The 72,089-nt window shown below is 37.2% G+C and overlaps 1 long non-coding RNA gene across 1 annotated transcript; it reads right to left on the minus strand.

The window, feature by feature from the left end:
• Nucleotides 1-13,613: 13,613 nt before the first annotated feature.
• LOC121313874 lies at nt 13,614-32,711 on the minus strand. The gene is made up of 3 exons (XR_005950064.1): nt 32,626-32,711; nt 31,370-31,448; nt 13,614-14,100 (listed from the first exon to the last, which is right to left on the minus strand). It is a non-coding gene; the product is annotated as an uncharacterized LOC121313874 (long non-coding RNA).
• Nucleotides 32,712-72,089: the final 39,378 nt, after the last annotated feature.

Raw genomic sequence — 72,089 nt, forward strand, 5'->3', positions numbered from 1 at the left:
GCCGCCTTCCCAGGAGCCAGAGAGGGAGGAGGAGCTGCCGTCCCCAGAGCCAAGAGAGGGAGGAGTCGCCGCTTCCAGAGCCAGAGAGGGAGGAGCCGCCGCTCTCAGAGCCCAGAGGGGAGGAGCTATGGCCCAAGGATGCCTGCCTTGCACCGCCCAAGGATGCCTGCCTTGCACCGCCCAGAGATGCCATGTCCGCTCCGCTCAGGGATGACACATTCGCATCGCCTGGGGTTGCCTGCTGCTTTGCATCGCCTGGGGTTGCCTGCTGATCTGCATCGCTTGGGACTGCTGGTGTCTTCTTTTTGTTTTCTAGGATTGCTGAGGGTCTGCCGCCACTAGAGGGAGCCGGGCCGCCGTCGCCCTACTACCTTGGAGATCCGGGGCCCCCTCAACCAAAGAAGGCTTGGGGGGTCCGACATCAACCCTGCCCACCACCACCCACCATAACAGCCCACCCAAGGGACATAATTGGACCCTTGGGGGGGAGGGTGGTGGGGGGGTACATGGGGGGAGGTGTGTGGCAGAGCAAAAGCTCTGCCCTTTTTAAATTGGCAGGGATGGGGTTAATTTCCCCTACCTGCCTGGATTTATTATGTTCAGGTGGCTGGGGTTGATTAGTTGATTAGGTTAATTAATGATCAATCAGCGCCCAGTCACCTGACATAAAAGGAGGCCTCTGCTTCTCATTTGGAGGAGGGAGCTGAGGAAGTAGGTTGGTGTTTGTGGATTTTGTGATTTGTATATCCAGTGAAGGCATTGCCCAGCCTGGAAACCTTAATTTTGTAAGTTTTGTTTTGTTGTCTTTCTTTTTGTGTTTAAAGATTTTTATTTTGCCATTGTGCACTTTATTTTTGTGTTTATTTATAATAAAATTAGGTTTTTTTGAACTGCAGTCTGTCTCTGGGCCTCTATCCACTCACCAGCCTGCCACAGTCCTCAATAAGGATGGTAAGGAATAGAAACTTAATTTATTCAGAAAGCAGGCAGTATATACACATATTGTGCTCTCCATAACTACAAATCATGCATTTTCCATGGAAATGAACCAGAGGAGTTTCTTTAGCTATACAGTTACATTGTATAAGAAATAAAACATTACACACACATGCATATATAAGATACAAGCTGTTTTCACATCATTCAAGGCCATATATGATAATGCAAGAGGTGCATGCTGTAGAAGTTACATTACCCAAGACTGCTCATATATGCGTGTTATACAATGCATAGGGTGTGTGTATTCTGTTTGTATATTGTAAATAACATCAGAGTAGTAAAATCCTATGTCACAAAAATAACTAATAGCTTTTAAAAACCATAAGTTTTCCACCATGTCCAAAAAGAGTCAATTATATTTCAATAGATGTGGAATAGTACCCATTCACAAAGAGCAATGGAGCACTGTAGATGGTTCAGCATATCTGAATTAAACTTTTGGTGTACAGAAACATGACTATCAACTAGAGTTGTGAATCTGTTGGCAGCAATGTGCAAGTATTATGCTTACATCTGACTTTCAACCACTCACAAAGGTTTCAAGGGTGAATTAATTGGAAACAGAACCTATGCACTTCAACACATTTGACTTAATATAATACGAGGTTTCATCCAAATAAGCTAGCTCTGTAATGTTGAAGTTGTGGTATGATGCTTTTTGCTCAGTTGGAAGACCACAGGTAAAAATGAAAGGAGGGGAAAAGCAAATGAATTATGCACTTAGGTATAGGCTTATGTATGCATACAATGTTTTTTTCAAATCTGTTTATTTTGGTGGTGCCAGTTAATTATGGTGTTTTATGGGTCACTGTCCTGTTGCTGACATTTATAGGGTTACTGTGCTATTTGAAGTATAGCCCTTCAGATGAGACACAAAACCAAGGACCTGTCTGTTCTGGGAAGCCATAAAAGAAAAATTGATATTTATGTGGAGACTTGTTATCTGTTCTCTATCTCAGACAGGCCAACAAATGCTTGGTCACTTCAGTTAAAAGTGACCGAATTACATTGATCGTAAGGAAGGCTGTGAGATGGATTACGCCTGGGTCTGGATGGTAACTATGGTCGTCTGGAGCCACATTGGAGTCTGATTAATACTACAGTAGATATTGGACATTATAATCTTCGACTGTAAATCATATCTCCCAAAATAGAAGATGCATGTAAAATATAGAAACCAAAAATATTTGAGGCAGACATAAGAAGCAACTGTCTGCATGTTAAGTGATAGTAAACCCAATAACACAGTCTTTTGATTTGTGCCCCATCACAAAAAGTGCCTCATTTAGGGATGCCTTTTAATCTGCTGCTCTGTTTTTGTTGTTTTTTCCCCCATTTTATTTAGATACTATTGTCTCCTTAGTATGTGGCTTAAGGCATGTGTTCCTGAAGTGAATGCTTACATTAAAGGGTTTATGAGCTCTATTTTTAACAGCTTAATGAGACACTGCTGGTCATGAATTAGGGGACTAACTTTATATTCATCAAAGAAAAAGTGGAGTAAAAAACAAACATCCCAGCAATGTAAACTAGTCCATTCTTAGACTATTGTAAGTAGGTATTTCATTTCTGTACTGAGCATCAAAAGAAACAAATCACTTATATTTGGATAAAATTCACTAGATGTGATCGAAAAATGACAAACTCTGTTTTAGAGCAGGTGCAGCGACTTTTTATTGTGCTGATTACCAGTTGATATCATGAAGCTGTTGATCTTGGGCAGGTGTTGTGACTCTTGGTCTCCCAGTTCGTGGTCTGTCATTGACAGAGTGTGTCTGGTTATACCGTCTCACCAGGTTTAAAATTGCTGGCTGTGAGCACCCAAGACGGTGAGCCACAGCACACTGCCCTAGTCCAGCTTCCAACATGCCGATTGCACGAAGGCGCTGCTCTCTTAACAGCCGTGATTACGTGCATATGCTTCAGTCATAGTCACTCCAGCGTGTCATGGTCAAGGATGAATGATTGAGTGATTAAAAAGAATCCAAAAATATTTTGTTAAGTTTCTTTTGATGCTCGGTATATAAACAGCATAACACCTCTGGGTTAAATTAAAGTTGTCCCCTTGCTTCCAATTGACGCTGTATTGAATTGTCAAGAGAGAAGGGAAGTAACATTTTATTATTTTAAAAAAACATAGTGGTTGAATGGCAATTTTTTCACTAACTGACTACTTCATACCCATACTTATAAGTGTCTTTGAGATAAATAAGTCTGTTCCTTAGGGACACATTTGACTTAATGTAATACCAGGTTTCATGCAAATAAGCTAGATCTGTAATGTTGAGGTTGTGGTATGATGCTTTTTGCTCAGTTGGAAGATCACAGGTAAAAATGAAAGGAGGGGAAAAGCAAATGAATTATGCACTCAGATATAGGCTTATGCATACATACCATGTTTTTTTCAAATGTATTTATTTTGGATATTTATGTGGAGACTTGTTATCTGGTATATTTAATTTATCTGATATGCTAGTTAATAGTTAGTAATTGTATTTTTTCTACTATAAACCAAATGCAACCACTAACATATATGGTTCTTTTATATTCTATCTTGTTGCGCGGTTTTGCTGGGGACAGATTATTTATAGGCATGTGTTCCAGTATGTTACGTGTCAAATTGCCTTTTTATTCTTTGTGAGTTTCTAGAGATTTCCTCTCAGATGACTTGCTGTTTGAGGTTTGGTGGCTGTCTGTAAACTAATGCTGGGGTTCTAAAAAATCATCTCTATACCGGCTGACATCCTGGGGCTTGGATGGTAGTCCGTAATTTTCTCAAGTGGTTTAGGCACTTTGAAAAATGAAATGACAACCCTCTTAACATGCATGTATATTGAACAAATGAAGAAAAAAAAAGTATAAAGATAGGTCATAATATGAAAATAAGAAGAACATAAGAAAGTTAACAAATGAGAGGAGACCGTTTGGCCCATCTTTCTCATTTGGTTGTTAATAACTTATTGGTCCCAGAATTTCATCAAGCAGCTTCTTGAAGGATCAGATGGTGTCAGCTTCAAAAACATTACAGGGGAGTTGGATTCAGACTCCTACATTCCTCTTTGTAAAAAAGTGCCTCCTATTTTCTGTTCTGAATGTTCCTTTATCTAATCTCCATTTTGACCCCTGGTCCTTGTTTCTTTTTTCAGGTCAAAAAAGTCCCTTTGGTAGACATTGTCAATACCTTTTAGAATTTTAAATGCTTGAATCAGATCGCCGCGTAGTCGTCTTCGTTCAAAACTGAATAGATTCAATTCTTTTAGCCTGTCTGCATATGACATGCCTTTTAAACCTGGGATAATTCTGTTCGCTGTTCTATACACTCTTTCTAGAGCAGCAATGTCCTTTTTGTAGCAAGGTGACCAGAACTGAACATAATATTCTAGATGAGGTCTTACTAATGCATTGTACAGTTTTAACATTATTTCTCTTGATTTAAATTCAACATTTTTCACTGTATGTCCGAGCATTTTGTTGGCTTTTTTTTATAGCTTCCCAACATTGTCTAGATGAAGACATTTCTGAGTCAACATATACTCCTAGATCAGCGCTTCTCAAACTGGGAGTCCCGACCCAAAAGGGGGCTGCATGGTTATTGCAGGGAGGCCCCAACCTTGACAACGACATATGAATAGACAAACAGTGGCTACTGAAGAACGAATTAAGGTAAGATTATTATTATGTTAGTCTTTGCATAATTCGGGGGACACCGTAGACAGTGTTCTCACTGCGTTTTTTCCCTGTTTACCTAATTTCTCTATGCCGTCCACTCTAGATTTCCTCAGCCGCGCTCCACCTGGAGGAAGGGATCAGCCAGCTTAATCACATCCGGGTGGGGGGCAGCTCATTTCTAGACATCTATAAATAGCTTTGTGCAGAGCTCAATACATCAGTCAATGGATGTGGCCAGGGCAGCACCGGGAGTTCTGTTTGACAGCTCTGCATGTCAATCTCCCCCTTTTTCCTATATCAGCCTGGCACTTCCTCTCTTTGTCCTGTGTTTTTTTATTGTTCTCCTCCTCCACTCCTTTTCTAACACTGCACCGTCCACACAGGGATCCCTCTGGGGGGAAGTGTGTCTCACACCCCCCAAGTCACTGCTGTCCCTGATGGTTCCTCTTCAGTCAGAGGGGACCACTGGCCACAATGCTAATTTGAATCCCAGTGCACCACTACAATCTTATCCTGCTAGGCAAATATTATTACTAATGTGATTAAATATAGTCATATGTTTTGGCCATAACTGTGTTTCATTTATTTTTTAAGAATTGTTATGTTTTATGTATTGTAAGTTAGCAGGGAGAGGGTTAGATTCCTCCCTGCCTAAAAACATGTGCAAATGCACATTGGTTTAATTTAATTAGATTTCTTTTAATTGTTTTATTATGTATTATTCCCTGCACCTGGTGATCATTGTAAATTAGAGCCAGGTGCAGGGTATTTAAAGAAAGCAGCCAGTGTGCTCAGGCTGCTGCTGTGTGGTGGGCCCGGTTGATGGTGCTTTCAACCGTAAGAAAAGGTACTGTGTAAAAGCTTTTTTTGTGCGTTATGGTTTTGTGTGTTTACAGCTTAGCTGTCCTGTTGTATAGATTAGGTTCCAGTTGTGGTTAGTTAGTGCTCAAAACAGAGCTAGGTGTTAGTTTTGTTTTTATTTATTGTTGTAATTAAAAAGTGCACGTCGGCGCTGTTCCTTCCAGTCCTGTGTTGGGTTTAAAAAAGGGAAAAGAACCTGAGCGAGCCTGTGTGGCGAGTCTCCAGTTCACAGTATATTTTAAAAAATGGCATCCAACAGTCAGTGTTTCTGCAGATTTTAGTACAGATTTTAGTAATGTGATTTACTTAAAATAAATAAATAAATTGAACTAATTGTGACTTTCTTATTTGTACTTGTTAACACGGTATTTCATTAAGTCATTGCAGCAGAATTCTTTTCTCTGTGCAAATTTTAGAAAATTTTACTGCGGATTTCCGAGGGGGCAAATAATAAAAGCTTTTCTCAGGTTCACTTCCCATTTTTTGTTCTCAATCCAACTTTTGTCATTTAGACTTTATCATACCACCTTCTTATATGAATTGATGATTTCCAGTCAATTTAATTCAGCCCACCTCAAATTGTCTTCCTTCCCTATCCTTAAAGGGAATATGAATATATCTCTGTCTTATTGTGTAGAAAAGTTTACCATCACTGTGTGCAAGTTTCCGTTTACTCTGATACATTGCATGGCTTTTTAAGCTGCAGTTTGAACATTAAAAACAATGCAACAGTTTCTCAGCCTCAGAATGTTAGAAGAGTGAGCAGGGCCAACACAAATTACCTCTGATGCATTACACTCACCATAGAGTGAAAAAAATTAAACAACCAGAAATCAGCACAGCAATAAGAACAATCTTAACTTTGATTGTTTTTATTGCTGCACTAGTTTCTGGTTGTTTAATTCATGTCCATGATTAAAAACAAACAAAAAAAAAAACATGTTAATGTCTTGTTTACAATGAATACAAGTCGAATTTACAAGACATGACTGAAATTACATTGCAAACATTTTCATAAAGCCTTTTCAGATGCAGGGACCCGGGATGAATTTAGAGTACCTAAACCTTGAATACGTACAGAAATAACTGCCATTGTTAAATGCCACACATTCTGGTATGTATTATTGTACATACTAGTATGCTGCTGAAGTAAGTTACCGTGTGCAATATATATGTTTTACATATTTGCCTAAACTACAGAGAGAACACTAACGGCAGGTATGTACAGACAGCAGATTGCAACATGCACAAAACAAAGTCAAGCAAAGCATTTCAACTTTCATACCAATCAACATTTACTTTAACATTTTCCACACAGATGCCCAACCCAAAGCAAAGTAATCTACTGTGTATTGTCTGAAACTTTTCCAGCACTGTTGTTCAGCTTATTTGTTATTTGTTGGATTGTGGTAACTATTGTGCTCCACTGTGTATTTTATAGCCCTATTCCAGGTATGGCTTAGCTAATCAGACGCACAACTCCAGTTTTTCCCCACTATCTATCTACACCTGGTATGCAACTTCTCAAGTGGAGCAGGCAAAGGAAAACCTCTTCAATCAGCTAATTAATGGACTACAGGGCTTTGACTTGTGTTAGACATTGTGTGAAATGTTACTGAATTATATGGAACAGAATGAATCGACAATAAAACTCATCTTTACTGTAGCATGGACCATGACCAAACCGACTGTGTTTTGTGAATATAGTCTGTTTCAGTACCCCAGAGTTGAATGTTCATATGGACACACAACTCACCTTGGACTTTCATACTTGTTTAATCTCTAGGGGTCACAGATGCAGAGACAAATTGGAAACCTATTGCTAAGAGTATTTAGTATATTTTGAATGACAGTTTTCATTGGAGAAAACTAACTCCTTTGTAGATAAAAGGATCATTTTGCATTACAGTAAGCCGCATTACATTTGTAACTTAAAATAAGCCACACTTATTTAAATAAATTACACTTTATGAAAATAACTCAATCATTACAGGAAGAGACACATGGGCTGGTCTTTGATGGTTCTTGGTTATTTCAATTAAATACTAGTATATATCATTATAAACCATACAAGCTTCTTTGCCTTCCCTCTTCAGGTTTTTAAATCTGTTTGTACTTTTTTCAGTTACTATAGGGTTATTTCAGTTTATCATTATGGTGTATCAACACCCTTTAAAAACATCTTGATATCATCTATGTTTGATTCAGTCATGAATAATAAAGATCGTTGAAGTCTATTTTTTTGTGTGTATTTAAGGTCACATCCATAGTCATTATCATGCTAAATACCAATGATAGCCTTTAATACATTTACTGTGTTAAAGCATTAAATCCGGATGTATCAAAACAACCACACAACTCCTGTGGTTGCCTCGAAGGCAATGGACTTCTTTGCTTCTGAAAACATCTGGGTGAATTACTGAATCCAATAAAAGTTATTTTGTTTTATTGCTTGTTTAATTCCAAAACAGAAATGGAATCATAACTTATGCCATTTTTTTAGAACATATCTGTATTTCACTAACAAAGTGTTTTATGCAGTTTCAGGACAGTTTCAGTTTTTAGAAAGCTGACAATAAAGGTCATACTAGGAGCTCATCAAATAAACAAATCCCCTGGGCCAAATGAGACCCTCCCAATAGTACTCAAAGAAATGAAAGAAGTTATTTACAAACCGCTAACTAAGATCACACAACAGTCTCGGGACACAGGGGTTGAACCGACAGACTGGAGAATTGCAAACGTAATACCGATCCACAACAAGGGAGACAAAACCGAACCAGGTAACTACGGACCAATAAGCTTGACTTCTACCATATGTAAACTTATGGAAGATATAATAAGATCCAAAATGGAAAATTACCTTTATGGTAACAGTATCCTGGGAGACAGTCAGCATGGCTCTAGGAAAGGGAGATCGTGTTTAACTAACCTGCTTGATTATTTTGAGGATGCAACATCGACAATGGATACTTGCAAAGCATATGACACGGTTTATTTTGATTTCCAGAAAGCTTTTGACAAAGTCCTGCATAAAAGATTAATTTTCAAACTGAACATAGTAGGGATTAAAGGAAATGCATGCACACGGATTAGGGAGTGTTTAACACGCAGAAAACAGAAAGTACTGAATAGAGGAGAAACCTCAAAATGGAGCGAGGTAACAAGTGGAGTACCACAGGGATCAGTATTAGGTCCTCTGCTTTTCCTAATCTACATTAATGACTTAGATTCTGGTATAGTAAGCAAACTTGTTAAATTTGTAAATGACACAAAAATAGGAGTTGCAAACACTGCTGCAAAAACAAAGGTCATTCAAAGTGATCTAGACAGCATTCAGAACTGGGCAGACACATGGCAAATGATATATAATAGAGAAAAGTGTAAGGTACTGCACGCAGGCAATGCAAATGTGCATTATAAATATCATATGGGAGATACTGAAATTGAAGAAGGCATCTATGAAAAATATTTAGGAGTTTATGTTGACTCAGAAATGTCATCATCTCGTCAGTGTGGGGAAGCTATAAAAAAAGGCCAACAAGATGCTTGGATATATAATGAAAAGTGTTTAATTTAAATCAAGGGAAGTAATGTTAAAACTTTACAATGCATTAGTAAGACCTTATCTAGAATATTATGTTCAGTTCTGGTCACCTTGCTACAAAAAGAAAATTGCTGCTCTAGAAAGAGTGCAAAGAAGAGTGACCAGAATTATCCTGTGTTTAGAAGGCATGTCATATGCAGACAGGTCTTGAACAAAGAAGACTACACAACGATCCAAGTCAAGCATTCCAAATTCTAAAAGGTATTGACAGTGTCGACTCAAGGGACTTTTTCGACCTGAAAAAAGGAACAAGGACCAGGGGTCACAAATGAAGATTAGATAAAGGGGCATTTAGAACAGAAAATAGGAAGCACTTTTTTACACAGAGAATCGTGAGGGTCTGGAACCAACTCCACAGTAATGTTATTGAATCTGACACCCTGGGATCCTTCAAGAAGCTGCTTGATGAGATTCTGGGATCAATAAGCTACTAACAACCAAACAAGCAAGATGGACCAAATGGCCTCCTCTCGTTTATAAACTTCCTTATGTTCTTAAGGCTAAATGCAATCCAAGGAGGACCCATTCAGTACTTTATCATTTTAGTCAAAAGCGTGAAAAAAAACTAGGGCTCCACTTTGGCTCATTGTCTGAGTCTGTGAATGGATAGTGTCAGGAATGAGACTCAACCACGTAGGCACATGTTTATTACAGAAACAAACAGGAACAAACAAAACAGGCACAATGGCCAAAATAAAAGGTTAAACAATGCTCGATGCAATTAGTAACTGTAGGTTGGACATTCGCCTTCACTCCAGACTCTTAAAACAGGTCCAAACACAGGTCCAACAAACGATTTCTGGCTCATTTTATACATGTGGCCACTCCCCAGATTAGCACAAATTACCTAATTGGGGAATGACCACACTTATGATTTCTGGCAGGGACCGATTTAACCCCATTCCTGCCAACCTTACATTCCCCCACACACATTATTTACAGCAACAGGGCTTCTTCCCTGCCACAGAGCCTCACATAGTTTTATTTAACTTTGGACTTTTGCTTCAAACATTGAACTGTAGTTTGAAAAACAAATATGTTTGTAAATAAAAATATTTAAACAGAAAAAAATACCAGACCAGTGGGAGGGTTGTGACTTCTTCCTCATTCTAGCCTCAGCTTCATTCCTGTGAGAGAGACAGCTAACTCCTGTGTATCAGGCTGATAGCTAAGAACTAAATTGTAGGATCCTGCATTTATCATTGTTTTTTCAGCGGTGTTGTTATAGAGCAATCTTTCTTTTGTAACTTTGCACAGCACTACTGTAGGCAACCTGCTGTAATATAATCAATTCTAGTGTTTTTGTAAAACACAGACATAACATCCACATTTTTTATGAATATGACTAAATAACAATATGCTTTCTTACAATGCCCTTCAATTTCTAACACAACACAGTTCCAAAATATAGAAAACTATAGTACAATGGCGGTATGATGATACTTTTGTTTATGGTGATACATAATGATTTAAACAAGTATACTTTATTTGAAAACACTACTAATACAGCACTGCATTTACCACAGCATCCCACACTGGAGAAACATACTTTGGTATGTGGGGGGAATACACATCCTGTCTAGAATTGATTAGGTGACTGGCAATTATCCTGGAAATGATATTCCTACTTGGCAATTTGAGTGTTTCCTTTATAAATACAATTCACCTTTAGATACAGCTGAAGCAAAAGCTGAATTTGGTTTCCAAATCAAATCACATAATGTGCTATTGAGAAAAAAAAAACCTGTAATCTGAAGAACTGTGTATCTTTCAAACTGTCTAAATTACATTAGAGTATTACATGTATTCATAATCTACCATTGCTATTTTGGACCTATATTTAAACAATTGCAAACAGTTTCCTCCTGTTCAACCAATTCATTACTGATTCAAATACTGATGTGGATATAGAATATGAGGTTTAGACTTCGTAGCGAATGGTATATGTATACATATGATTGCAGGAGAATGAGACTTTTACAGATTCACCACAGTAACCCACAGCAAAAAAGTAATCAATAATTTTGCTTAAAATTTGGTTCAAATTGAGACAAAACATAACTGGTTTATATGTAATTAAACAAGACCAATACCTATGTTATACTGTATATTTGTAATATTTAGCAGTCTCTCAATGTCACTCATATATTTTAAAAACATGTTTTGGGGCCTCTGCCATGCTACTAAAATGCATGCCCCACTAAATACATATTAGATCCCAAAACTATTATTTGTGCATAGTCTGGAAAATAAAACAACTTTCTGAATTCAATTCAACCTCTAAAGTCATCAGGAATTCTTTAATTGTAACTAAATGGCCAGCAGCTGATTTCAATTGTATTTGTATACAGTATTATTTGAATGGGTGTATTGCATAGTTCTTTGTGCATCAAAACAAACCATCACACCAATTATTATCACTCCCTCAATAATTTGTAAACTTGCAATCACCCCCGCAAACAAACAAGCATGTCAGTGAGATGCATCCCCTGCCACAGCTATAAATTCAAAGTTAGAACCTCACACAAAAGTCTATATCGCCAGAATCTACAGTACATCCAATGTATGTTTTACAAACAGACAGATGCCTTCATATACCCTCAGATTTTGATACTCCCAAAACTTGATTAAACGATTCTCTCTCTCTATGTAAAATAAAGTAAGTGTGGCAGATGGTCAGTCTATGTACCCCCAGATCCTGACATAATAGTTTGGGCCAAGTTTCACCACAACTGAATACACGATTCACTAGAGTAAGTGTGACAGACTGTACAGACAGCTGGATGGACAGACAAAAAAAGTCCAGAGATCATACACTCAATAACTTGTTCTAAAGAAGTTCTTAGCAGCGCTCATCATACTGAATACATACTTAATATAAGACCATATTTGCAGTATAATATATGCTTTATGGCATTTGGTAATCTCTTTGCACTGCAAAATCATTAACCCAGACCAGGTCTGACATTACAATTTTCTCTTTCCAGTCCGATTTTGGACCCTGTCCGACTTCATTAAAAAGACATAAAGCACAGGTCTCTAGTCGTTTTTTCTCCGGAAAAAGCAGAGACTTTTCAGTGGCTGAATGAGACCGATAGGCGTGTCTGATAGCCCCATGCACCACAGAGATAACAAGGACATAAACAAATAGCTGCTTGTGCATCCAGCGCTCAAAGATAATAAATATCACAGACATTTGCAGAGCTTTTTGAGATGTTATAGTAATAAAGCAATGACTTGGATTGCATTATTGAGGAGTTTGTGATAAAACAAGTGATCAGGAGAGGATTTATCAGTATGCACGTCTATAAAGAGGTATGTGAAAAATACAATGAGCAAGGGGTGGGGCTTGGCTGGAGATGCAATACTGAGTGTCCTTTACGCCTTTACTCTGAAAAATAAATTTTAAACAGCGTGTGTGAAAATAAATTGGACCTGACGCGCCTGACAAGTGCTGAATAAATGGACCGCTAAGGGTTAATTGTGCAGCTGATATAGATTAAATAACTTCTAGTAAAATTGGCATGAACTTTTTGTGCTTTTGATTTTAATGATACCTTATTTCAAACACATATAGTAACACTGAGCAGCTGCATAACCTTACCTTCAGAGCAATCTTTGTCTAAGTGGGCATGTAGAAAACATTCACATGCAAACATTTACACAGCGATTTCTTTACTTGCATTCTGCTTTTTAATTAGCTTTTGATTAATGCTTTTAACAGCAGCCTGTAGGTTTATTGAAGTCATGCCTAGTGTTACTGATTACTATTGCCTTAGTTTCAGCTTTTTAATTTTTGCCTGACAACCTGAATTATACTTTCATTTCTGATGCCAAACATGTCCCGTAAAATGTAGTCAAGGTATTTGCAAGTGGTACTGAGATACAAATGTGATACTGTACCTATTAATTGGTTTTAGTTATCTCAGTTTGAGAAATGGTCATTTACAGGTGACAGTATGGCTTTTGTAATAGAGTGGGGAAAGGAGTACTGCAACGACTGCTGTCCAGTGTTCTAAAAACATATATTTATAATTGCTGAAAAAAGTATCTACTTATAACTCGACAGCTAACAAAAGAGATATTCACAGACATGGTGGTCTGTTTTAATGATTTGACCCAAAGCAACCCCAATAAGAAGAAAACAAAACACAGGGGATTCAATTTAAACCCAGATTGCATGAACTGAAAAGCAGCTCTCTCTGCAGGACTGTGGCAGGGTAGTGACACGGCCAGGCTGGCTACCGGCAGGAAATAGACCCAGAGACAGAAATCTGCAGTTTAAGCGCTAGTGCACACTTTATTAAACAAAATAAAACAAAACACAGGAACAAACAAAACATGGCACAAGACCAAAATAAAGGCTCCAACAAAAGAATAACACACTACCAAGTTGAAACAGCACAAAAAATCACAGCACAAACACTCACACCCCACACACCCACACTCCCCCAACAGACAAAGCATTTTGCTTCCTTTTTATACATGTGGCCACTCTCCAGTTAGCACTCAATGATATACCTGGGGAATGGTCACACCTGTGATTACTGGCAGGGACAAATTTAACCTGCCAACCTTATATTCCCCCACAAACTATTTAAACCAGCAGGGCTTCTGCCCTGCCACATACCTCCCTCCTTATGCAATGCACACATGGCCACAATTGGCCAACTCCCCCCTTAAAACACCAACCCCTCTCCCTTTGTCTGGGTTGTGGGTGGGTTGGCAGGTGGATTGGTCAGGGATGTGGGGTGGAGGTATTCCCCTTGTCTCCTCTTTAGGCCATGGTGGTCCTGGGTCTTCTGTCAGGGGCGCCTGTTTAACCACTTTTGTGACCCCTGGGAAACTGCTCTTGTAGTGATTGCCCTTTTCCCTGGGTGGTGCTTGGCTTTTTGTGCAGTGAAACGGTGAGTCGGGTTCGTGCTGGCTCCATGGCTGCAGCTCCATTATCCTTCCTTACTCCTCTGCAACAGCAGAAACAAAATAAATCCAGACTCCGGCCGCATAACCAAGGTTCAGTGTAAGGAGCTGTACTCACACAACTGCATCCCTTTGTACCTCCCTGCAATCAGCCCAGTGCCATGGTTTAACACTAGAACCGCCATGCGGGTCATTGTGACCCATTTTGCATTTAAAAATGTAATTATTCTTAAATAAGTCATATTTGTATGCCCATTTCTGACTTTTCCTAAATATATTAATTAAATATCCTGACGGTGTTTGATAGCCAGAATCGCAAACTTTATAAAGTTATAAAAAGTTCTACCTAGAACTGCCACATGGGTCAATGTGACCCATGCATTACAATAGATATTCTATTATTTTTGTAAATGCAACAAACAAGACACACACTCTCCTCCTAGTACACATGTTTTTTTTGTTTTTTTTCAAGCCTTTGTTTGTAGACTGACTACGAGACAGATATTGCTATGATAGTGGATTTGTCAAGATGCCAACTCAGTTAAAGCCTAGTCGCTTATTTTTCAATGTATCTGGGAGACAATAATCCTTTGTTTTGTTTGACAAATGCAATTGGGAATATAGCAGAAGGAAATATTTAATCTTGAAAGTAGTCATTTTGATTGGAATACGGCAAACTGCATTCAGTTATGCATACAGCAAACTGAAATGACAGGTAGGATAACGACTTATATGGCTAATATGAAATGTATTTGATATATTTTTTTTTATATTACTTTTTTTTTAAATCGTTTTTGCTGGTTTGTATGTACCAGTTTACATGTGTTTACACGATAGTGTTTCCATTTAAATACAGTGTTTCTGCGATACAAATGTTAAATATGATACTTTTGTGTTGTATCCAATAGTATGTCTTTCATTTTCATAATGAAGCAGCTTAAAATGTATAGGTCAAAGTGACCTGCGTGGCGATTCTAGTGTTAACCAATTGCTGCCTGACCTGTATCTGATTGCAATGGAGTTGTTTCGAGTACTTGTAGTTACACACTTTCCTCATGATGGCCGACTTCCAGTTCAGCCCACCATCGAGTACACCCGTCTATAGGAAAGTGTATTACCAACCTTATCCGGAGCCCTTTCCAATCAGGAGGGAGGTTTACAGCATTGGTTCTTTCTCTCTTTATCACAAAGTTGTAAAAAATTAAATGCATAAATCCAGTATCCACAAGAATCACAAGACATAAGTGACCTAAAAAATTTAAATTAAATTACCCACAGAGAATTATTAAACTGAAAAATTAAAATAACTCGCAAAATCTTTAGCAATTTTTTTGGTTCCAAAAAAAGGCCCTCCTAGTGAATGAGTACTATCCAACTGCCAGATATGGTGTTTAAACACGCAGCCATTTTTCAATTATTTAGTGCACTATTTTTTTTGTGATTCTGTAACTTAAAAACTACCGCACGGATTGTAACTCAACTAAAATAAAAAAAAATATCCATCACATGGACATGGAGTATATGAAATGCTGCCCCAATTTGTTTTGAAACAGCTGAGAAAACATACCCGTCAAAATTGAGTTTAAACAAGGCTCTGCCAGCCGCTCTTAGGGTGTCTCTTATTGTATAGGAGAGTCATCTCATGCAGTTTGGGTGAAAAATAATGCAAAGCAATGCTTTGCTTTTCTGTCTACTAAAACTTCTAAAAAAGGGCAGTGATGAATAAGGAGAAATTATAATAGAAATACTTTGACAGCATTAAATTTGACATACCTGAAAAAACAAACATTTAATGAATGAGTCCCTTAAAAGATACAGATCTACTTGCCTGAATAAAGAGTTCATTTGAGCTTCCACGAAAAGTAACCTTCATAGAGACTATTCAGTTTCACAGACTTCACAAAAGAAAAAAAATCAAGACATGTAATGCTTACATCCTGCATCAATGCTACTGTTCCCTACAACATGTTCAGTGCATATTGAAATGGGATGGGTGGTAGTATTGCTTGGCAAAGAAGTTCCACTACACTGCAGATGGTTAGAATGTTATGAAGAAACTTAGGCAAGCTTGAAGTCCTGAGTTTTGTTTATATTCAGTTTTGGGGTTTTGGTGAAAAACATATTTAAAACACTGTCTAATGAGAATGAAGTCTTTACTGTTAGTTTTAACCTTTGCGGTCCATTTATTCAGCATCTGTCGGGCGCGTCAGGTCAAATTTTTATTTTCACATGAGCTGTTTATTTTACATGCGCTGTTTAAAAGTATTTTTATTCACTGTAAAACAATGCATGCTGATAAATCATCTCCTGATCACTCGATTTATCACCAAACTCCTCAATAATGCTATCCAAGTCATTATTTCATTACTTATTACTTACTTATTTCAACATCTCAAAAAGCTTGGTGAATGTCCGCGATATTCTTTGAGCACTGGATGCGGAAGCAGCTATCTTGTTTGTTTATGTCTATGTTATGTCTGTGGTGAAGGGAGTATGTGTATTGCTCAGATCAGCCTCCATTTTTTTCGGTTTCTCTTGGCTTCTATCGGCCTCATTTGGCTATTGAAAGCTTTTCTTGGCTTTTTCTGGAAAAACGACTAGGGACCTGTGCTTGACATCTTTTTCATCGGTCTGGAAAGGAAGAATTGTAATGTTCGACCGCAAAGGGATAAAAACATATTTTCTATATTTACAGTTTGTTTTTTTGTGTATTAGTTGGAAAACAGCTTAGCTCTTTGATGGTCTTTTTGTTGTCATGTGGTGTTTGAAGAGCTCAATAAAATGCACCCCTTCAAAATAAAAGCATGTTTTGTTTGACAGATGTAATGCAAAAAGCTGTTCTACTTTTAACAAAGCACATTATACCAGATACATTCCTATGTAAATGTGGTTCTATATGGACATGAAACTGGCAGAGCTCATTGGAGACAAACAACTCCTAGTTTTTTCTTTTTCTTTTTTTTATTGTTATACGATTTAAACTGGAATAAATATAAGAACAGATCCCTAATAGGTGGAACAGTGACCCTTAAAAGTGCAATTCACTTTTAAACTCTTCATAATAATGTGCATAAAGTAGTGTTTGTCCTTCTTTACCTTAACACTAGAACTGCCATGCAGGTCAATTTGACCCATTTTGGATATAAAATGTTAATTACTCTTCCATTGTAAATTGTATGTTAATGTCCATTTTTGACTTTTCCTAAATATATGAAAGAAATATAATGACAGCGTTTGATAGCCAGATTCTCAGAAATGACGTTATAAACACTTCCACCTAGAACGGTCACGTGGGTCAATTTGACCCATGCATTACAATATAACATAAGATAATGATTTTTTTTTGTAAATGCAGAAAATAAGATACGCCTCCTCCTCCTAGCACATGTGTTTTTTTTATTTCATGCCTTTCTTTGTTTGTAGACTGACTATGAGACAGAGATTGCTATGAATGTGGATTTGTACAATTGCACCAAGATGCCAACTCAATGAAAGCATAGCTGCTTTATTTCTCAATGTACCTGGGAGACAGCAACCCTTTGTTTTGTTCCAGCAATGCAGCTGGGAATATATCAGAAGGAAATGTTTAATCTTCATAGTAGTCATTTTGATTGGAATACAAGAAGCATACATCAAATTGAAATGACAGGTAGGATAACAACTTATGTGTCTAATATGAAACATGCTTTATATATTCTTTTTTTTTATATTACTTTTAGAAAAAAATCGGTTTTATAAATGTTAGATATGATTTTGCAGATGTTAGATATGATACTTTTGTGTTGTATCCAATAGTATGTCTTTCATTTTCATAACGAAGCAGTTTAAAAATGTATGGTTCAAAATGACCCACGTGGTGGTTCTAGGTAGTTCGAAAATCCAGCAGTTCTAGTGATAAACCTGTGACTCTTAATTGAAACCAGTAACATTATACCTTTTAATAACATTAACATACAGTAGTTGTGGGTGCATAAATATAAGGCCAGTTTTACAAAATGAACTAGAAACACTTGTTCAGTTCTGGTTCGTCAGCTATGTGATCAAGATATCATTAATTGAAAACATGTTTATGATATAATTGACATATTTCTTAACATCTGAAGTGACAATGTCACCCTTCATTACTTCCTTGTGGGTGCTGTTTAATATAAATCCAACACCCTTTGATGTTGTTTTTTTTTATATTTCATATTAGCTCTGTTACTTCTTTACTGTATGCTAGCTGATATGATTTTTTCTTGATTAAAGGAAGACAAATTTACACTAGGTTCTTATGGCTTGACCTTATACATATAAATCTGATTGAGAGCACGCACACACTTACATGCACTCAAATTCACTGTCTGTCGCCGTCAGCATTCAGTGCATGTTACATTAGTTCAATCAGTTTTATAATAAAGTTGTCTGGAAATATTATTATTTTTCATGTGTTTACATTTCTTGGAACAGGTAATCCAATAAAAAAAAACATATTCTGAGAGAGTTTCAGGAAATTACTTTTCAAAGTTACTAAACTATGAAACTACTGCAATTCTCATGTGCATGTAAAAACACGGGGTGTCTACATCTGTTTTTTACCCCTTTTTTAAACTGATGATATCAAAGGAGCAGTCACTGTCTAGTCTTTGAGTGCACATAGCTGGGTCACATTTCACTACAGTGCCACTGCCCATGTAGACAGACCAGACTGGATAGAACCTGATGCAGTGAGTAAAGAAAGAAAGAAATATGCCAAAACATGAATGTATTTTAATGATTTAATGTATTATTATTATTATTATTATTATTATTATTATTATTATTATTATTATTATTATCACCAAGTCCCATATGAATTTGCTTCAGGATCTCGTTAGTTCTAAATAGTGCTGATAGCAAACTTTGCAATGAAGCCGATGGTCATGAAGTCAAATGATTCCAGTTTTGGATTCTGGATGAAGACGCTCGAAAAGTGGAGAAATATAAATATACTTACGAAGAGTATTGTGTCTGGAAAAAAAGAGCTTGCTAGGTATGAGAGCAAGCTGTGAGCCCAAAAGAGATGGAATTAGACAGACAGTTGTTGCGTGACTTATTTAATGTCATGTATATGAGATCTAATCTATTACTGGTATGCACTAGACAACCATCTGCCTAATTTTTTAATCACAGATCAAATATCGCTTTTCCTTTATTAGTCCACATTTTCTGATTTTATCCCAATTTCAGTTGTGACACACACTCTTTTCATGTATGAAATTCAGTATGTCATATGCACTGCATCTGCTGGCTACCAGAATGCACTGTATATCAAATGCTCTGCTGTATCACATGCTGGCTTAGTATTGCTCTGGAAATTATAGGTTGCAATCAAACAAAACCATGTTTAATGAAATCAATTGAATACTTCATACCTATATAATTTATTCCAACCTGATTCACGTTATTATAAGCAGATATCCACACAAAATGTGTTTGTGCCAGGTTTATTATAAGTGGACATTCCAAAAAATGACATTCAAACTAAATTTCGCGATGCAGGAGCCAGGCCTGTGTAGAGGCACTACTAGAATACAGAATAAGTGCTTGTGACTTTAGCAACAGAATAGGGGTTTTCCCTTGACTACTCTGAGAACAGCCCTTGCTGAGGTGAGGCCGAATCAATCAACCTCCAAGGCCGGGAAACTAGGAACTTCCCCCAAGAGGAAACTAAGGAAGGATAGAGGACAAACTAAGGTCACCCTGGTTTATAATTGAGAGTGATCAGGCTTGGCTGATGCTCCGAGGCCGCATGGAGAGCCTCACGAACTATGCAGGGAGAACAAAAGCGCCACCTTCGATAAGCTGAGTCAATGACTAGATTGAAAGTCGGGAGCAAGCTTTGCTCTCCAAAGGGGGAGACTGGCACAGTTGCAAATTAATAGATTTAAGCAGGAGAATGGAAAGCAAAATATAGTTAAAGTTTTTGGCTGGGGGTCCCTTCTGACCAGTGGGAACCTTTCTCTCGGAGAGGAAGACAACGTTGTCGGCCTCTAAGGTTGGGATGTGAGCTTCACTTGCCCTCAAAAGAGGACCCCCGGGTCCCTGCAACTGCACCACCAATGCAAAGAAGAGAGAAAATTGTTAATTAGAAATGAGAGTTAGTGATTAATTACAGTTATTATTATTATAATCCCCCTTTTTTGTGGGAGGAAACCTCTGGTGGTCCTTGCTGAAAGATGCCCCCCCCAACTCCGGGCATGCTAGCAATACTTTGTTGAGTGGAAATAATATCAAGGAGAGTAGAGCAAATGTAAGATTCCACTGCTGGGAAGGACTAGTTGAATTTAACTTTGGCTGCTGATATGGCTGCACCTATATGGAATGAATGGGAGAATGTAATTGGGGAGGAAGACTGGCTTTAGAAGTGAGCTGAAGATAGAAGATTGCAAATGTATGAATTTAGTTGAAAACCAGTTCGCTGAATGAAGGAATGGGTAGAGGGAAAGGTTGAGCTGAGGGAGCCAGATGTCTGAATTGAGCGATCTCAAGTAAGGCTGTGGATTTAACCCTTTGAGGACTGAGAATTCTACCATTTTGAGGGACGACTGAGATGACTTAACTTTAGAGCATGTATCAGACCAAATATTTGCTTAAAGTATACAATATTATACATTCTTAAAAAGCTGTTGCTCTGCAGATTACTAAATAAACAATGATTTAATTATTTGATCAAGCATACTCACACTGACCTAGTTTGAATGTGACAAAAAAGTTTAAAAATCCACTTGAAAATTCAATTATCTTTAGAAATGTCCCCATAAGTTTAATTTACTGATCTCCTATTTAAAATATGTAAAGTTACCAGTGATAGTCACACACTGCAGGAACTACAATCTGACATTTTTTTAATATCATGTATGGTCTTGATTTTATACAAAATTGTTTGACAGGTGTGCATTTTTACTTTTTTGAGAAGCGATTTGCAGGGGTTTAGCTTATTATGTGAGTTAATATATATCACAGAAACTGGACGTATGTAAAAAAAAAAAACAGCATCTTTTTGAAATGCAGAAAGAGATATTTAAATTATTGCACAGCTGTCTACCACCAGAATATTTGATGGGTCTTTGTGATAGAGAGTGAATGAATCCTAGTCAATCTAGCCAACACCAAAACCCGGAACTTCATGAACTGTTGTATTTCACCCCATCTGCACTCAAGCACTCATTGTTTGAAGAAGTGATCGCGTCTGTGTTTGGTGATGTTATTAAGTGTTGTATTATTTTGGGACTGAAACCCTGGTTTTGCACGGAGCGATACACATGGCTATGTAGAGCCCGTGCTTATAGGAGCTGTTTTATTGAATTTTCTCTGTCTTGTGTGTGTTATTCCTGAGCACTGCAACAATGACACCTGTGCATGGCAGGCCACTTTGTCACAGTTTTCCATGAGAATTTTTGCTTGTTGAAAATGCAGGCAGAGCTGAAGAATGAATAGGAGAAACTGCATGTGCACAATTCCTAAACAAAGAGTGTTGTCGAGAGCAGGGGAACAATAATTTGAGACTGATGAGGAGGCTGAAGAGGAGGCTGCTTTTGGACACAGACAGGTAGAATGGGCAGTGGAAGCACAAAAGCCCGCAAGCTTTAGCCCGGAGACCACTGAAGAATCTATTAAAGAGATTAGGATCAGGTTGAGCCCAGTCAATCACTGTATTGTCCAATGCTAACTGAGAAGCTGCTTTGGCTAAAAAAGCCTTATGGCACCACCACATCTGACCAGGAGATCCAATGTTAACCCTTAGAGTAGTGAGTTCTAAAATGCACTGCTGGTCCTACGGGAGTGAGTTTTTTTTTCCTGTCTACTACATGCACTTGATTATTACGAGTAGAGCGTACAAACCAGCTGAAACTATATGTTTGTATGTTTGTAATGAATACTGATGAAATACAGACAAATCATTTTTACTGTAAATATATAAATGAGAGACATGAATAAATCATATCCGGGTAAACAGGTTGTGGGGGTGGAGGGAGTGAGAGTGTTTAATGCTTTAGTGTATGAGATACTCCTTGAAACATGGAGCAAAGCACAGAGCTTGGTGCTGTCCCTTCACTGTCACTTGATGTTGATGTTAAATATTCTTCGCTTATGTCTTCACTGACACACTTGCTGACATCTGATTCAGTGGAAGAATTGTATGTATTTGAATTTAAATCAGAACCTGAATTCAATATTATTACTAATACTTCTTTCTCACTGAGCAATTTTCGTCTGTTTACAAACAATGTTGACATTTTTGTGACTGGGATAATTATTCAGTCAATATCTGGCAGAGGGTGCAAGGGACCAATAAAATGTGTTACAGAAACCTTCTGTTACAATATCATGTGATCAGGGGTTTTGTAGGCTCAGTAATTCAAGTTTAAAGATACAGAACTTGCCGGTACATTCGTACTCCCTGGGGACCAGAGAGCAGTGAATATACCGGCATGTTTGTACTACTCATAGGATTAAATGAATGCGAGTCCAGTTCTTGTTGTCTGTAAGCATAAAATTTACAAAGGACATTGCAAAAAATAGAAAATGCAAGCACAAATTTTCCAAGAGTATGTTTTTTACACAGTTGAGGATTTAGAGTAGCAGACTACCCTGTGATCCAAAAACTCTGAGGTTGCAATAAGAATAGCGACCAAATTAACATCTTTACCTTGAATAATATTGCATCTCAGTTGAGGACAGAGAGAGAGTGGTGACGAAAAACGGAATAGAGGAGGTTTCTGAACCAGAGATGGTCGCTAGAGTGAAGATTGGCAACTCGAGAGTAGGTGTGGACCGGGCTGAAGCAGCGGGAGAGACAAGTACTGTTGCTGTTGCCACTGATGAGGAAGTAATTGCTGCTGGTTCCAAGTGAGCGATCCTGCTATCCAGCACATCCAGGCGATCAGACACTGTAGAAAACATGTGGAATGAGCTGCTTGATGTCGTTAAAAATCTGGTAATGCAAACTGGAGGAAGGATCAGATGAAATTGAAAACGGAGTGGTTGTAGTCACTGAATTGGAGGCTAGTGAAGCTTGCACTACAGCAGGGGTGGAGCATGAACTGACAAGTTTTGATCTCTGCTGAGATTTTTGAGGGAGAAAGACAGGCTTGGCTGATGTGGAATTGCAATATGAAACAAATAAACCAGCCAGATTTCTCCCTGCTTCAATGGGCAATCCTTTTTTCAAAAGAGCTTTCACAAGTTTGTCAATGGGCCAATCCTTGTAAAAAAGTTGCGCTGGAGAATCATCCTGAGGTTTGATGCATATAGAAAGGTGAAGAGGAATGGCAGCGGGCACAGCTGGATAAGCAATGATTGAAGCAGCAGCATTGTCAGGTGGAGGAGAAGCAGGATGGGCGGATTTCTTTGAAAGTTTTTTCGGTGGATTATTTGTTGAAGGAACACAGAAGGAGAAAACAATTCTTCATCCGAGTCATGAAAACGAAAGTAGTCATTTTAAAATGATTGAAAACACAGGTTTGTTTTAAGATTGGGCCTGCATGTCTGCATGGTAACCACAAACTGAAAAGCAAGACTAGAATTAGAAAGCTGGCTACAGTTTAAATATGGTGACTGACAGGTAATTAAAGGGTGACTGACTGTATCTTAGCAGGATGACACAAGGGGGGAGCCCCAGGTCCAGTCCCCCCACCAAGGTTCTACTAAAATGCTTTGCAATAAATTATTTTAAGTAATTATGAAGTATGCAGTGCATTTATTTAAAAAAAAAGGTTTTATTTCACAGGAACAAAATAGTTTATCAAGTCACTGTAACAGGGTAATGGTTTAAGTAAATGTATCCAGTCATTCTGCTAAGATGTGTATCATTCAGTGACCCAGTTGAGCATCTTTTTGTTTTGTGATTTCCTAAACCAAAAAAACTCATTGACAGGACTTAATGGAGCATCATGCTCTCCCACCCTCGGATGGGAGCTTGCCTCACAGTTAGATACAGCTGAGGTTGTTCAATGAGGTGATAAGGCCATGCCATGTTTCGTACCAACTAGACTGGACTGGCCAGTGCCCAATCAGGCTATTGAAATTATCCACATTATTACCTGGCAGTGGTAATAGGCAATATGGATAATTGTTGATACAGGGCATATTAACCCTATATCTGCCTGATACCATTATAAACAAAAAGTATACATATGTGGCAGAGCTCTGCCTGTAAATAGTGTAGTGTTTTATGGTGTTTTGGTGGTGCTGGCAGGGATGGGTTTAATTCCTATCCCTGCCAAAAACATGTGAGAATGTGGCTGCTCCTTAATTGAATGATTAAGTGCTAATTGGGAGCAGCCACATCACATAAAAGGAGAGCCCAGGGCTCCATTTGGGAAGAGGAGTTTGGTGAGTGTGCACTGTGTTTGTTACTTGGTTTCTGCACATTTTTGTTTTTTTAAGTGCTGAAGGCATTTTGGTCATTGTGCCCTTTTTGTTTGTATTTGGTGTTTTTTTTTGCTTATTAAATGTGCTCTTTGGCACTCAAACTGCAGCTTCTTGGCTTCTGAGTCTCCGTCTCGCCGCTATCCTGTAGCTGCTATCTTCAAGACTCAAAGCATGTACTGGGTAGATTTTTTTTTGAAGAAGAAAAATTATTGTTTGTTTGTTTTTTGTGAAAAAAACTGGGAAGGAAGATGTTGTGGAGCTGAGACCCCAGAACAGGGCCACCCACGATTGACAGGCAGAGCAAGAGCAGTGAATGGCTGAAGGGGCTCCGTGGTATGGTTGCTGTGCGGAGTTTGGACATGTGAAGGAGGACTGTCCCAATAAAAATCCATGCTTCCACGCAGTCTATACAAGGGGGAGGTGGTAGATGCAAGTGATTGGTTTTGACTGCAGGACCAACGACCACTGTCACCTCCCAACCCAAAGAAGTCCCACCTGCCATCCCAAAACCTAGAGATGGTCCCCTCTGCTTCCAAAGCCACGGGAGGACCTGTGCAAAAGGTGGGCACTATAAAGTGTGCTGCCCCCTCCAGGTTGAAAAGGAGGAGTCACCACCTGCCTGGAACAGCAAGAAGTGGAGGAGCAGCCGCTCCCAGAGACAAGCCAGGAGGACAATGCTAGAGAGGGAGCCTCTGCCATCCCAAGAGCCTGAGAAGGAGGAGCTGCCATCCCCAGCGCCTGAAAGAGATGAACTGCCTTCCCCAGGACCCAGAAGGAGGGGGGGGCCTGAACGTCCTTCGCCCAGAAGAGCCGCACCAGTCTCCAGTGACCGAGGGAGAGACGCACCAGTCTGTAGAAATAGAGGGTGACTACCAGCTGCTCCTGCCTCCACCGTTACAAGGTGACTATATGCCGCTCCTGCTGTCTCCAGCGCGAGAGGGAGAAGCCCCTCTTTCTCCAGCGCGAGAAGGAGAAGCCCTACTGTCTCCTGCATGAGAAGGAGGAGCCCCGCTGCTGGTGCAGTCTACAGGACAACAGCCAGGCCAACTTCAGAAGGTACTGCATTTGCTGCTGAGGGGAGCCCAGAGAAAGCCCATTGCACATCCCCATCTGGAGTGCCCAATTTCGCCTGCCGAGGGTCCGCCTCTGCCGTCGCCTCCCGAGGGTATACATCCCCCATCTTCTCCCGAGGGTTTGCCTCCGCCATTGCCTCCAGAGTATCCACCACTGCTGTCTCCTCCCAAGGGTCCATCGCTGCCAGCTCGCCACTGCTCAGGGATTCCTGCATGCCACTGCCTGGGGATGCCTACACACCACCGCCAGAGGATTTGTGGTGTTCACCAGCAACTGTTTTGCTGCCAGAAATTGTGACCAGAGCCCAGGAAGAGAGAGCTGCCAGCTACAGAGAAGGGGGTGGAGGTCAGGAGACCACCTGCACTGGCAGCATTGTCACTGCCATAGTTGCCTCTGCCTCTGCCTCTTGTCCTGGAGGACCACAAAGATTTTTGTGACTTTAAGGGGGTAGGTGGCTGTTGTAGCCAGGTGTGCTTTGCACAGGGGGAGGAATATGTGGTAGAGCAAGGGATATGCCTGTAAATAGTGTAGTGTTTCATGGTGTTTTTGGTTGTGGTTGGCAGTTGGGGTTAATTCCTGTCCCTGCTAAAAACATGTGAGAATGTAGCTGCTCCTTAATTGAATGATTAAGTGCTACTTGGGAGCAGCCACATCACATAAAAGGAGAGATCATGGCTCCATTTGGGAAGAATGTGCACTGTGTTTGTTACAGTGTTTTTGCACATTTTTGTTTTTGTAAAGTAGTGAAGCAAATGCCCAGCCTACGTTTTAGTGTTTTGTTTAAACTTTTATTTTGGCCGGTCTGCACTTTTTGTTTGTATTTGGTGTTATTTTATTGAGTAAATGTGAGCTTTGGCACTCAAACTGCAGATCCCTGGCTTCTGAGTCTGTCTCGCCGTTATCCTGTCACTACATTACTGTGATAGTTACACAAGTCAGATACTGTAAAAATCGTTTTATAGGTCGCACTGACTCCCCCCTTTTTGAAACTTCAATTTTAGAAAACACCTTTTTTTTGTTTTAAAATACTTTTTTTTACAGTTCATTTTTTCCTACATGCTCAACACCGATAAAGAAAGATAGGTTTAGTTTTGAAATAACCCATGTTTGCAACATTTTATTCCATGAATAATTTTACAGTGTTTTTCATCTTTAAACTGATAGAAACTATTCATTTTTAAAAAGTAATAATTAACAGAGCGTAAAATCATCGCACATCGCATCTGTATTAAAACTACCTGTATTTTATTTTAGCTTATCAAGTACACAAACAAGTTCAAGAACATATCTTATTTGCTTTACTAAACATTTCTTTCCAAAACCATACTTAAACAATAGTTCCCACTGCATTGGTTTTTACAAATTCATTGTATTAAAAGAAAAGTATTAAACAGTGCTGCTTCATCAATTAAAAAAGCAAAAAAATAAATAAAAATAAAACCCAATAAACTAAACAGTGCACTATCTAATAAAAACTAAACAAAACATGTTTGTGTTGCATACAATGCAGTACAATTGCATTCAATTTCCAACTCTACAAATACATTCATTTTGTTTTGTTAATCAGAACGGTAATCATACACATACTTCTTTACAAGTGTACCACTGCATTGCACTGAAATTAGAACAAGTTACAGTGTGTATTAAACTCATTCAAAGTACTCCATTCAAATAAAATGTTTCTACATCTGGCCATAAACACTTTCCTCCTATCGGCTTTTTTTTTTTTTTGTCTATTTTAAGTTTGTTCTTGTTTCATCTCTAGTCACATACTGTTTTTTTCAGCGTTGTGATTAACATGTATTTCGACAAATTCAACAACGTGCAATTTAAAACCTGCTGAGTAGCATTTTCTTTTTTTTCTTACTATCCTACTTTACCCAGTCTCAAAGTCATCTGTATTATTATAGCATTGCAGTTACAACGAACAGAAGACTTGAAAAGTTTACTACTAGGCTTTCTAACCAATAGCTGTTTGGTACAGATCCCAGGGGCGGGTTCAGTTTGAATGTTGACAAATCAATGGCTCGGGAGGAATAAGGAAATTCATAGAGACTGACAGCTATCGTGTTAACACTAAGTGAAGCAGTATAGCTATGACATTTCCGAGAAGAGGTCAGTCAAGAGTCTGAAAGCTTGCGTTTAACATTCAAAATTACTAAGAGTATTTAGAGTAAAAAATGTAAACTTTTAATTAGAACAGTGGTTTTGTGTTGCTACCTAGCAACATGACCTGCATGCCGTAGATCCTGAACAAATAAATCGGGTTGTTGACAGTTAAGTTTGTGTGAGATATAACTGTGGCTGTAGTAATCCCATTGTGGTACCGGTACGTCACGCCAGTGTATTAGTTGCACCCCCCTTTTAAGGGCCCCGCGAAAATGCCTAGAAAATTGACTTATTTACCAATTGTTACAGAAATTGTGCAAAAGAACATTTATTATTGTGTTTGTTTTAATTGGCCTATCAAATAAATGACAGTGTTTGCTACTTTTGACCCCCTTGATGTAGATACAGCATCACACGAGGCAGGACTAGTCTACTAATGCACCGTACTTACATCTTTTATAAATTACAAGACCATCAGAAAGTCACTCTATCTTACTACACTGTCCTCTCAGGAGACATAATCGCACCTTAGCTAAACAAAAAAATGTCTGGTTATAATCACAAAACAACGTTTAGCCATAACACTGACCCAAGGATTGTTTTCTTTATACTATTATTCATTACATCAATATTTAAAACAATCACTATTATCTTCTGCATATTTTCCCTTTTTAGAACAGTTTTCTGATGACACCAATTAAGCATGCGCATGGCATGCAACCATGTGTCTTAAACTTATCCACTGATTACTGCACTTGCATGGGAAAGTCATAAAGCCAAGAGCTCCTGGATTCTACTGTTCAGCTCTTACCATATGGCCACACTGCCTTATTCCCTACAAGGGTGACAGTGAAATTATATTACAGTTAGCACTGGCAACTCTGGGCTGGAAGGATGTGGCGATGACCCCCAGCCAACATAGATTAATCCAAATGGATTATTCTGCCTATCTGCTCGTCTGGACATTATTGCCTACAATATAAAGAGCATTCAACTCATTCCCATGTATTTTCTACTCCAATCAAAATGGGCACAAAGGATATCAGTGACTGATATATATATATATATATATATCTATTATATATATATATTATATATATATATATATAGATTTAACTAAATTGAAATTTAAAGTTGATTAACCAATGTTTTATATCCCAATAACAAACTCAAACACATAAAACATGATGGTACTGTTCATAAAGTCAAGAGAGCCACCTTGTGGAAAAAAATGTGCTGGAGTTGAAGTGACTCTCTTACTTTTAAGCAACACAAGGTTGTGTTGGATGTTATCGTATTTTAAGAGCATATTTCACAAAACTGTTCTACAGTGCATTGACTTGTAAACCATAAATGTTTATAACCATAAATGTTTAAGCTAAAAGTAATAGTTTTTTTTGGATTATAAAAATATTGGGTCTGATAGTTAAGTTGTTTTTTTCTTCAAAACATATGTTAAATGTTGCACTAAAGTTATGTAGTAAAAGTGAAGACACAGTCGTTTATCCATGATTAAAAAGCAAGTAGCGGGGTTCCAAAAACATATAGCGTTATACATCCCCACATGTTAATACAACTGTTTATATAACATACATGTATTTTTTCTTTTTTTATTATTAACATCCTGACCACTTTTTACACTTATAACTTAACTCTGTTTCAAAGCTCTTTTCAAAATGGCTGCTGTAGTGCACTGATAGAGTAAATGTAACCGGGGCGAGGCAATGAAGCTCAAACCAATACAGGAGCATGGGTGCACAGCTAGCTCAGGGGCAACTACGCTCAGGCTAAGCCATCACTGTGCCGGGCAGTAATCCGATTACGCCAGCTCTATAAAGAGCAACTCAAATGTAATGTTTGCCAATTTTGCCCTAGTTTGGTACAGGTTCTTTTTTTGGGAAAGAGGAATGCATGAACCACAAGGAAAGCAGAGGTCATGCAAAATGGACTTCAATGTTTTTGGTAACAAGGTAAAATATGCTTTTCGCATTTACAAAAATAGAATATATCAAACTGATCCTTTTTTCCAAGGCTTTGTAAAAATAGAGGCATTAGTTATCAGCTACACAAATTAGACACCATAATTCACAAGTTCAAATAAAAATAACTCATTGCTTTAATTAAACAAAACCTAGTGAGTCCTAATCTCACCACCAATGGAGTTCAAATACCGAGCATCGGGCATGTATTCCATTGACTAAATAATCCCATTCTCACAGCTATCAAATGAAGGAACTGGGTTTTCATTTTACAAGCTAAACTATCACACAGCCATTCTAGATCTCCCCCTACCCTTCTCATTAGAGTCATAGTCGGAGCCAGGCTAAGAATGTAGCAGCAGTGGCAACACATGAGCTACAATTGCTATATACGGATACACACCACTGCCAGTATACGCTACAGTTATAAACTTCACACACAAAGTAGCAGTTTCTCAAAAAAACCCTACCGCCGTTCCTACTTCCCAGCCTGGCGTCCATGCTCACACGAACTGCTCGTTATCCACGTTGTCCTCCCACCTCTCTCCTTGTTCTTCTTAATGAAGCTTTATAAAGAATTCAGCTACAAACAACTGGACTATTTAATCAATTGAATGTGATTTCCTTACACACATTCACTTGTGTTTAAACATAACAAATTAATCAATGTGCAATAGAAAAATGACGCATCTTAAATTATAAATACAAAATAAAGTTTAAAGAAAGCTTAACCCTGTTATATCAGGATTATTGCCCACATTGTCAAACAGGTAACACAGCAATAACGATCCATGATGTGGTACGGAACAGAAACGCTAGAGCACTTTTTTTTATCGCTTTTCCTGCAGTGATTAACAAGACACATCTCAAACCCTGGTGCACAAGAGCGGACATTTTGAAAAGAGCTTTAAACAGAGTTTAAAGTTATGTGTAAAAAATTGTCAGGATGTAAACAATGAAAAGAAGAATCACAGGTACGTTATTTAAACAGTCGTAGCAACATGTATAACACTATTTTTACACAAATTTAAAAAAATGACATTCTAGTGGTGTATAAACATGTTTAAATCCGATAGGCCATTGAGTTATTACATCAGAAAGGTCACTACAGAACGTGAAGTTAGGCACACCATATCTTAGCAACTTGACAATCTCAAATGTAAATAATAGGTGCATCTACCAACTTTTACTGTGGTGCACCTACTACTAGCTGACCACAAAGAATGAAGACACTAATCCTGGGACTGCAGCCACAAATGTATACACCTTTGCTATAAATCGCAGTTGCCTAAATCAATTCATAATGCTGAAAAAGTAATGAAAAATATATGATCCAGAAGATAGGAAACACAGCAAGTTCCAATACATTACAGGTATTGTTATAATATATTATATGAACATGCTACTGGTTCTTTAAATATACTCCAAAAGTTAGAGGCACCAATTACTAGTTACTAATTAGAAGAAAAAATGAAAGTGCTGTGGATGCCAGTTTTACTGTTAGCAAAGAGATGCATTTGCTGCCGAGCCTTTTTCAGACGGTGAATTTATTAAAAAATGCATGCTTAAAACAGGTGGTGTAGTATACCCTGAAAAATTCGAAAATATTTCTAATGTCAGTCTGTCTCATAACACGATTGCTGAGCATATTACTGAAAAGGCAGGTAATATTAACTTTTAAGTTTAAGCATGAACAACACAACCACAGGAAAGGACTTGTTTTAACTTCAAGAAACCATGGAAACAGCAAAATTACCTTGGAGAAAATAACTGGGATTACAATAGATGGTGCACCATTTCTGAACCGGCAAAAGAGTGGACTGGCTAGCAGAGTGCTGGAAAAAATTAAAGAAAGACATGCAGAATTATCACTTTTCTTACACTGGATTCTGCATCAACAGGCATTATGTGGAAAAGTTTGCGAATTAGAACATGTAATGAGCATTGTTATCATTGTGTGAGAGAAAAGTGCCAAATATCAGGACAGAAGTCATAAAAAGGTATATTTCATAGTTGTACTGTTTATTTTTTCACAGCTTGTCAGAATCTTTTTTCAGTGCTGTTATATTTTGGAATATAAGTTAAATATTCAGAATTAGCATTACATACTCTTGATATCTTTTTTTTTTTTTTTTTTTTTTTTACTGTTTGAGATTTCCATTGAAATAAAATACTCTGTTTCCTCCATTATATTACATCTATAATATTGATTTTTTTTTTGTCAGTGTTCTAGGAAAGATGCTTCCAGTATTATAAAATACATTAAGTAATATGTTGATTAATGGATTGAAACCGTGCCTGCATACTTATTGATGACTAGGAATCGTGCAGTGGGGGTATTGTGTTTTATGTAAAATAGTACATTTTAGTATATTGGACTACATACAATTTCTATAGCCATTTTCACGTGCATTAGATGTGTGTGTATGTGTGTGTGTGTATATATATATATATATATATATATATTTTTTTTTTTTTTATGGTGTGGTCCACCAAGTGAACAGTCTTAGCTTAAATGGTACGACTGTCACACTGTTTCGTTCAAACAAATTTTCACAACCAAGTAATTCAAGATAATCAAATAAACAAATCATTCACAAAACTGAATGAATCAGACTAATCGAGTCAGTAAAAATAAATTGAACAGCACGCCTATCAGTGTTAAAGCCTGGTTCCCATACACACTAATAAATGATCACTTTAATGGGCGCACTAAAATTAACATCCTTTAATAAATACCATGTGACTACAGCTCATCTTATTATTCTGAGCTGGATGCTAATTTAAATACATCAGCATGAATTACAATAAAAATCACATATTCATTCTAATTACCAATGTGAAGCACACAATTTAATGCGTGCCATAATATGCCAAGTATCGCATGCAATAGTGAATAAAATTGCAATAGTAAATATGGAAATCATTAACGTGCACACTAATGCAATTATTGCGCACCGTAAAGTTTAGCACCCTTTTGTAAATGAGGCTTTTTGTATTAATAATACTCACAGCAGTGTCACATCTGATCAATCTGATCATCTGATCCTCTAGTGCTGTACGTGCAGTATCTCACTGGATCATTACGTGAGTATGTGCTACTGGCACGAATGTTTGAGTGGAGAGAAATGTTTTATTATAGCTCATTTAATAGTTAAATAAATACTAGTACTTAAAAATAATTATGGGTCATGGGCCATGACACAAATGATATCACTGATTGTGGATTGGATATTATTTAATGTGGCATTATGGGTACAGACATTATAACAATTAATTGTGTCACATAATAAAATGTATTTGTGGACAATATAAATGATATTTTTATTACCTATGTTCTCAGTTGGATTTTTTTCTCCTTCAGTTGTTCAGTACAGTTTGTGGGCAAATAGCCTGTGAAAGAAAGGTCTTGTCAGAATGAGAAAATGTAGAGATATTTCTCCACAAATGGGTAGGCTTTCAGCCCTGTGTCTCACCCCTATACACCACATCCCTTTCCGAGGAAAGGGATATTTTGGTCCCTTATTCCCCCTGCTGCCTATTGCGACAGTTATGCTAAATTGTGCGGTGAGTTTGGTGTGCAGACCATAAATCACCAGGGACTGAGCTAAGGCCGCCAAGCCCATATCACTTATCATTGAAACCAGATCTCTGGCAGTGAAAGCCAGGTCACTGGACCATTGCACCACCCAATTTCTTAATGCTTTCTGCAAAATGGAGGTTCTCAAGCTTGCTACATATTTGGAAGGTGAATGTCGTGATTAACTAAAAACTGGATTCTACCCATAGCAACTCACAAAACCAGATTTTGTAAACATATGTTTTTTTTTTTTTTCCTTTAAAAACAAATTGTAATTATCTGCCAGTCTACATATACATAAAAGGGAATAACTGGCTGACTAAACAGACACAGATAGGAAACTCTTCCAGAAGAGACACTGCTCCAGTAAATTTCAATAGAAGGGTTTCATCTTGGACAACTAGCAAATAAATCAGATTAGTCAGATTAAAATACTCTTACAGCAAGAAACATGTTTTCTGGAGATGCCATGGCACATAACATTAGCTACAATCTGAAAAAATGGCCTAGCTTTTGAAATGGGTCAGCTCCTGTTTTGTGTTAGTTGTCAGAACAGGAACAGTCTTCTAAATCATGATTGAATAATGTTTACTTTGTCCATGTTCAATGAGAAAATAAACTGTGGCTGGTATATGGCACCACTACAATTTATAGTAAGATACAACCTTCATATTATGTTTATTTTCTCACCATCCATGGTCAAAACAATGTCTCAAGCACGGTTTAAAAATGACAGGCCATGTTCTGGTAATAAACACAAAACAGGGGTTGACCTGCAGTAATTGTGTAAATACCGTCACAGACAAAAGTATTTTCACACTACACTTAATTTGAGATCATTCAAGAAAACATGTTAAATACACACATTTAGTGAACATTAGCCACTAGTTAATATGACAAAAAAGCAAAATGCACAATTTCAGTTTCTTTAACAAAAGCACTTAAGCAATTTCAAATACCGGTATTTGTTGATGACAAAAGTATCTGCACCCCTGCCTTAGTATTTTGTGTGCCCTCATTTTGCTTTTATTATGGCTTTCAGGCGTTTACGATAATTCTTAACCAGTATCTTATTGGTGAAATCTGGGCCCATTTTGTCTTTCATATTTCCTTCAGCTGAAACAAACTGGATGCACAATGCTTGGCTACAGCTTTTTTTCAGATCAGTTCAGAGCAACAAAGACTATTCCAGAAATGTTATCTTTATTTTCTTCAAGAATTCCAGAGTTGATTTAGCCGTATGCTTTGGGTCTTTACTGTATGCCGCCCTTCACATCTGAATACAGTATCTTCCTGTCAGTTCTAGAAGTTTTTATTCCCACAAGTCACCTAGAAGTATACAAGCATGCAAAAATAAAACCCTGCAGTAACTTACCCAGCCATGATGGGCTAAAATACTGATAATCTACAGTAGACAGTACAGTATGTCTCATGATTCTTACATTAAATGTGTTCTGGTTTTTTAACTTTGATCTTATGTACAATATAAATTAAATGTTGTGTTGCTAATTGAAACTCACGAGCTGAAACTTTTAGAATGTACAGCACTTCTGAAAAGGAAATACTCTTAATGGTTCTAAATACAATGTCAGACTTTTCAAAGTTTTAAACAAAAGCATATTACAATAATATATCTGAGCTTGTACCGCTACACATTTCCAACAATTCTGACCACATCATAAACTAGAGATTATTTATTTAGATATTATCACTCCAATTGTTCATATTACAATTTCTTCTCGTTTTCTTTCATTATACAATCACAGGCAAAGCAATCAGTTGAAGGGGTACATAAAGTCTGCACGTTATACAAGGGATGTAACCCAAGGCTGCTCTGGGTTTTGGCTCATAATACACAGGGGTGCATTTTATTCTGAAAATTATTGTATCATTCAAGGAATGCTCAGCGGCTCCCTTTTCTGTTCATGATCAATGGAGGCTGTCATCTTTTTTTCATTGTCTAGTGCATGTTACTTCAGTTTATTGAGAATGTACAGCATTCAGCAGTTAGTGTTCCATGAATATATGCAGCTTGTAAGCCAATAGTACTTGGAATCAACACATTTCCTTAATGTAAGATCGATTACCACTGAATATCCACCTTCAAACAAACAAAAAAGTCTAAGTCAAACATATCGCCCAGATTTCTAAATAACCTTGAATGGAATAATGCCCCATACTGTGGGAAGAGTAGATGCCTTGTTGCAATGGAGTCAGTCTGATTCAGACTGAGTAAATCCAGTCCAGATGGGATTCAGCATTTGAATTCAGATTAGTGCTCAACAACAACCCAATAAAGATCCCGGTTGATTACTGCAGTGCGCTGTTAAATAAATACCCGGGCTCATTGTGGTTTAAGTATGAAGCTGAATAAATACATACACTTTTTTTTGTGTGTCACAATGAATGACAGAATTAGCTGTGCTCATAAATCATTTTAATAAATTGGCAAATTTGATCTTTAACTTGGCACACAGGAAAGTATCACGGCTTATGAAAAGACACTTGATACTGCAAGCAGAAGTACTGGCTGGTTGATGTGCTTGATAAACAACAGTTTTTCTAATTTCTCCTGGAATGGCAACATTTAAGTAATAGAACCCAAAGAAGAGGGCTTTACTGTCAGGTAAGGCCTGCCTCATGCCATTAAATGTCCTGAGCCAAAGGTGATGGCATTTAACATAACGATAAGGGCCTTAGGAGATGGTAAAGGTCTCTTAGGAGGGTTCTATTGCTATTAGAAAATGGACACATAAAAGAAAACAAATTACATTCAAAGTTTTTTTTTTTTTATTTGTGATTTTATGCAGTATTATTAGTTTTCCTCATGAATACAAACCTTTTCCTCATTATTCCAGGAGTAATGGTTTACTCAGAGTTCTGTCTGTGGTCTGGTAACCTTCACTCAGGCTTCATCTTCCCAGCGGTGGACTACATTGCATTGCTGGTATTTCCAAAAGCCTAAATAATATTTCAGTACTAAAAAATAAAAAAATAAAAAAATAAAAAAAAAGTCTACTTACATATGTATTTGTGTAAGTTTCAGGAATTTATTAGCAAAAAAGTTTTAATTAAAAAAAAATCTAGTAGTTTATGTGTTAATGTTGATCATGCTGTTTGTTCAGTAATTGTTCACAGTGTTCATAAAATTTATTCAAATTCGTCCTTCCTGGCTTTGTTAGAGAAGAGAGCATCATCCTGTGTTTCTGTGATATGCTGAAATACTGTTGCTGAAAGTAATCAGACTGCATCCCGTTGTTTGATTTCTACAACTCGTCATTCAAACCGGAGACTGTATTGCAATGACAGAAAACACCAAACACCAATAGATAGATTGAACGTATAGGACAGTGAGGAAGCAGACTTAGTCTACATTGACAGACAGCATTCAAAGGGTGTGTACTGGAACAGAGATTTTCTTTCATTAAGTAGAAAAAGGTAAGTTACACGAATACTGTATTTACATTTTTTTCCAGTGGATTGATTTGTAACTGATTAAACATAATTTGAAAGATAACATTCAAGGCCCTTTTACAGAGATTAAGGCTATTGTACTGACCAATAAGGTTAAAGAAAATGATTTTCCAATTCATAATAATTATACAAATTTCAATTAGAAATGCCAATGGCAACAATGGGCTCTACTGGAGTTTCCTGCTGAACTAAGCAAAAAGGAAAGGAACAAATTGTTCTTGATCAAATGTTACGAAAATGTAGGGCTTTACACTGTTAGCCTGAGGTCTAAACCCTGACGTTGGTCTCTTTCAGTACCTTATAAACCAGGTTGACAGTCGAAGTAAACATGTTCTTCAGAATACTTGTCAGTAGCCATTGCTCTCATTTCTTTAGTTCACCAATATTGACATTGTGGCACCTACAACAAAGAATAACCATTGACAGAAAGATATCCTTGTCTTTTTTATTTACATACCTTGCTTTTCATGTTTTCCATTTGTAAGGATATTGCACAAAGAATGTAATCCACTTCTGACCAATAAGATACTCTAATCTTAACAGCATTTAATCACAAGCCCACAATACTTACTTCTCTGTGTGATTTCTCCCGAAAGGAAATCTTTTCAAAATCTCTTGAGGAAGTATCAATGCATCACAATTGAGGAAGTCTGTAGTCATCCCACAATCTAGGAAGTTGTTGCAAATCATACTTTGGGTACAAAGAGCCAAGTAATCTTTGTGTTTAAACAGGAATATATCAATCCAGAATGTTATAGTAAACTTTACTGTTCTTTGACTGTAGCCCTGCACTCTAGTTTTTTATTTATTTATTTTAATTTTTTACAGTAAACCACATAAGTGTGCGGTGACTTTGTGTGAGAATCTTGTCATCTGCCAGCGTGTCTTTTCTGAGCCAGATAGTTTTGAAATGAATGTTGTCACTGCTGCTCAGTGGGTTTAGGATTACTGTGACGCTCTCTCAGCTAAATGTTTTAATGAACAGTAGAGATAGTTCACATTGAATATCTAGATAGACTGTATGTGGTGGATGAGAAGATCCAGGTCAGGTATTTAAATGATAAGCACTGATAAGGCATATCTTTAACTGTCCTTTAATGTCATTGAAGTGTGGCATGCTGAATTCAGCTCCAGATTGGACTCTAATGTCCCTTTCTCTTTTTTGATTTTAAGCTTAATGGTTGATTATTAAAGATAACCGAACATGAAATACTGTACTGCTATTATGGCTCCCAGTAGGCTTTTACAATATCATTTTGTAATTTCTTTGATTACATGATTTTAAATAAAAAGATTTAAATTCTGTTCATATAGTTTTTTTTTTTTGTATGTCTCAATCCTAATATTCTAGGTGATGCCAAGCTGTAAAACCCCACAATAGCAAGAAACAGAAAATATATTTAAAGAAACCACAAATATTAAAAAAAAACAAAAAAAAAACAGCTGTAATAATATAATTATCTAACAATCAAATCATTGTATTTCTTCATTTTGGACCAGGATGTAAATGAGGTGTGTACTGGCATGTACAGAAACATTTTTATTCAGCCTCTGCCAATACCACACACAGATTCTTACTAGTGTTTCCAAAGTGTATGTCCCATTATTCATAATCATTACATTTCCACTGCAACAACAACATTTAAATAACAACCAAAAGGTAATGCTGTAATAAGGTCAGGCATTAATAATCCCCTCTTAACCACAAGTGAGAGCTCTGAAACCCCCAAATCGGTCGTTATTTTTAAATAATTCACTCATAATGAATATTTATGGTTCTACAATACACTTTATTCATGCCAACAAGGGAACTGGAAGGCATTTTAAAAAGATCATTAAATATATTGTACAGACTGAAATGATCTTCTGTATTAAGAATGTACCGACAGATTCAACATACAGTAAGTCACAGAGTTCTTCAGACAATACAGACAAAGGGGTCTTAGTTGGGGTCCCACAAGGATTGCTGCATTGACATTTGAGTCCCTGTAGGTTTAAAGAGGAAAATAGACCAGGGATAGTGTGCCTCAAAGTGCTTTAATGATCCCTACTGATCAGACGCCAAATAGTCCAGACAGAGACTTCCCTGGGTGGATAGCTTGGTAACATCCAAGGCTTGATTCTGTGAATGTAAAAAGTAAAGACAGAGTCCTCCTGATTGATACCGTTGAGTGGATTTCAGACGTGAGGAGACATTCAAATTGGGCATTTTAAATTGATAGGAAACTGCTTTATGGACTGCTTAAAACTCCTTTTAATTATCCGCCCAATTTTTTAACTGAACATCAAATGCCATGATCCGGTTCTGCCAGTATTGTAGGCTGTGTTTAATTATAGCAGAATGTTTTATCTATGCAACATGTAAACAGTTAACGTGTTATATGAATATAACCTTTAAAAAAAGTTAAATTGTCCTTAAATTGTCCTGTTTTAGAAATGTCTTATTACAATAAGCAACCATTACTTTGAATACCGTACATGTGAACTTGAGAAGACATATGTTAATGTGTATATATTTTAACTCACTATAATTTTTTAATGTTCTGTTTTTCTATAGTGATAATTATTCAGGCAGTCACCATGCATTTCATTACCCATATAGCTATATAATAGATCTATTTTTTCTTACACAATTCAACCCTATTGTACTATATTATAGTCTAATATCCAAATTAATACAAGAAGGCATTCAGAAATAATAAGCATCATCAAAATAATCAGACTTATACCCCAAAAATAAAATGAATAAAACAGTATGGTGTCATTTATGCTTGTGTACATATATTAAATACAGTACAGCTTTCTTTGAAAAAAATATTACAGTACTTTTATTTTTTTAGAGAAACTTGGATCCTAAGTATGGGATAAACAAGGGTAAGTGATTACTAAACTAATTAGTATGAACTGAATATTATTTAAAAGTTTTTGTAAGACTAAATTAATTTGATTATTGATTTGAATATTAACATTGCCAATGGAAAGTCAAGGAACTTGTATAGACAAAAAAAATAAAACAAAAACAAAAAAAACAACCATAAAGCTGAAGGCATTTTCACCAGCAGAGGGAGTAGTTAATCATAATACAAGATCCAAGGATAGATTCTACCCTGAAAACCAACATGTGGCAATGATTTAGTGTCACTGCTGAAGGCATTAGCCAAAACGTTAATCTGCTTTCATATCTGCCTCCATGCTCTCACTGAAGTTCATTGATTTGGAGTTAATACATTCTGAGAAAACGTGTCAGCGAGGCTGCCTCTGAAATAATAATAACAGTGGCTTGGTAAATAAGCCAGCTTGTCTTGTCATGCCCTACTCACTTGCACTTGTGATGTATCTAGTTGTCACATCATTTACTGACTAACACTGTTAATGGTATGGGTGTTTAAGCCTACATGAAACCCACAATAGACTGTTATCAGACCTGCAGCCTTTTATAACTATGCTGGCTTCCTCTTCCACTATCTGTGGGAATGTTCTTTACATCCTCTGTAATTAGTGTTTTAGAGTGTATGTATGGTGTGAAGGACCTCTACTAGTTTCTGTCTAAAATTATACTTTAGTTGTGGTGTTTTCAAATGCAAGCAACTTGTACAGACTGCATGATCGGACAGACAGTCAAAAAGACAGTTACATATGATTATTTGTATTCATTTTTATTCATTTTTTTGTTCTGTATGTATCAGGATTTAGAATTATTGGATAATCTGAAAATTACTGTGAATTTATTTTATTGGTAAGTATGTTAAATGTTGATGGCACAGTTTCCAGTTTTTGTTTGGCAATAAGAAAACATAAAATGTTAACTTGTGTAAAGAAAAATTGCTTTCAGCTTTAAGTTGTTCACAATACCTGAAAACCTGTGTGAATTTGACTGTAGACTCATATCGATAAATTTTATTTAATAGTGTAATAATCAGGGCTTTGCTTCTCATCTGTTTGCTTTCTAGGCGTTTTCACTTTATATCAGTTGATTTATCCTGCAGAACACTGTGATTTTAATTGATGCACTTGGTTTCCTATCCCTGCTAACACCCTGCATTATAGATAACAGAAGAAGCCACTTCATCTGAAGCAAAGTGAAAATAAAGACAAACAATAAGAAACTCGACTGAATTTTGTCTATTATGCTAATATATATATATATATATATATATATATATATATATATATATATATATATATATATATATATATATATATATATATTGATACGTATTTGATGTAAAACAACATCTAAATACATTACTTTAATCTTAAGAAACTGCAACAAACTTTTGTTGAATTTGAAAGGTTCCGGAACCCAGTTTCTTCAAAGTTGGGTGCCATTGATTTCAGCAAGGTTTAGGTGTAATATTTTTTTTAAAAAAAAGCTCTCTGCTGAACACTAATACATGTATTTGTATCAAAGTAATTAAATACAAACGATAAACATCATCAACTTTATATGTTAACTATATTTTGTTCCACTTTTACATTGGCATTTTTCAAACAAAAAACTGGAGTTGCATTGTACAGAAATTACAGTAGGTGGCAGTAAAACATCGTTCAGGTGCAATATTTTCCATCCAAGGATTTTGGATGCAGTATAGTTCTAGCCCTTGTTATCCTCTGGATATGTGCTTGCTGTTTCCCAGGATCCCTTTTGTTTAGCATTTTAATGGTTATACTTTATTAATAAGTTATACTTCATTAAAAAATAATTTCGGGGAGATCCTGAACGCTAAAACTACATAGGTCATGTCAAACATGACAAGAAAGGATGACTGAGCCAACCCACACAGACCATTTGTGAGAGGGCACTGGTCATAAGCAACAGCAGTGTATTGTCATGACATCTTCCAAGCTAACAGGCACAGTAATCTTGCGATCAGGGCTAATTTATTGTTGTATTTTACCAACACATAACACAAATTCATCTAAGTTTATTTTCATACTTTTTTCAGCAGTGGTACAAAATGGGTTTGGAAGACGGTTCAACTACAAATCTACGAACAGCTAACTATTGCCCTGGCAATATATTGCAACCGCAATCAAACTTTAGTTCAAATCTTAGTTATGTTTAGAGAAAACAAAACGTGAGTTCTGGCTTAAGTGTTTCCTGAAAAAGCACAAAATAACTTGCCTGGATTCATTAAATGGGACATGAAAAGACTCAGACCTAAATTTAAAGGAAAATAAACACAGTTAAGAGTCAGTGTTCAGTTCCTCTGAAACCAGTATAATTAAATGGGAAATGTACTTATTTGTTTGCAAAATACAGTATGTAGTTTTTGACTATATCTTTAAAATCCCATTTTGGTACAGAAATATTTGGCCTTTTCAGTTTTAACTAAAAATCAAAATTTGTTTACCTGTTATCATTGGAACAACAAGTTTGACAATTCCACAAGAAGTCAGCCGAGGAACAAGTGAGGCTTGGGTTTCTGCAATGTTTAACTTGGCTAACTTAAAACTATTTGGTTTAGAGATACATACTATACTGAGATGATAAACAAATTCAATATAAAAGAAATATGAGAACTGTGCCACGCACTTCAGAAGACATCTCCTTGTAGCATATTTATGTTTAATTTGTTTTTAGTATCAGGGTATTAAAAACATGTTTTTGATTCTAAGGAGTCAGTGCTAAACAAACTTCCAATAAATGAATGGTTATGAAGCACCATACCGCATGAAAAAAGTATTGATTTATTTGAAGAATATATATATATATATATATATATATATATATTATATATATATATATATATATATATTATATATATTTGTTAAATTGTAACAAAGTTTTCTAAAAAGATCTTCTCCTTCTCTTACGTCGTACTTTATAGTGTGTCCATTTTTACCACTTTTTAGGACACGGACTCAGTTTAGTTACCAGCACACTGCTCGTTAAGGAAAGTCAGATAGGGTTAGAAAATAACTATTGTTGACTAGAAACGGGAGTGTCTTGAGATACTTTAACATGAAAATATATAAATATAAGTACAAGTTGTTATTTCAAACCATTTTTCTTAAATCCTAATGCTTTGTGTTGTGCAGATTTGATCATTGTTGCAATCTGCTTACATAATGAAAGTTGACATAAATGAAAAACATGAAGATTGCTCAAAAGATAGTCACTGTAATCTTCTGATCAGCAATATTATCCTCATCATTATCATCGTCATAGGGAAGGAAAATGACAACACTGGGCCACAGTGAAGAACCTTATTTTCCCATTACTCTCTCATGTGCAATTCTCTTGCCAATAGTTCAGTGCTATTAAAACATCCACACATCAGCTAGGCTTTGACATTTTGCCACTGATGTTCCTTTCTAACATTGACTGAACTTGTATTGTTCCACAACCTTTGGCGATTTTATGACACACTGAGTTGTACATCAATATTGAAGTCTGACTATAAGGCACAGAAAAAAAAAATTAACAAGTCTGAAAAGGAACAGGTATCAACAATAGATAAGAGAGCTTTACTTTTGGATTTTATGAAGAAACTTGCTGTGAATTGAGTGCAAGGGGTAAAGAAAACATATTGTAATCACCTTTATTAAAATGGCCATACAATGCTAATAGTATGAAACTTGTTTTTGTCAGAGTTAGACCATTTGGATGTAATATCCTAATGACAGTTTCATTTTTTTCATTTACAAATTTGCCTTTTTTATTCCAGTCATGCACTATAGGGTGATAGCTGGTTTATTTAACAATCACGACTGGCCTTAACTTACAAAGAAAAAAAAAGAGTCCCCTTACTAGACAATCCAACAGTATATGACATGAAATGCTAAAATGTAGAATTAATTTTTAATAGTAATTGGATTCTGGGGAATCATGTTGCCATAACTTAGCTTGACCGATGTCAGCAGCAGTCATCTACTTCATAAGAAGACTGGTTCCCTAAATACAATAGGAGGTTTTGAGTCAGTATTCCACAGTGAACCAGAGGCAAATTGACAGGAAAAGCAGCCTCGTAGCATATACTCTGTAGCAAGTGCAAAGGTGACATTAAGGATTCCTTAATGTGTTGTGCTAAAGCTGTGCCAGCATGCTATCGATACTACTAACTAAATTAAGTTTAATTTTTTTAAACTATGTAAGTTAATATGTTCTTTGTGTTTTGGATATTCAGCATTGCAACTATCAGAACCACTACACCTATAAGGCCAGAGCTACACAAGCAATTCTTATTGTAGTTGACAACAAAAAACTGACAACTGAATTGCTAAATGTACCACGCGCAGACTGGACAAGTTACAATTATTTGAAGCAATTTTAAGATAGAGCCTGTTTGAATAAACATGTTTCAGCAGTTGCTACAGTAGTTGTAATAATTTTGGAAATACGGTGATGTAAAGAAACTTGAGTGTGGACCAGAAATATATTATTAACCCAGTAGACAAATATTGTCCTTCTCTCAGCAAAATACCGAGTTGGGATGAAAATATTTCATGAAAATATTTGGAAACTCATATTAGTCTTCTTTATTTTGCGCCCTTGATATTCCTCGCATCTAACGTACCTTAAACATTTTCTATTATGAAAAAAAATCAATTAGTTGCAAAGTTTCCTCATGCATCCACTTGCCTGATGCCATACTTCCTATTTAGCAAAACTGAGAGTGAAGTCAGGTGATTAGAAAATGCAATATCATTGTCTGAACACACACAGGCACTTAGAAAAATTGTCAGCCGAATTGCTGAAAATCGAGCAGTGGTCTATTCTAGCAACTCGATTGCCAATTAGTGACACACACTCATTTTTATTGTACATTGTTCATGATTACACTATGCATTATCGTGGTTAACTAAGGTTTGTACCCGGTTTGTATGCTACTAAACATGTCTGCGATATATCATAGTTGCCTGTTGTTAATTGTGCTTTCACTAAGCTTTTAGCAAGTATTAATATAGTATAGCTTGTTGTGTTTTTACTAGTTTATCACAGTAAACTTTTACAAGGGTCATCATGTTGAAAAATGCTACTATGTTTCAGAGGATGTCTGCACTGTCTATTCGCCTGACAGCCATGATAAATTCCAACTCACAGCTTGGTTTGGTTAGCTGCCACAGAACAGAACATTTCTTGGGCAACACAATGTGTGTTGAGTAAAAATGTATTTTACAGAACGACTAACAGTACTGTTAACTGTTTATTGCTGTGTCTTTCAAATGAGCGATGTATTTAATATTGAATGCTATCTATTTCATGTAGATGCCTTAAACATATTATTTGTATGAATGTAATTATTTTGGACATAAAGCAGATGTAGTCCTTCACATAGCACATAGAAAACTAAATGCAGCGTATCTTAAGAACATTCCTGATAGCAGATGTGGAAGCCAATTAAACATGGTTATGGAAGGCTGTGGGTTTGATAACTGGCTATATAGAGTCTAAGGCATGCTTTAACACCTCTGTTATTAAAAGCTTACTCAGTAAATGAGGTGATAACTGTGACTGCATAATCTGTGTATAGTAAGTGGGACATGATTACATATTTGTGAAGCCAGCCTTATCATAGTTACAAAGGCAGGATCACAGCTGACATCCCTTCTCTCAACTCAATCTGGGGACATTAGCTGAAGTATCTTAAAAAGATGAGTATGAAGATTCAATTACAATATCCCAATAGTTTGTACCCAATCCACACGTTTAACTGTTTTACCTGTGCAGCAAGGATTCTAAAATGTAATTGCATCACGTCGTTGTGGGTGATAGGTTCAAAAAATATGTGTGGATTTGGCTTAGTAATTATAAGTAAAAGCTTCTGTCTCAGGTTCTGAGAGTCATAAGATTTAAAGGTCTGTAAAGGCTGTACTGTTTAAAATAAATATAATTACTGTACATGGTCAATACTGTCTCTACTGTCCACCCGTATTCATATTAGTGCCCATATATATATATGACCAATTCTCTCATATTACTGAATTACAAATGATACATTGAAATTTCGTTCTGTTCGATATTGTATTTTAAAACACTTAAACTCAGAATCAATTATTGTAAGGTGACATTGGTTTTATGTTGGGAAATATTTTTAAGAAAAATAAAAAACTGAAATATCTTGCTTGCATAAGTATTCAACCCCCACACATTAATATTTGGTAGAGCCACCTTTTGCTGCAATAACAGCTTTAAGTCTTTTGGGGTAAGTATGTACCAGCTTTCCACACAGTGTCGGAGTGATTTTGGCCCATTCTTCTTGGCAGAATTGCTCCAGGTTGTTCAGGTTGGTTGGACGACGCTTGTGGACCGCAATTTTCAAATAATGCCACAGATTCTCAATGGGATTGAGATCAGGACTTTGACTGGGCCACTGCAGGACATTCACCTTTTTGTTCTTGAGCCACTCCAATTTTGCTTTGGCCTTGTTCTTGGGATCATTGTCCTGCTGAAAGGTGAATTTCCTCCCAAGCTTCAGTTTTTCAGCAGACTGAAGCAGATTCTCTTGCAGTATTTTCCTGTATTTTGCTCCATCCATTCTTCCTTCAATTGTAACAAGATGCCCAGTCCCTGCTGATGAGAAGCATCCCCACAGCATGATGCTGCCACCACCATACTTCACTTTAGGGATGGTGTGTCTTGAGACATGGGCAGTGTTAGGTTTGCGCCACACATAGCGCTTTGAGTTTTGCCAAAAAGCTCTATCTTGGTCTCATCTGACCACAAAACTTTTTCCCACATCACAGCTGGGTCACTCTCATGCTTTCTGGCAAACTCCAGACGTGCTTTCAGATGGTACTTTTTGAGTAACAGCTTCTTTCTTGCCACCCTCCCATACAGGGCAGTGTTATGCAGAGCTCTTGATACAGTTGACTGGTACAACATTACTCCACTCCCAGCCACTGAACTCTGTAGCTCCTTCAAAGTGATTGCTGGTCTCTGTGGCTTCTGTCACAAGTCTTCTTCTTGCTTGAGCGTTGAGTTTTGAGGGGTGGCCTTTTCTTGGCAGTGCCTGGGTGGTGTGATGCAGCTTCCACTTCCTGATTATTGATCGAACTGTGCTCACTGGGATATCCAAACACTTGGATATTATTTTGTACCCTTTCCCTAATCTATGCATTTGTATTACTTTATCTCTAACTTCTGTAGAATGCTCTTTGGTCTTCATTTTCCTTCAGATTCACAGCCTTACCAATGATCCTTCAACAGTGGGGTTTTTATCCAGAAAATGTGACAGCAACTTCAATGGTTCACAGGTGGAGGCCAATGGTAAGGTAATTGTGTCCTCGTTAAGGCAATTTCTTTCATCGGTGCAAACTGGGAGCTTCCACGGCAAAGGGGTTGAATACTTATGCAAGCAAGATATTTCAGTTTTTTATTTTTTATTTTTATATATATATATATGTTAGGACCTTTTCGTCTTTGGCTTGGGGTTGTCTTGCAAGTTGTCAAACTGTCCTGTAAAGGCAGATTCAAATCATTTGGCTGATCGAATATATCTGCCAGACATGCAATGTGAGCTCGCCAGCCATGTGTCGTTTCTGAAGTGTTCTGCCACGTGAGGCTCTTTCAGTTCAAGAAAATCTGCCAGCACACTTTGCAGTTCATATAAAACAAGACAAAACCTGATAGCCAACAAACCTCAGTATGGTCAAAACTAGAGACAAATTTTAATTTGATCAAAAACATAGTTGTATACGGAATATACATAAAACTTCAATGGACGTCCTCTGAGCACCAAGCAATCAGTGGCAGGTTTATATTATGTTATGCATTCTTTATTTGTTTGAATACACAAGTCTAAGCATCTGCAGTAGGTATTGCAGAGAGCAGAATAAACATATCCTTTCAGGGAGGATTGAACTTCATAGTCGTGGTATGTGGAGTGTTTCAGTTGAAATCAGCAGTCAGATTTCTGAGTTTAATATTCCACAGCTGTGAAGATGATTGCTTAATTAAAGATTGTGGCAGGGTTGTGGCATGCCCTGTAAATAAATGTGACTTGTTATTTATTTACGTTTGGCAGGAGTGGAGTTAAAAACCATCCCTGCCAATTCAGTGTGAGCATGTGGCTGTGTGGTGTTGATTGAATGATTAATGATCATTCAACTCCTCAGCCACATGCTCTATAAAGCCTAGCTTCTCCTCGTTGGGGGGAGGTGTGGAGAGAAGACAAAAAAAGTGAATGCATGTTTGTTCTATTTTGTTTGTCCAAGTAAAGTTTAGTGAAGACTCGGCCCAGCCTGAACAGTTTTGTGGTGATGGGAAAAGTGAAGCCTCCTGAACTACTGAACCCTCTGAATCATTTGGTTGGCAAAAAATTTCAGTGAGACGAAGCACATGAAGTGCTTCATGTTCTTTAGTGCCATCTCTTGGAAGATCTGCACAACTTGATACATTGAGCGTAAAAACATCTCCCTGTCTCCAGAGAGAAGGCATTTAGTAAAGTGGACAATTGCACAAATTTTTCAGAGAAGGCAATGTGTTATAAAATGACATTTCATACGCTTTTGACTTACAATATCAAGCAATTTCATTTTTAATTTTCTTTGTTAATTGGGCATCTATAATTTCTCAGTTAAGTGGGCTTTTTTCGGAATTGCCTGGAATATTTATTTTACACATCAACCACACATGCGATTAACAATTAAAACCTTTTTAAATGATCATACTAGAAAAATAAGTGTTGTCCAATTGAAATCAAGCTGTAGTGTGTAAGATGGTATGACGAGCAGGATATTTGGATTCATGCTTACAACAGATTCTTTGGTGGCGCTTGTAGTGTAGCTCTAGCTATAAAGTAGAGAGGTGGAAAATATTGGGTTTGAATCCCTGCCGTTTCCATTTTTAAAGAAATTGTGTACTCTATCCTTTATACACTTATAATAGATCACAGGATTTTTTTTACCAATAATGTTCATAAAGAGCTCTGTTTACAATGTTTTTTTTGTTTGTTATTAATTTGAAAAAATATGTAAATGTTTATGAAACACAAAACAAAAAGAAGCATCTTGATTTAAAAAAAAAAAGTTCCTTTCTGCTTGTCTGAAAAACCACACAGTGAGCACTGTTGACAAAAAGAATATGTATTGGGTAAAATAATTTTTAAAAAAATAGTTTCTTTCCTGTCAGCTACTGCTAAACACTGTTCACGGGTCACACGAGCTAACGGTTCAAATGAACCACATGATGAACCTTTGCTTCGTAACACTGTTTGCTTTAATTGGTTCATGTGGGGTTGAATCAGCTGAGGCTTCAGTCCCATCACCACAGTTTTGTTAAACTGTTTATTTTGGCTATTGTGCCTATTCTTTTGTTCCAAAGGTTTATTTTGTTAATAAATATGCATACCAGTGGTTTAAACTGCAGATTCCAAGCCTCTGAGACTCTATCCTGCCACAAAAATAAATGAAGACACATTTTATCTCCTGGAGTCCTTCTTTCAGGAAGGTTTCTGTAATATTGTTGTTAACCCACATGGTAAAATTATTCCTAATCACCCTAAATTAACTATAATATTATGGAACAGTTATGCACCTTGAAACCATTCTGTAAAATTCAATCTCATCTTGTTCCAATATCAAACTGGGGTTGCTGCCGGTTCCATCTGCAGTCTACACTCATATCTGCTTGTGGACATTACACAAAAGTCAAAGATCACCTGTATGTTTATGTTTTTGTATAATTGACATTTGTTAATGTATTCATTAATTCAATATTTCCCTGACAATATAATCTATTCCCAGCCTTCATGTTTAGCCTGCATATTTTCTGGGGGGTGTGGGAGTAGGCCTCTGTTTGGAGTCGGACGGCAGCACCCTCGAAGGTTATCCAGGTAATATCTTTACAATTGGAACATACAGATCTATCTCTATTTTAATGAAACAATAAGAAAACAGTAAAAGTTCCATTAAATGGTGTTTGAACCTACCCAACCCTCCACAATCATAAAAGAATGTGAACATTTTACTTGCTCAAATCTTTCACTTCTTTTCCAATCTATTTGGCTTTTCTGAAGATTTTATGCATCACTCACTAATCCATCACAGTTTTATTTACCTCCCTGCAACAAAGTCAAGGGCACAGTGTAGGGTATATTGGCTTGGCAAGGAGTAGCTTTCTCCTCCCTGTCAGAACAGTATAAAAAGGGTGATTACGGGTGTTAGTGTCAGAGTTAATGTTGTTGTTAGTCAAGGTGAAGGCGCGTGTTTGTATTGTTGGTGTTTAGGGGAGTTCAGTAAGCTGTGTTTCATTGCAAGCATGGCTCGGCCTGAAACCACTTGATTCAAAGTGTTTGTTGTGTTTTGTGTATAACTGTTTGTTTTGGCCTATAGTGTCAAGGGGGGGTCATCTTCTTGGTTTCTGGTCACCAACTCCCCCACTGACAAAGAATGCTTTTAAAAAGAGTCATAAACTAAATACTGGACACATGGCTTATCTTCACGATCGCTGAATGACCCATTCAGCGCCACAAACCAAACAATTCTTGGTGTCTTCACACTTAAGATGAGAACCAGTCTATGTCATCAATCCAGCCAACAGGGGGCGGAATAGCGGACCAATGGATAATAAGGGGCTGCGTCTGTACGAGAACAACCAATGAAAAACTCCACGTGGGCTCAGGCACTGCCCAAATTAACCCAACTATCCAATCACAGGGGGAGAGAGAGACCTATAAAAATATGAGCGCGACATTGAAACGATGCTCCTGACACAAAATTCAAGGCTCCAATACATAAACCAGTCTTTGAACTGTGATAACCTGGAGATCCAGCCTGCGACCAACTGGGACAGAGATACCGTTTTCTAAAACGAGATAGCTATTCTAGTGTTTGCCCTGGTGTTGGAGTCTGTTGTATGAGACATCTAAAATCCTAAAGTACTTGTCTGACTTAGCCCCGATTGATCACCAGAGAAAGAGTTAGATGAACATTTGAAGTCTACATAAATTGAAGTATATTCAATTTATTGAGCTAGCAGTGCCGAAGTTTGCAATGGAATATCCCAGACATAACCGGAAGAAGAGTGCACATATTGGTGCAGGAATTGCTGTTTCAGTGGAATATCTAAATAGTTAATGACTCTTAGTTCTTTGCAAAGACATTTATTTCGTAACCTGAAATGAAGATTAAACACGAGGACGGTAGACCCTGGAACCTAGCTGACCTTGCCGGCGGGCAAACTTCGAGTGCCTGTATTGTTGAAGACATGGAACAGCTGAAGGAAGCAGCACAAATCCATTAAGTATTCAATGAGTACTGCTGTAGTCCTCTCATGAACTCGAGAATAAGCAGACCTTAAAGTAAAATTAATGTTTTGTTTTAAGTGGAATGCAAGAAAAGTATTATTGCTTTCAATTCATGCTTTGAGTTAATGAACACTATAGTATTTGTTTGTATGTGATTTATACAAATTGATGTGAAATTTAGCTGTCTTGATAACAGATCATTCTTGATAGGTTGTCTGGACGCAAAGAGCGTCTTTACCTTGCAAGAGTGAGAATTGCCTTCTGAACCGAAACTATATATGAGACTGATTTAATGATGCTTTGATTATCAAATATTTATGAAAGTGAATATTTGTGTTATTAATGATACCCCTGTTAAGACTAACCTTCATCTTAAACAGCTGTCAGGAATGCAGTTGTAACCTTAAGGGATTATCCCATAGATTGTGTTGAATCGCTAATTGCTAATCAACCAGCGGGAGTGGGGGTGTTGTTGTTTGAACCTTATTTTCTGTACTGTTTAGTTTAGTTAATGCTTCCTTTCTGTATTACCTTAGTTTAGTTGTTGCACCTTTAATTTTTCCTTTATTTAGTTTTATTGCTAATAAAACATTTACTTTGTATTCACTAGAAACGTGGTCTAGTCTGATTATTTCAATAAGGGTCGGGTTCTACATGATTTGAATTCAAAACTAGGTATTCGATTATTACAATTTAAACTAATTCAAACAAAATATACCTTGCACACTACAGGCCCTTGAGGCTATTTGTTTTGCACTTTGTCAGCTAGTGTTTGTAAATAAACGTGCACATTAGTGCGTTAAACTTGCAGCTTCTGTCTCTGGGTCTCTCTTCCTGCTGAGAACAGCTTGGGTCGTGACGCTATCCTTACCATAGGACATCAGCAGAATGTGAAAAAAGTGGATAGAAAATGACTTTCGTAGCAAACTAGTTGGGGCTAATTTTCTGGCAGTTTTACATAGCCTATAATATGCCTGACTCTGAGTAAAAAGTTATCCGTGTTTTATCCTGCAATTTTCTGTCACCACGTGTTTGAATGTGACAAATGGTGGGTTCAAAAAGGGTGTTTTTTGAGCCGGGAGCCATGTTTACCTCTCAAGAAATCCCAATCTAAAGAATCCTGCCTTCTGAAACTAAATGATGTTCTAGACACTCTCTATTGATCCTCTCTATTGATCCTGAAGAACCCATTCATCTAGCTGCATGGATCATGATATGGCATAAACTTGAATGTCATTTTGTTCTCTCAGACCATATTTGTGTTGAAATAACTCAAAATGTGATGATCACTGAGCGGTGAAATAGGCCAAACAGCTAGAAAAAAAACTTTTAGTGAATTGTAAAGGTTTGGTATATCTAGACAATTTGGCTGTTACACAGCAGGTGCCTAAAAGTGACATTTTTTCCAATACCTTCTGTTACTGAACTTACTTATTTCCAATCATACTGTTGTAGGTTTAGTACTAAGGTGCAAACACAAGATTGAAAGATTTTAGCAGCACACACATAGACACACGTCCTTCAGCACCGGTAGCTGTTTGCTTTTGCTTGATTTCAGATAATTTCATTGCACTCTCTATTCTTTTCTTGTCTGTGAATAGCATATAGCACTCACTATGAAATCCAGCATCTGATGGGAAGTCATTTTCATATTTTGAGGACGGGTATTTTTGCAATTTTGCAATAATGCTGCAATGACCTGTTCTTGACCATCTAATTGTGTCCATTTCTTTAAATACTCGCAGTATTTCTACCATCTGACATCTGTAATTTGTTTTATGTCTCCTGTTGCACTGGTGCATAAAACATTTAAAAGCAAATTTTTTTTTTTGCATTTCTATGGCATTTCTATGGCAATATCATATCCATTATCCACATGGAATTGTTTACATTTTTGCGGCTCCTGATTGGCCCATTCGTGTACCCCTGTGTAAATCGTCCGGGACACGAAACAAAAAAGTTCCATCTTTGGGCTCATATAAAAAATAAAAAAAACCTGCAGGATTATAAGTGGAGAACTATTGCTTTTGGCTGCATGGGGTTCTTTACAATTTTTTAAAATCATGACCGAGTAGCCACATGAGTTTTACTATGAACTTGAATGATAATCACCCTCTGCTGATGGCCTACCACAAGGGGTCATAATTTTTCCTTCATTTCATCTCTCAACAGTTACACGGAACACCCAAAAACTGCACCCTAGTCGTCCATGTATTCAACGTTTTACTTAAAGTATTCAAAATTAAACATAATTTAAGTGCAGCTAAATATATTTAATTCAATTATGGTACATATTTGCATGGCAACATACCAAAACAAATCTTGCATTCTACCAAAAAAAGAAATAGTAAAATAACTGTAATATTAATGCATATTTGCTAGAGGGCACAGATAGCTCAGAGTTACTGCAGCGGATGAAAAAAAGCATTTAAATGTATACAGCATATGGATTGCCAGTTAATTTGTTTACTGAAGACTTTGCTTTTTTTCATTTATTGTAAACAATAGAGGCAATAACTTCTGTAAAATATCCCAGATAGGGTCTCTTTATTGAGCTTTGTTTACTGAAATACCGCAACTTAGGTTTACTAGAAATCTGAAAAAGGTCTTCCTAGTACAGTTTCAAACTGCATCCCCAAAGCTAGACTGACACATGTTCTGATACAAGCTACACTGTACATAGTACAGCTGTATAAATACAGCAACCTAGTAAACTCATTATTATGTAATTTGCTGTCTCTTTCTGTGATGTATTTTCATCACAGCAGATCGGACCGACTTTGACTGATGTATAATAGTAGGTTCTTGTTTGCTTTTGTATCAAACACTGCATAAATTGCTGATGTTATGCAAGAATTTCCCTGCTAATGTAACGTTATTTCACTTTTTTATATTATTTATTATTTGTATATTTTGATTAGCGCGCATTTTCTATGATAGGGCACTTATGATTGATTTGTAGCACTTTGTTGTTGCTTCCACACCCAGCACTCAAAGCTAATTAATTAATTGCCTGGCAGTTGAAAACAATATACTCACCTGACTATAATTACCCCTTGGTTTTAGTTTTTTAAGATGGCTGTCCACCGTTTGTCTTGACTGTGTTTGTGTGTGTAGGAGAGAGGCACCCAAGACGGAAAGAAAACAAAAATATATGGTTAACCTAGTACTTGTTGTTGCTGCTGCTGTGATGATGATGATGATGATGATAATAATGTAGTTGGGAATAATGTCCCCTCCTCTGCACACAGTGGTGTTTTGTGTTCTGTGTTTTGCGGTTGCAGTTCCTTTTATTATGATTTTAAACAAAACCCTCATTTGTTTGTTTTTCTTGCACACAGCACCTACATGCTTTTGTAATGATCTGATGTTAGCTCTTTTAATTTTGTGCAATAAAACATTATTTTATTTGACAATAACTGTGTCCTGGTTGCTCTGTTCCCTGATTTGCCCTCCGAAAAAAAGAACTTAAATTCTGAGGGTGCTAGTCAGGGCTACCTTCCAGGTGTTACACTAACTTGAAGAAAAATAGAGGTGGTAATTAATTATTGAGGAATAGTCACATCTCTTCAGAACAATTTAACCAACTTGCTGAATGAGGTATAACTTATCCATGTTCAAAACCAACCAAAATTTGGACAGCAGATCGAAAACAGATCATAGTTTCTAAATGTAAAATAATCCTCAATTAAAAGTGAATACTATATTCAAAAGCACATTTTCCTTCTCCATCTGAAGGGTATTAGATTTAAGGCACTTTAGTAAAAAAAAAAAGGTAAAGCAATTCAAATTGTAAAATATTTTGAAAGGGCTCATAGACCTGAATATAGTATAACTGGTACCTTCAAATAACATTTATTGCCCAAGACATCATATTTTTCCAGTTCTATGCACCATTTGTACTGTTCCATGTTATGTTGAGCAAGGGTATAGTATGAATCTGAATTTAAACTTTAATCATATTTTAGAAACATACGACTTTTCATGTGACAATGTTTATTATTTCCATTTATTATTTAAATCACTTTTTTTTGTTAGGAGTTCAGGATAGGTTCACTAATATTGTATATCATATCATCCATATACAATACAGTAAATCTCATTCCACCAGTACTTTTGTTTTATATTCAGCCACGTTAATCACATGTTTTACACTACCAATTACTTCAAGTTTAAACTCTTGAGTCAAAATACATCATCAATTTTCCTTACAAAAGTACATTACTGGTTTAGAGTTCGGATTTTTTTTGTTTGTTTGTAATGTGTCAATATAAATGTCTTTTGACCATACATATTTGAACGCTATGACTAGGGCCCTACCCATTTCACGGCAATAAAATACGCGACACGGACCGTGAAATTCATTCTTCACCGTGAAATCTGGTCTGTTTTGTGTCCTTTACCCTGCACTAAAACCCAATTAAGTTATATGTACAGGGACAGGTTCTTGCTGTGATTATTAGCTTGTTTCAATTTAAAAAAGAAAGCACATCATGAACTGGTCAGGATTTATTGATTGACACTTGACAGCAGCCAATAACTGGGCACTACTCACTGATTGGTAGATACGGGTTTAGTATTACCATGGATCTCAAATGGACTAATAACGTAAACCGAGCCAACTCCAACAAATGCCATGGATGCAGAGAGAGCTGTGTCTAAATGTGGACAGGTATTTGAACCACAGAGATAGGGAATGAAGAAAAACAGCATTTCAGAATAGTTTTTGAGTTACTGTTGCAAACAATGACATTTAAAACCAGAACAGTTTATTTTTATTTATTTATTTATTTAAAAAATAATAACAATAGCAGAAACGCAACAATCATAGAGTGATTCTCTGGATTACAGTTTTGTTTTGTTATAGCATTTCTACTTTGTTAGTCACATGCTTTTGTTAATTTCAGGGCTTTAAATGTTTGTATTTTGCCGTTTTTACATGTTCATACTTTGTTACACCATGTGACAGAGCTCGAATGATTCTTGGTGTTAGATCTCCTTCCCGACCTGTGAGGGCACTATGTAAAAGGAACGGAGTACCCTTAACTAAATGGCACGACAATTTATTCCTTAGGGTAGGTGGAAGTTGGTCATTTAGGAAGGGGGCTGAGCAATGGCACCCAAGCTCAATGACTCGGACGGGAGGCGACGCGGCATCCAAGGTTTGGAGGAGTGTTATGAGAAACGGGAGTGTTGTGTTTGTTTTGTTTGTCCAGTAAAAACTGTTGTTTGTAATTTAGCCTACTAACATGATCCAGAGCTGTAGCCAAAGGACACCAGCTCTTCACTTTGTTTCACAGAGAACTGTCTTTTCACCACAAGCACTAATTCACTCACTGAAGTACCTGTGTCTTTGTTTTGCGTTATGGTGAAAAAGAATGGGGCTTTTAGTTACAGGTCAAACCTGGGAATTACAAACAAAGTGATGCACGCCTCTGTATCACTTTATAACATTTATTATTTACAGGTGTTTGCCGTAAGGCTCTGGACATTGAGACCATCAATAAACACCCTTGCACCTGTGAATTGTTGTCTGTGTGATTAATCTGCTCTGCACGTCACTCACTTGTACTCACCACTTTGTCACACACCACCATGAAATTTAAGATTTAAATAGCTGAAACCATGAAATTTAGATTAAGATTTATGAAAATGCACTGTGAATTTAGTAGGGCCCCAGTTATGATCTTAGGTGGCTTGCTAACGTTTTTGTTCTAATTTACGAAATTCAAGGTCAAAGTTTTAAAAAGTGTATAGAGGTAGAAGGAGTTTAAGTAATCTATTTTGGGAAGAATATGCTCCTGCTTTGACTGCAAGAAGACTACTTTGCTTTTTTGTATTATCTGTTAGAACAGGAAGCGAACAGAATGAAGCTTTTGGAACTATGATTAAACAACTCAGATGCCCAATACCTTGTCTTATTATTAATTTCCAAAATCGTATGCAGTTAGAATCTTATTCATGATACATTTAAGGCTATGCCTTGTTGAAGAGGAGTGATTCTTATCTGCTTGTCACATTTTCACTCAATAGAGGAAGAAGTCAGTTCATAGAACAAGCACACTGATAACAAATTATAGCAGGACATTCAAAATCATTTACCACATCTGTCTGAATGTAGAAATAGTAAAAAAGGCAACTTTAATATTGAAACATACTTTGTAAATTACTGTTTATTACTGATTGGTGTAAAAAAAACCTTCTATTTCTTAAATATCATGAACCAATTATATTTGAAATTACATTTCCAGTTTTATTGTGTACCACTAACAGAATTAGGTTAGTTCTAAATAATATTTGAGGTTTTATTTTGAATGGCTTCTTTAAACTTGATGTGCATTTTATATAACATCCACGGTTGCGGAACATGCCAATAATATACATACTGGTAATTAAATTATTCCCATTATGACTACTGAAACAAGAGTTTCATAAACAATGCACTGGGATTTAATTTATTTTGTTAAACTTTGTGTCTATCTTTGTTCAAAACATATCATTAGTAGACTATTAACTAATATGTGGCAACATGAAAGGAATGCTTATGCAAGGGTAAATTACCAAAAGGATTTCCACTGTTAATTTGAGGATAAAGCTGGTTCCAGATCCATAGGTAGGTGGAAGGCTCTTTCAAATGACATATATTTCCTCTCTGTCAAAGGCCCTCCTACCATCACTTATTGGTTTCTCAAACTGACTTTCTCATTGGCTTTTTGTATGATGTCAGGTTCAATGTAGAGCTTTGCAAAAGAGGACTGAAAGGTAAATATAACCAATGAACTAGAACTTTCATTTGCATGTGTATAATGTATGTTTTCAGGTCATTTATGAGGAACTTTCATTTTAAGAACCAAGAGACTATTTAGGAATAAGCCTCATGAGTTTTCTTTGACTGGATGTTCATACAAGGTTTAATGAGGTTTTCTGTGTTGTAATCCACCCAAAATAACTTTTAATAATGGTAGTTAGAAACATATCTTTGAGGATAAAGACTTACAACTGAGAAACATATATTTTATAATCTCCTATAACATACCATAGCATAGCATTACCTACTAATAAGATATAGTGGTTTCTTACATGCTTTGAATAGGAATATAAATAATCTTATCTGGAAATTTCTACATTTAGTGTCTGCTGCCTATTCTAATGCATCCATTATCTGTTTTTCCAGTATTAGGTTGGGATTTACAGGTCTTAGTGTAATTTAAAGTGTGAGAGACACAGCTACTATGACCACAGTTAGGAAACACATTCCTTTGGGCTTTGATCCATGTGTTGAAAGCTTTCTTGGCAGCCAGCACTCAACATGCAAAGGTATTTAAAAGTGGAATTTATTAAGTAAGGCAAATGAGTAATACTGTATATTACTAGCCAGCTGACTTATTTTTTGATACACTATTTAGATACCTGATGATAACTTCAATTTTCCAAATACCAAAAAATGCCAGCATTCCACAAGAGTTCTTTGTACTATCCATGCATTGTTTGCAAAACATTTTTGACTGCATATATATGTCTATACATATTATACGCATACATATATAATATATACAAAGTTTCCTACAAAAGGATAGCGTCAGCAATTCTGATCATTATGCTATTCTACAAACTAATCTAAAATCCAGCATTTTAGGTTAATGATATAAAACATAACCATTAGACGACCAGGTGTTGGGCAAAGCTGAAAATTTGACTCATCTGGGGGTGCTTCAGCAAGGCTGGAATTGGGCAGATTTGTCTTTGTGAAGGACGCATGAATCAAGCCAAGTACAAGGTTGTCCTGGAAGAAAACTTGCTTCCTTCTGCTCTGACAATGTTCCCCAATTCTGAGGATTGGTTTTTCCAGCAGGACAATGCTCCATGCCACACAGCCAGGTCAATCAAGGTGTGGATGGAGGACCACCAGATCAAGACCCTGTCATGGCCAGCCCAATCTCCAGACCAGAACCCCATTGAAAACCTCTGGAATGTGATCAAGAGGAAGATGGATGGTCGCAAGTCATCAAACAAAGCCGAGCTGCTTGAATTTTTGCGCCAGGAGTGGTATAAAGTCACCCAACATCAATGTGAAAGACTGGTGGAGAGCATGCCAAGATGCATGAAAGCTGTGATTGAAAACACTATGTAACACAATTTTTGTTCCTGGGTAGTAAGTGTTATTTCCTAATTGCTTATGCCTCAAAAGTATAGAAAATGGCTATTATTCCCCACAAACTTTGCTTTTGTGACCAGGACAGTGATATTTTGAAACTTACCTATTTCCAATGAGAAAACGGGTGAATTTGTGTCTTTTCGTTCACATAAAGTAAAAAAAAAAAAACACATACTTAAGTTATACATTAACATGTATTTATACTAAAGTAATACAAAAATGACTACAAAAGATTTAGAAGTGAGTAGTTTTTCGAGATTTACGATTATACTGTAAATCACTTTCACAAATCAGCCCCCAAATGTAGTCTCCCATCATGTTCTTGTTATACTGTCCTTGGTAGCGATGTTCAAAGTCCAGTATATCCTGGTGGAAGCACTCGCCTTGCTCCTCCGAGTACGCTCCCATGTTCTCCTTAAATTTATCAAGACATCAAGGATATGGACTTCGAGGGACATCCTACAGCCCATTGTGCCGTAGTTCTTCACCAGAGTCTCAACCAGCTCCACATAGTTTTCGGCCTTGTGATTGCCCAGGAAGCCCTGAACCACTGCGACAAAGCTGTTCCAAGCCGCTTTCTCCTTACTAGTGAGCTTCTTGGGGAATTCATTGCACTCCAGGATCTTCTTTATCTGTGGTCCGACGAAGACACCGGCTTTGACCTTTGCCTCAGACAGCTTAGGGAAGAAGTCTTGAAGGTACTTGAAGGCTGCCGACTCCTTATCTAGAGCTCTGACAAATTGTTTCATAAGGCCCAATTTGATGTGCAGTGGTGTCAGCACCTTCCGGGGGTCCACCAGTGGCTCCCACTTGACGTTGTTCCTCCCCACAGAGAACTTGGTCCGCTGTGGCCAGTCCCGCCTGTGGTAGTGCGCCTTGGTGTCCCTGCTGTCCCAAAGGCAAAGATAGCAGGGAAACTTGGTAAAACCGCCTTGGAGACCCATCAGGAATGCCACCATTTTGAAGTCTCCTATGACCTCCCAGCCGTACTCATCATACTTCAAGGTGTCCAGCAAGGTCTTGATGCTGTTGTAATCCTCTTTGAGGTGCACCGAGTGAGCCAGGGGAAGAGACGGGTACTTGTTACCATTATGGAGCAGCACGGCTTTGAGGCTCCTGGATGAGCTGTCAATGAAGAGGCGCCACTCATTCTGGTTACAGGCGATTCCGATTGCCTCGAACAGACTGGTCACATTGTGGCAGAAGCAGAGCCCATCTTGACGGGTGAAGAAGCTGGAAAAAGGTTGGTGATGCTTCCTCTGATCTGCGACTTGCACACTTTCATCCAACAAGTTCCACTGCTTGAGCCTAGACGTCAAAAGCTCGGCATTGGACTTGGTGAGACCAAGATCTCTAATCAAGTCGTTGAGGTCTTTTTGGTTGGGGTAGTATGGGTTTCTCTCCTCAGCTCCACCTCTGAAATTGTCATCTGGATCTACAACGTCTTCCTCGCTCTCTGACTTGCTGCTCTCTTCTAAAGACGGCTGCTCTCTCTCCGGAGGAGTGGGTACGGGGAGCTCATGGCAGTGTGGCACCGGGGCGATGGATGAAGGAAGGTCCGGATACGTGATAGCAGGTGCATTCTTGCCAGTCCGACATTTGGAAGGGTCCACCATGCAGAAGTAGCAGTTGCTTGAGTGGTCAGTGGGTTCCTGCCAAATTCTTGGGATAGCGAACTTCATGGCTCTCTTTTCCCCTCTGTACCATCCTACAAAAATACATTTATTTCACCCATGACTAATGTGTAAGAGATTCTCGCAATATTTTTCATATATGATATATTTTTTCAATAACATTGAAAATTGTAAAACATTTTAAAATTAAAAACTTTTACAATTTTAAAAATTTTAACAAATTTTATAACATAAAATTCCGAGCAACAATTGTCCATCTTACCTTCCAGAGTTTTTTTGCAGTGCTCGCAGGTGAAATGAGGTGCCCAGGGTTTGTCTTGATCCCCGACAGGCATGCCGAAATATGCCTTGTAGGCCTCACACATCTTAGCAGATGCTTCCACGGAGTACTTTTTCGCTCTTGTCTTGATAAACTGGCCTCAGACTTAGCAAAATGTGTCTGCCGGATGCTTGCAGCCTCTTGATGCCATCTCAGAAAAATGCAGATATGTATCCACTTAGGCAGCTGAAACTAAACTGAACTGGTGGGCTTAAGACCCCTGTATTTATACTACTATTTATATTACTGGAAAGTTCTAGAAAGTTCTAGAAGTTACTCCAAGTTTACTCAGCACTGAATCTATCTGGAATGTTCTGGAAAATAGGTAAATTTCAAAATATCACTGTCCTGGTCACAAAAGCAAAGTTTGTGGGGAATAATAGTCATTTTCTGTACTTTTGAAGCATAAGCAATTAGGAAATAACACTTACTACCCAGGAACCAAAAAAAAAAAAAAGAAAATTTGTTACACGGTGAAATCAGGGTTATTCCACCAAATATTGATTTCTGAACTCTTCCTAAGTTAAAACATTAGTATTGTGTTGTTTAAAAATAAATATGAACTTATTTTCTTTGCAATATTCGAGGGCTGACAACACTGCATCTTTTTTGTTATTTTGACCAGTTGTCATTTTCTGCAAATAAATGCACTAAATGACAATATTTTTATTTGGAATTTGGGAGAAATGTTGTCAGTAGTTTATAGAATAAAACCAAAATGTTCATTTTACCCAAACACATACCTATAAATAGTAAAACCAGAGAAACTGATAATTTTGCAGTGGTCTCTTAATTTTTTCCAGAGCTATATATATATATATATATATATATATATATATATATATAGCTCTGGAAAAAAAATTAAGAGACCACTGCAAAATTATCAATTTATAGGTAATATATATAATGTAACAATGCGTGGATATAATGTAACAAATTAATGCACTTATCCGAAATATGTACAAAAACCAGAAAAGTTTTCATTAGATAAGTATTCACCCCCTTTGCTATGACACTGTGCTATAAGCTCAGGTTTTTTGCCTTCAGAATTCACACAATAAGTTAAATGGAGTCCATCTGTGTGCAATATAAGTGGTTCACATGATTTCAGATTAAATACACCTGCCTCTGTAAGGTCCCACAGTTCAGTAGTGCATTCAAAGCAAAGAAACTATCATGAAGACCAAGGAGCTTTCAAAACAACTCTGGGATAAAGTTGTGGAAAGGCACAGATCAGGGGAGGGGTATAAAAAGATTTCAAAGGCATTGAATATCCCTTGGAGCACAGTCAAGTCGATCATTAAGAAGCGTAAGGTATATGACACCACCCAAAATCTGCTTATAGCAGGCCGTCCTCCCAAACTGAGCAGCCGGGTAAGACGGGCATTGGTCAAAGAAGCCACCAAGAGGCCAATGACTACTCTGAAAGACCATAGGAAGAGTAGCAAGAAGGAAGGCATTTCTGAAAAAAGCCCATGTAAATTCCCACTTGGAATTTGCTAAAAGGCAAATGGGAGACTCTGAAAAGATATGGCAAAAGATTTTGTGGTCCAATTGATTTTTTTTAACTATTTAGCCTAAATGCAAACAGTTATGTCTGGCGCAAACCCAACACAGCACATTGCCCCCAGGTAACACCATCCCAACTGTGAATAATGGTAGTGGCAATATCATGCTATAGGGATGCTTTTCATAGGCAGGGACTCGGAAGCTTGTCAGGGTAGAGAGCAAAATGGATGGAGCTAAATACAGGCAAATCCCAAAGTCCTATTTTTCGGCTTCATTCAGCTCCTATCTGTCTCACTCGGCCATTGAAAGTTTTCTTCTTTTACAAAAAAATAACCGAAATATAATATATATTATATATTATATAATATATATATATATATATATATTATAATATATATCTATATATATCTCCGGTAAAAGCCGAGAAAACCTTTCAATGGCCGAGTGAGACAGATAGGAGCTGAATGAAGCCGAAAAATAGGGCGTATCTCATAGCCCCATACACTACAGAGATAACACGGACATAACCAAATGAGGTAGCTGCTTCTGCGTCCAGCGCTCAAAGAATATCACAGACATTTGCAGAGCTTTTTGAGATGTTATAGTAATAAAATAATAACTTGGAATGCATTATTGAGGAGTTTGGTGATAAAACGAGTGATCAGGAGATGATTTATCAGTATGCACGACTATGAAGAGGTATGTGATAAATACAGTGAACAAGGGGTGGGGCAGGGCTGGAGATGGAGTACTGAGTGTTCTGTTGATATGCAGTGCCTTTTAAACCTGTTGTACTATGAATAAAATTACTTTTAAATAGCAAGTGTAAAATAAATAGCACGTGTGAAAATAAATTGGACCTGACGCGCCTAACAGGCTCTGAATAAATGGATCGCAAAAGGTTAATAATAATAATAATAATAATAATAATAATAATAATAATAATAATAAATAAAAACACAAAACACTAAACAGACACAAACAAAACCGCACACAGACCAAAATAACAGACTATACAAAAACTCACATAATACAAGATGACACAAAAACACACACAACGTACCTGTAACACCAACATTAACTTCAAAAACTAACTAAGCTAACATCTGTGATCACCTTATTTATACACCTGTGGCTGTCCTACGTGTTTTTGCAGGGAGGATTTTAACACCCTCCGCAATGTCTGATGACAAAACGTGAAAAACTACATTTGAAACAAAGCTGAGCAAGGAATATTTGAACTGTTAACAATAAACAAACCATATTATAACATTTTGTACATGTTATTCTTTGTTTGTTTAGTATGTCCCTTTAATAAGCTGCATGTTGGAATTATAGGCACTGTACAGCATCATGCAGATATGCCACTGGAACTGGTTCTCCATTTGGTGCAGCTTGTGTTAGTGCTTAAGAAATGCTTAATAAGTAAATATTCTATATTTTATGTCGAAACACCTGCCCAATGTTGTGGGTTTACTATTACAAAAACAGTAACTTGAAAAAGATTGAACAGTAAAAATTAGGTTTCCCAGAGCTTCTGAGCAAAAAAATTAGCCTCGCAATGCTCAACAGTTCTTCATTACATCACACCCTACACAAACATTGGTTTGACTCATGATCTGCACAGTGTAATATCGCAATCGTGTGATGTTATTTAAATGCATTATGATAACATCATTGAAATCTCCCTGCTTGGAACCATTTTACCAATGCACAATTCAAATACTTTTTAAGGATTTTTTTTTATGAAAAATGTGTATTTTACATTTTTTAAATTCTTTTTTTTTTCTATATTACAGCACCAACAACTTGACTTGTTGACGGTTTTGTAAAACATACAGGACATTTACATGGTATGTATTCCAAAACTGCTCTTTTGGACACATTTTGGAAAATGATTATGTATGTATACTATAGGTCCATGTCTTTGCTAACATTTGAAAAAGTAATTAAGTAAATATTTGGGAAAGCTTAAAAAACTCATTTCATTCCATAGGATGGCGTATTCCAGTTAAAATGTAATTGTGTTTATTATCTGCACATGGTACCTAACCTCATGACCATTTGTTCTCCTGCTTTGCTTGGCTTGCTGGTTCTGTTTATTGATCTAGTTTTCTTACAGTTTATAGAGCTGAAGTCTGGTTCTGGTCTTCATTTCTTAATTTTTACAGATGGGCAAACATATAGGGAAGTTATCGCATGTGTTATGTTTATTTTACAAATTACTGATGGCAAAAGCCCTTTGTTTAAAGGGGAACTGTACTCAAAATAATAGGCTCTCTAAATGCTCTGTATATATAGCAAATGCATCTTGCTGCAGCAATTATGTTAAAAAGTCAAGCGTTTGGCAAGTATTTCAGTTTTTTTGTCAGCTTTCTTTGTCAGCTGGAAATGTAGGTCACCGCCATATTGGAACCATTCTGGTGCCGCTGTTACGTCATATCGTTGACAGCTACCCACTCCAGTGAACACCAGCAGGGTGAATTATGTCGGAATGCAAAGCATTCGGGTGCAAAAATAACAAGGAAAAAAAAAGTAACAAAAATGATTTTTGTGTGCCTAAACCTTTAAATTAACAAAACAATGGCTACATAATATAGGAATGGGACATCCGCTCAATAGAATACTATATGTGACTATAGAGCAAGTCAACGGTAGGACAGCACACAAAGTGTGATGGCAGAGAGCTCCAATACATTCAATGTTAATTTGTTTCAATGGTTTTTATACGACATACTGCTGAAGGAGCGGCTGAAAATGCGTCAAAAGCTTTAGTTAACGTGTTTTCTATTGAAATGGTTATATATTAATTTGCATTACAGTTCCCCTTTAACAAATAAATAAAAAACACATTTAGATTTTACTTATGTAAAAATGTTTTGAAGAATAACTTCTAAATACATGTACATTGTAGAGCGGTGTATACGGGTGTAAACATGTAATTGGACACTTCATATCTGGAGATTTTCAATAGATTAAGGATAACTTCTACTGCTTGTCTAGAATGATATTGAAACATGTTGAGTGTTACACATTTCTCTGCAGATGCAGAGGGTTGTTCAGGTGCATAGCATGTGAAAATGGTTACAATGTATGTCAACACTTTAAGGCCGCGTGTTTGCTGAATGCATCTCAACACGTGTAGGGCCACAAGTTTGGAGGGTATACAAGGGGGTTCTTGGGGTTCTGTGTCAGAGTGTGATTTGTGTTAACTGCCTTAATAAACGCGTTTGATTTTGTATGGTTCTCTTTGTCTGGGCTCTCTTATTTTCCGGACCCAGAAAGACATAACATTGAGTCTGCAAGTCAGAGGTGAAATTCTGCTGGTAGTCAGTACTGAGACTTATTTTAATGCCTGTACTGGGTAAAGTGACTTATTTTATCTGCTTCTCATCCAACATGCATACATTCATGCACTCTTAGTTTAGGTTATCTCTCCATTAAAGGCAGTAAATCTGTAATAATAAAAGAGCCAAATGCATAATTTTACCAATTAAAAAAAAAAAATCTGTTGAAATATAGAACAAAAAGTCTGTTGGAACTGAAAAATGAACAGGAGCCTGAAGATTATTTTTTTATTTCATTCTTCTCCTTTAATTCTAGTACATATAACACATCCAAACATTGCATGTTTTTCACATTCCTGCAGGTCCTTAATGGTGTGTTTTGGGGTAGGTCTGAATCCAGAGAACTTGTGTATAATAGTTCACCTTATGTCACATTTTTCCCAGAAAGAAAATTAATCAATATCAAAAGATTGGAAGGTAACAGTACATAAAGGAGATATGGTTGTTTAGAGAACAATTGAGAAAACTGTTCTCCAGCACTGCAGTTTTAAATACTGATAACACAACATCAATCAGTAATGATGATATATGACCTAGTTTTTTATCACTGTTGTTTATTACATCCCTATAGCTAATAACAGAATAGTGTTACATCAAACAAAACTTGACACCTCGAGTAAACATAAAGAGAAATCCTTCCAATTTATATACCCTTAATGATAATATTTCTAATTGTATACATTTCAGAATGAGGCTTTCTTGGAAATCCAAGTATTTGAAAAGGGTATTATAATAATAAATAATGACAATTGTTTGAAAGGTGAAAAACTAAAAATGCAGATTACAAAATGAGATTATTAATTTGGCATTAAAATAATGCAAACAGTCTTAAAAACTGTACCACATCATGACTCTGTCACTATAGTGTACATATTAAAAATAATTATCAGATGAGTTTCATTGTTTTTAAAACATTAAAATGCTTCCTGACCATGACATAACACTGACAATGAGAAACATTTTATAAACTTGTTTTATAAACATGGATTGTGAATTTTGTTTAATTAATTTAATATTTTTGGCCAAAAGGATTTTTTCTCCCTTTATCTTGCTACTTTGTTTTTCATTTACTTCATCTGAGATTGTTTGCAATACCAGCAAAAATCTAAAAGATTGTGTGTTTGTATTTTCTGCCTCTCATCATTGCCTCAGAAAAAAATAAAATAAATCATCATATCATTTTATTCATATAATGTTATGTGCATTTGTGAGGTATTATGTTTGTTATTGTAATCACATAGGATATTCAATTTATGCTTATTTGTAAACCTATTTAGGAGAACTGCTTACCCCACATATCTCCAATCATAACCTTAGTTCCCTGAATATGGGATTGCTGGTAATCCCTAAAATAAAGTATGTTAAATGGGGAGGAAGGGCTTTTTGTTATAGAGGCCCAGGACTTTAGAATGAGCTGCCAACACATGTGAGGGAAGATGAGACGCTGTGTTTTTTAAAAACCAGACTAAAAACATATTTGTTTGAGCTGACATTGTTATAATCTGTATATGTATATGTTTATATCTGTATATATCTGCATGTGTTTGTATTTTATCTGCATTATATATATATATATATATATATATATATATATATATATATATATACACATACACACACACACACACACACACACACACACACACACACACACACACACACACACACACACACACACACACACACACAGTGGTTTGCAAAATTATTCACCCCCCCTGCAAAGTTTTCATATTTTGTTGGCACCTGAGCGTACTCCGCAATGCTTTCAAATTATACTTTACATGTAGTATCTACACAAACTGTTGAAAATTGATAGTTAAAAATGCATATAGAATATAAAGAAATAAGAATTACAGAGAAAAACAGATTAATCTCAGTTGCTTAAGTATTCAACCCCTTTGACACTACAGCCCTAAATCAGCTCAGGTGCAAATTATTTGTTTGAAAGGTCACAAAATTAGTGAAACGATTTCAGCCTGTGTGTACTCAAAGTGGTTTAACTTGTAGATAATTTCTCTCAGGTATATGAAGACTTTCAATCTGCAACTCACACAGTGATCCAACAAAGCAACCATGAAGACCAAGGAGCTTTCAAAATAAGTCAGGGATAATGTGGTACAGAGGCACAGAGCAGGAGAAGGGTACAAGAACATTTCAAAGGTACTGATTATCCCTCTCAGCACAGTGAAGTCCATCAACAAGAAGTGGAAGATGCATCATTCCACCCAGACACTACCCAGATCGGGTCGCCCTCCCAAACTGAGCAGCCTGGCAAACAGGAAACTGGTTTGGGATGTCACTCTGAAGCCAACAATGACCTTGAGACATATGCAAAGTTCTGTGTCTGAGATGGCAGTCAGTGTTCACACATCAACAATAAGTAGGTCCCTGCACAAAGCTGACCTGTATTGATGGGTGGCAAGAAAAATACGGCATTACTCAAAAAGCCTCATCTTAGAGTACATATGGAGTTTGTGAAAAAGCATGCTGACGTGTGAAAAAAGGTTTTGTGGTCAAATGAGACAAAAATTGAATAAATGTTACGTCTGGTGCCAGCCCAACACTGCACATCACCCAGTCAACACCATTCCAACTGTTCCATCATGTTATGTGAATGCTTCTCTTCAGCATGGTCTGGAAAGCTTGTCAAGCTAGAGGGGAGAATGCATGGTGCAAAGTACAGGCAAATCCTTGAGGAAAACCTGTTTGAGTCAACCAAATCTGAAACTGAGAAGGAAATTCACATTTCAGGACAATGACCCGAAGTACAAAGCCAAAGCCACACTGGAGTGGTTGAACAAGAAGAGAATTATGATCCCCAATAAATTTATCAGAACTGGAGCTATTTTCCTATGAAGAATGGACTACTGTGCAAAGCTAGTAGAGACCTATCCAAAAAGATTCATAGCAGTAATTGCTGCAAAAGGCGCTTCTACCAAGTACTGACTTAAGGGGCTGAATAGTTAGGCAAGCAGTAAATTTCATTTTGTACAATTTCTTTGCAAGTTTTGCTGACATTTAACCTCCTTCTCATATAACAGTGTTCAGTTTAACTACTACAGCTTTGATTAAAAAAAGTTTGGTTGAAAAACTGTGCATCCATTATTTGTAATTCAACAAAATGTGACATTATTGGTAGGGGGTAAATACTTCTGCAAACCATTGTATATAGTTACAGAAAGTGGCATGGGAAAAACAGATTGTACCAAGAGCATGGCGCCAAGCAGGTGGAGTCTTTATACCAAAAGAAAAGGATTCTACATGCATCAGTCAGTTCGTCCTATTTCCCTATTAAACGTAGATGGCAAGATTTTATTCAGCATTATTGCTCAGAGATTGGCAACCTACCTATTAAAGAACTGTTTCATTGACACTTCAGTACAAAAAACAAGCATTCCAGGTTTCCCAGGATGCTTAGAACACATCAGCGTAATCTGGCAAAATTCAATCAGCAAAAAAGGAGAGGAAAGAGCTCCATGTGACATTCCTGGATTTGGTTAATGCATATGGTTCAGTGCCACATGAACTTCTTTGGGAAGCATTTGATTTTTTCAGCGTACCGATGACAATAACAAATTTAGTGAAAGCCTACTTTGGAGATTTGCAATTTAGTTTTTCAACTTCAGAATTCAGCACTACATGGCAATGCCTACAAGTTAGAATAAATGCAGGAGGTACCATTTCTCCAATGGCTTTTACCATGGCAATGGAAGTAATTATTAGGGCATCAAAATGGGTAGTGGGAGGAGAGCGCTTGGCTTCTGGAATGCGACTACCAACAATTCGAGCATACATGGATGACATGACAACAATGACTACAACAGTAGCCTGCACTAATTGATTATTGGGCAAATTAACCAATAACATTGAATGGGCATTAATGCAATTCAAGCCCAGTAAATCAAGGAGCATCTCTATAATTAAAGGTAAAGTAGTAGATAAATGGTTCTACATTAATGGTGAGGCAATACCAACAGTGTCCGAGAAGCCAGTGAAAAGTCTAGGGAGATGGTACGTTGGGGATCTAAAGGACACAGTTTGTATGGGAGAAGTTAGACAACAAGCAGTGGAAGGGTTGAAGAGCATAGACAGCAGCGCTTTACCAGGCAAACTGAAACTCTGGTGCTTTCAGTTTGGTCTACTGCCAAGACTGCTGTGGCCACTGACTGTGTACAAAGTTTCCTTGACAACAGTTGAGAAGCTGGAAGCTTTATTCAGTTCATACGTCAGGAAATGGTTGGGAGTTCCGCACTGCCTCAGCAGAGTGGGACTTTATGGCAAAGAAATACTGCAGCTACCAGTCTCCGTTCTAACCGAGGAGTTTAAGTTCGCCAAAGTCTGACTGGAAATGACATTAGTCGATTCACTTAACAAATGCGTAAGGGAGGCAGCACCTGTGTTGAAAACTGGAAGACAATGGACAGCAAAGAAAGCTGTGGAAGCTGCTAAGGCTGCCCTTCGAATCAGAGATATTATGGGGCAAGTTCAGCATGGAAAAGGAGGTTTTGGTCTCAGTTCAGGTCCTCCTACATGGCACAAGGCAACCCTGCTCAATGGAGGAAGCTGGTAGTCAATGAGGTGCAAAAGCAGGAGGAGAGGATCGGGTGTGTAAAGGCCATTTCCCAGGCCAAGTAGGGAGAATGGATGAGATTGGAGAGTGTGGAACAATGCAAGATCGGCTGGCAAGACCTATGGACAATGGAACAGAGCAGGATCAGTTTCCTCATCAAATCAGCATATGATGTTCTCTCATCACCACAGAACCTAAACCTCTGGGTGGGTGAGGATCACTCATGTCCTTTGTGTTCATTACCTGCAACATTAAGGCACATTTTGACAGGATGTAAGGTGGGTCTTAGCCAAGGATGGTTTACTTGGTGCCATGACCAGGTGCTGCAATGTTTGGCCTTAGCATTGGAAGACAAGCGTAACTTGACCAATAAGTTGCCAACAGTTTCATCAAAGCATTACACACAAAAGACAATATTCCTCCATCCAGGAGAGCAACCACCAAGAAAAGATGTTAAAATCAAGCCTCGCTCAGGACAACTGGAAGCTGCTAGAGACTGGAAGATGCTGGCAGATGTTGGTCAATGGCTTATTTTTCCACCTGAGATTGCTACCACTTGTCTTGTGGTCTGGATCAGCACACCTTGTTCATCTGGTAGAGTTAACAGTGCCATGGGAAGATGCTGTGGATTAGAGGAAGAAACTTCGGTATTCTGAACTAGCTGCTGAAGCTGAACAGCGAGGATGGAGAGTCCGAGTTTGCCCAGTGGAGGTGGGTTGTTGAGGATTTGTGCCACACTCTACAACCCAGTTTCTCAGAGACGTCGGGTTCAGTGGCCAAGAGTTGCGTCGCACAGTGAAGAACTTAACTGAAGCAGCAGAAAGGAGCAGCAAATGGCTGTGGTTGAGACGGAAAGATTTTGGATGGGGATCTCAAGCACAATAGAAAGAAAGCAACGCTGATGTACAGGTAAGTAAGCTGGGCTGGGCTGGGCTGAGCTGAGTGGGGAATGGAGGGGGTGATGCTGGGATGCCAGAATCACTGTTGAGCCCTCTTGAGGTGTTGTGGGCTAGTCAACGAAACACAGAGGATGGAAGGTGCCCACTTGAATACCCCAGAGATGTACTCTACTTAGCTCAATACAGATGGTTGTCATGCTGATGTGCTAGGGAGACCACACTGGGTTGATCCCCGGAGACAGCATCGCAGCCGTTGTGTGTGCTGATGCGCTGGGGAGACAAAATGAGCTGATCACTGGAGCCAGAATTACACTTCAGCAATCAACACCAGACAGAAGGATATCTCCATCATCAGATGGAAAACCACGCATATGGATGGAGGTGCAGATGGATCACATTAGTTTACTGCAAAGCTACGTCTTAGTTGGTGCTTATCTTGGTGAGAGCCAAGTTCAAATCAGCATGAAGTTCAACATCTACTCTCATGTAATGGAAATGAAATCTGGTGTTTACATTATATATTAAACTTTTTTCATCTGATATGTTTGTTTGTTTGTTTTGTTTTTAGAAATTTGACTATTTTTGTCCTGTAAATTGCTTTGATATATGTACACCTGTATGAAGGTTGCTATATAAATAAGCTTTGATTTGATTTAGTCAGTTTTACTTTCCATTATCCTCTAATGTATTTCTATCTTTTCTGCTTACTTCCACACAATAGTCTCTTTTATTATTATTATTTTAATTTAAAATTTCCAACTATTTTCACATTTTCTCCCCAATTTTGGAAAGCCCAA

The sequence above is a fragment of the Polyodon spathula genome, chromosome 4 (genome assembly GCF_017654505.1).
Source record: "Polyodon spathula isolate WHYD16114869_AA chromosome 4, ASM1765450v1, whole genome shotgun sequence".
In the NCBI taxonomy this organism is placed as follows: Eukaryota; Metazoa; Chordata; class Actinopteri; order Acipenseriformes; family Polyodontidae; genus Polyodon; species Polyodon spathula.